The sequence below is a fragment of the Lycium ferocissimum genome, chromosome 2 (genome assembly GCF_029784015.1).
Source record: "Lycium ferocissimum isolate CSIRO_LF1 chromosome 2, AGI_CSIRO_Lferr_CH_V1, whole genome shotgun sequence".
NCBI lineage: Eukaryota > Viridiplantae > Streptophyta > Magnoliopsida > Solanales > Solanaceae > Lycium > Lycium ferocissimum.
In genome coordinates, this window is record NC_081343.1 from 56,899,986 (window position 1) to 56,970,901 (window position 70,916).

The 70,916-nt window shown below is 34.7% G+C and overlaps 8 protein-coding genes and 1 long non-coding RNA gene across 12 annotated transcripts in view; 8 read left to right on the top strand and 1 right to left on the bottom strand.

Moving 5' to 3' along the window:
• Positions 1-1,080, top strand: part of LOC132046260 (receptor-like serine/threonine-protein kinase SD1-8) — a 7,417-nt gene extending 6,337 nt beyond the window's left edge. The window contains exons 5-7 of the mRNA XM_059436838.1: positions 1-174; positions 253-403; positions 485-1,080. The exon at positions 1-174 is cut by the window's left edge and continues 64 nt beyond it. Of these exons, the coding sequence (XP_059292821.1) occupies positions 1-174; positions 253-403; positions 485-796 (637 nt within the window). The 3' untranslated portion in view covers positions 797-1,080. The remainder of the gene's footprint in view (positions 175-252; positions 404-484) is intronic.
• Positions 1,081-3,549: 2,469 nt separating this feature from the next.
• LOC132046263 (G-type lectin S-receptor-like serine/threonine-protein kinase At4g27290) lies at positions 3,550-10,021 on the top strand. The gene is made up of 7 exons (XM_059436846.1): positions 3,550-6,208; positions 6,796-6,936; positions 7,914-8,068; positions 8,164-8,374; positions 8,506-8,740; positions 8,818-8,968; positions 9,063-10,021. Exons 1-7 carry the CDS (start codon positions 4,966-4,968, stop codon positions 9,354-9,356), a joined length of 2,430 nt encoding a protein of 809 aa, XP_059292829.1. The 5' UTR covers positions 3,550-4,965; the 3' UTR covers positions 9,357-10,021.
• Positions 10,022-20,429: 10,408 nt separating this feature from the next.
• On the top strand, positions 20,430-23,123 carry LOC132046265 (G-type lectin S-receptor-like serine/threonine-protein kinase RKS1). Its single transcript, XM_059436852.1, has 7 exons — positions 20,430-20,844; positions 21,004-21,132; positions 21,299-21,456; positions 21,611-21,821; positions 21,968-22,205; positions 22,307-22,457; positions 22,709-23,123. Exons 1-7 carry the CDS (start codon positions 20,574-20,576, stop codon positions 23,015-23,017), a joined length of 1,467 nt encoding a protein of 488 aa, XP_059292835.1. The 5' UTR covers positions 20,430-20,573; the 3' UTR covers positions 23,018-23,123.
• Positions 23,124-23,824: 701 nt separating this feature from the next.
• On the top strand, positions 23,825-25,346 carry LOC132046266 (uncharacterized). Its single transcript, XR_009412679.1, has 2 exons — positions 23,825-24,764; positions 24,916-25,346. It is a non-coding gene; the product is annotated as an uncharacterized LOC132046266 (long non-coding RNA).
• An 869-nt stretch (positions 25,347-26,215) lies between these two features.
• Positions 26,216-30,006, bottom strand: LOC132046264 (G-type lectin S-receptor-like serine/threonine-protein kinase B120). Of its 4 annotated transcripts, XM_059436848.1 has the most exons (7): positions 28,617-29,106; positions 28,414-28,521; positions 27,774-27,982; positions 27,379-27,589; positions 27,057-27,294; positions 26,815-26,965; positions 26,216-26,735 (listed from the first exon to the last, which is right to left on the bottom strand). In XM_059436848.1, the coding sequence occupies exons 1-7, from the start codon at positions 29,089-29,091 to the stop codon at positions 26,445-26,447; spliced, it is 1,683 nt and encodes a 560-aa protein (XP_059292831.1). In that variant the 5' UTR covers positions 29,092-29,106; the 3' UTR covers positions 26,216-26,444. The 4 variants fall into 4 exon arrangements, with proteins under 4 accessions (XP_059292831.1, XP_059292832.1, XP_059292830.1 ...); XM_059436849.1 differs by lacking the exons at positions 28,414-28,521; positions 28,617-29,106 and adding an exon at positions 29,163-30,006 and having other exon boundaries at positions 27,529-27,589; XM_059436847.1 differs by lacking the exons at positions 28,414-28,521; positions 28,617-29,106 and adding an exon at positions 29,163-30,003.
• A 4,887-nt stretch (positions 30,007-34,893) lies between these two features.
• Positions 34,894-35,663, top strand: LOC132048236 (calcium-binding protein PBP1-like). Its single transcript, XM_059439141.1, has one exon. The coding sequence runs from the start codon at positions 35,151-35,153 to the stop codon at positions 35,499-35,501; it is 351 nt and encodes a 116-aa protein (XP_059295124.1). The 5' UTR covers positions 34,894-35,150; the 3' UTR covers positions 35,502-35,663.
• A 7,405-nt stretch (positions 35,664-43,068) lies between these two features.
• LOC132046267 (thioredoxin-like fold domain-containing protein MRL7, chloroplastic) lies at positions 43,069-46,282 on the top strand. The gene is made up of 5 exons (XM_059436853.1): positions 43,069-43,269; positions 44,381-45,193; positions 45,298-45,382; positions 45,456-45,567; positions 45,691-46,282. Exons 2-5 carry the CDS (start codon positions 44,448-44,450, stop codon positions 45,792-45,794), a joined length of 1,047 nt encoding a protein of 348 aa, XP_059292836.1. The 5' UTR covers positions 43,069-43,269; positions 44,381-44,447; the 3' UTR covers positions 45,795-46,282.
• A 3,942-nt stretch (positions 46,283-50,224) lies between these two features.
• LOC132046268 (U-box domain-containing protein 8) lies at positions 50,225-51,578 on the top strand. Its single transcript, XM_059436854.1, has one exon. The coding sequence runs from the start codon at positions 50,250-50,252 to the stop codon at positions 51,345-51,347; it is 1,098 nt and encodes a 365-aa protein (XP_059292837.1). The 5' UTR covers positions 50,225-50,249; the 3' UTR covers positions 51,348-51,578.
• Positions 51,579-62,240: 10,662 nt separating this feature from the next.
• Positions 62,241-65,064, top strand: LOC132046269 (NAD(P)H dehydrogenase (quinone) FQR1). The gene is made up of 4 exons (XM_059436855.1): positions 62,241-62,397; positions 63,743-63,836; positions 64,258-64,520; positions 64,605-65,064. Exons 1-4 carry the CDS (start codon positions 62,375-62,377, stop codon positions 64,834-64,836), a joined length of 612 nt encoding a protein of 203 aa, XP_059292838.1. The 5' UTR covers positions 62,241-62,374; the 3' UTR covers positions 64,837-65,064.
• The last annotated feature ends 5,852 nt before the right edge of the window (positions 65,065-70,916 follow it).

The following is a 70,916-nucleotide window of genomic DNA, read 5'->3' on the forward strand; positions in this document are numbered from 1 at the left end:
GGGGCTTCTATACCTTCACCAAGATTCAAGATTTAGGATCATCCATAGAGACCTTAAAGCAAGCAATATTCTCCTTGATAAAGATTTGACCCCGAAAATATCAGATTTTGGCATGGCAAGAATTTTTGGCGGGGATGAGACCGAAGGAAATACAAAGAGAGTCGTTGGAACCTAGTAAGCACACAACATAATTTCTTCACATCATTCATACAACCTTTATATTTGTTTCTAAATCCGTTTCTTTTGATGCAGCGGTTATATGTCTCCAGAATATGCAATGGATGGCCTCTTCTCTGTTAAATCTGATGTGTTCAGCTTTGGGGTTTTGGTGTTAGAAATAGTAACCGGGAAGAAGAACAGGGGATTCTATTATCAAAATAACCAACTCAACCTTCTTGGACATGTAAGTTAACCAATCATATGTTAGCTTCATTATTGGCATCACATTCGTCATTGCTGATAAAGAAAGTAATTGATTCTGCAGGCATGGAGACTATGGAAAGAAGGGAAGGGCTCAGAGCTACTGGATCCATCTGTTGCAGAATCGTTTTCTCCATCTGAAGTAATGAGGTGCATACAGGTTGGACTATTGTGTGTCCAGGAGCAAGCAGATGACAGACCAAAAATGGATACTGTGGTTTTGATGTTAGGCAGCGAAAGCACATCACTACCTCAGCCTAAAAACCCGGGATTTTGTCTCGGAAGAAGACCTGTTGATTCTGATTCATATTCAACTAATTATGAAGAAACTTGCACTGTCAATGAAGTTACAGTTACCATGATAGATGGCCGGTAGTTGATGGTATCGCCCTCAAAAAAGTGTATATTACTACAAGAGGTTCACAATTTTCTCTTGTATACTCTCTCTCTTTTTGTTTTTGGGTAAGTTTTGTGAAAGCTAAAGAGTATAATTAGGTTTTCTTTCTTATTACATTACATACAGTTGTGAGTTCCAAAAATATCTCTTTTTGCATCCAATGTAACAGTTCAATGATTCCTTTTCCGTACCCTTGAAACTCATTGTAAATTACGGTGCCATCATTGATGTGATTCAGGTTAACTAGTTGTGCATTCATCTTCTTTGTAAGTTTTATCTCCCTGCTATTACATCCCTCATGATGTGTATATATATGTCTTGTTATTTGAGAAGATGACAATGGCTCCTTGCTGATATATACTTCTTGACCAAAAAATGTCAGAGCCAATACTCTACTTGAGGTTCTTCCTTCCACACGGTTGTTATAAATATAGCAATATTTCCTTCAAGACTTACCGCATAATAACATTGTGATGATTTCTTCCAGCAAGTGCGAACCTCGAATATAAGAAAAAGACTTCAAGAAGTAACACAACCCAAAAGGCCAGTTGAGGACGGCATGATGATCTAATGAAGCAAATCTGATCTTTCTGATACTCATAGAGTTGTCTAATGCCAATTCCGATATTTGCAAACTATACCTCTTTCTTTATCATTCATGTATTGTATAATATTGGTTCCCCTATCTCAATAAATATAAGCAGACACCTTAGCACACGCTCAAAACATCATGGTCAGACTATAATATCCTCCAGCAGAAAATCTGAATTGGGTTCTTTAGTTTTACAAATTCTGGTTCCCATTAGCCGGGAGTATGGTACTTCGGTAACCCCCTACATTTGTGGGGGTGGATGACAGAAACAACCCAACGCGGATTTGTCTGGTCACCTAAGTATTACTCGCAAAACTCAGGACGTCCCCAAGGTGGTGACCTAGCAGTCAAAGAGTTGAAGTAACAAACTTAGGAATCAAGGTTCGAATTCCGATGGAGGTGAGCCTTGGTGCCCGAAGTTACCCGATACCTATACTAGTGGAAGATAGCAGACATCCAGTGGATTAGTTGAGGTGCGTGCAAATTAGCTCGGACACTGCCGTTTTAAAACAAAATGATAAAAATCAGGAGGGATCAGATAAAATTTGCAGCTGTCGCAATCAGGAAATCTTGTACCAAGAGATGAAAGAAAGAAACAAGGGAAAATTATGTTTGGAAACGCTCCAGTATATCTGATAATTTACTGACTCACGTGAAGCAAGGATGAAAGTTAAAGTCCCAAAATGAACAGGTACGTGAAGTCTCAGAAAGGTAATGAAGACCCATCAGATGTGAATTTCCTACAGCTTGTATCCACCTGAAACTATTCATTACTGCTACTTTAAAGTTTCATATTAGGTTAAACTTAATAACAAAAATGTCCGAGATGTTTTCATTTTATTGTTGAGATCTTATTTCTATATTTGCTTGGCCTGTTGGCATAGCTAGATTCTAGTGAAAAGGTCAGTTGGAGCTTATTATCGTATGCTCATTGTTGGCAGATGTCTATACTGTTTTTAATGGTTCTCTTGACTGGACTATGCGGGTTCATATGTAAGGAGAAGAAAAAGCAGAATCTAATTCAAGTATGAATACAGGGACTGTAATCTTTTCAACCTTCCCTACTAACCTTAACATTTGGACTTTCTTCTCTAATAGATCAAGCCTTTGCTTACGAGAATGCTAGAAATTTGCCAAGTTATTTTACTGATTTCGACTGATATTTTCAGTCCAACACGAAAAGGTTGGAAGAGAAATATCCTCAAGAACAGAGTGCCAGGACATGGTATTGCCTATTATTGATCTGCCAATCCTTTTTGCTGCTACTAATAAGTTCTCTACAGAAGACAAAATTCTGCAATGTGGTTTTGGACTTTGTTAATAAGGTATTTTCATGAAAGGTCCTTTAAATTACAATCAAAAGACTTCATAAAACAGTTGTAAAAACAAAAGAAGGTAACTCATTGTCATATGATGAATCTTGGGTTGTTGATTGAAAGGCAAGAGGGAATGCTGGTCTATGAATACTCCCACAAAGCCTTCAGACAATTTCAAATTCTCTTAGGACCGAGACTCGTAGTTTATAGATTTTGAGAGAGAAGTAATTTGCGGAAAGCGACGTTTCACTTAATGCAATTTTCTTAATTTGCAGATGAAGTAGAATGTAACTTTTCCTGATATGGGAAACATTTCTACGTTTTTTTGGAGATTGGATGCGGGCTTCTTAACATCATAAAGACTCGAGTTGAAACCGAGGATTTTAGGACAAGCAATATTATACTAAATAGTGAGACAAAACCGTAATTTAAGATTTGGCATGTCTAGTACTTTTGGGAACAAATAGAAAGAGCAGGAGACAATGAGAGTCATCGTGAGATAGTTACTTCTTTTCCCTTTCTCTTGTGCTTTTTCTTCAGTATCAACGTATAATCTAGTGTCTGTTGTCATGCAGAGGTTATATGTCCCCTTGATTTCAAATTTGGACATTTTCCGGTCCGAGTTTAGCCTTGGTGTCATAGTATTGGAGATAATAACTGGACAGACGAATGCAGTTTCATCACCGAACATTACACAACCTTACAGCACATGTAAGTAGACAATATGATGCCGTTAACTTCCTTTTTTCTGGTTTTACTTATTTTATTTAAATTGAATTTCTTTCGGTCAAAGAAACTTGAGAAGGAAGTCAGTTATGCTTTCAGCAGTGCGGAGAGGATAACACAAGTAATAAGGCTTCAACCTTGAAGATATATTCAACATCCACTTATCTGGATTTCTGTACAGATAATGAAATTATTACAATTATCTATAAAACCATTTCTGTGTCGCTGACTGGGGTCTCTCCTGTTCTGGGGAATCCATAGAAAGCAAAATAATACCATAAAGTGACAGTTTCAGCTATTGCTGTCCTATGGAGGCTAAGATGATTAGATCCTGACATAGTTTATACTAAATTTGAAATATAACAGATTTCTTAAACACAGTAGTTCAGTAAGGAAATATTTCGTTTTAGTTAAAACTTAAAAGGTCACCCTTCATTTGATCCTACATCATGCTAAGCAACAATTATTACCATTCTCAGATTGCCTGCTTAGGTAGTCTAATAATGTTTAGAATTCGACTAATGAAGCTTTTGTGAAGAAGTGTTATCCATTATAAAGGGCGTTATCATCCTAGAATGAGAAGGACGTTATCGTCCTAATAGGACATGCAAAAATCCATGCTTCATGTTGAAATTAGTTTTATTTACTTAAAATTTTTGTCGAGGTCAATATAACAAACATAGATTGAGAACTGGTTTAGTCGCAATTATTGCAACTTATTTCCTTCATTTATTACTTTTTTGACATTTTTTTAAGATTATGCATGATCTGCCTAAACAGATAAATAATTAGATTACGTTTGACCCAAAAAAAAATTAGATTACGTCCTTTTGCAAGGCAAACACTCATAATTACATAGGACAAAACCAGTGGTGTCAGTTACGTTTCTTGTTAACTTTTCCTAGAGGGGAAGGAATGACTTTGGCCTATTTGAAGTATGCAATAAAGACAAGGTTATCTCTCAAATAATTTTTCAAACCAAGACTTCACTAAAGATTTCAGAAATCTATGCTTTCTCAGAAGAGGTTCCTATTTGAAGATGTGTCTGGAGTAAATTGAACAAGCTAGCTATTGAACTCTTTTCTTTTAGTGGAAAATTTTATGTATGTTTAGAGGTAACAAATTTTGAAGCATGACGGATACTCCGGTGTTCTCTAACCAAGACTTCAGAAGCATACTCCGTGAATATAGAGCCGAGTAATAGACAGTCGTCTGAATATGGTATTTAAAATGGAGTGTGGATTTTCACATATTAATTAACTAGGTAGAGATTTTTCTTTTCCTAGAGGATCCGGAGAAGATTTTGGCATCTGAAGTGCATTAATGACAGAGTTATCTCTCAAACCAACGTTTTACTTAAGAGTTCAGGAGCCAGTGATGAAACTATGTTTTCTCATAAACTGAACCAGATGATATAACTCATCTTTTTTAGTGGAATAAAAGCCTTTGATTTAGCTTAGCTTGAATAAAAATCTTTGATTTCCTTAGCTCTCTCCTGTCTCGGCAAGAAAGCAATGGCTGCGATGCTTTATTGGCTATTCACTATTTGTCATCTGCTTATCTCCACAACCTCATATGCAAGTTGTGTTGCTTCTACTGATACTTTGTTCCCAAATCAATTCCTTTGGGACGGCCAGACTTTAGTTTCGTCCAACCAAAGATTTGAAATGGGATTTTTTAGTCCATTTTTTGGATACAGGTACCTGGGATTGTGGTACAAGAATTTGGGGCCAAATGTAGTATGGGTTGGCAATAGATTCAATCCACTTGGAATTGGTGCGAGGCTTGTAATCGATAAAACGGGATGCATTTTTCTCCAAGATTTTTTTAAAACCGTACGTATTTTTAAGCCAAACCAGAATGTTCCCAGGCCAGTTCTGCAGCTCCTGGATTCAGGTAATCTTGTGTTTGGAGATTCTAGCAATCTGACAGCTGGAGAGTACCTGTGGCAAAGCTTCGATTACCCAGTTGATACATTGTTACCAGGAATGAAGGTCGGTTGGGACCAGAAAACTGGTATTAACCGAACCATAATTTCAGGTGATTATTTGTTCAAGTTAGAGTCAGGTGACTCGGGTCAGTCACCCCAACTTGTTCTTGTGACAAAACAGCAAACAGTTTCAAGGTGGGGTCCTTGGGATGGACAAAAATTCAGTGGCAGTGATGCCCTCATGGACAACGACAACTTCAGACCAATATTTAACTCCACCACTGATGCGTGTTATTTCACATTCGAAGCCAAGGATGACTCGACATTGAAACTGTCACTGAATCCAGATGGTAAGATACAGTTCCTCAGATGGAATAATGCTACCATGGTCTGGGCTGTAGTGGGGATACTGAATAAGGACATATGTGACCAGTATAGGACTTGTGGGCCTAATGGGGTTTGTATTGTTGAAGATCCACCCTGCTTGTGTCCTGATGGTTTCATAGCAGCATCACCAGGTGACTGGGACAAGATGGATTTTACCAAAGGATGTAGGAGAATCATCCCACTTAACTATACTGACAAAGACGTGTTTGTGAAGAATCGTGGACTGAAGTTGCCTGATAATGCAACTTACTGGGGAATGTTGTCCCCCGAGGAGTGTGGAGAGAAGTGCTTGAATGAAAGATCATGTATGGCTTATACTAACATCAATATTAACGAAAACAGCAGCAAGTGTCTCGTTTGGTTGGCTGATTTACTTGATATGAGACGTCCACAGAAATCTGGGAACGACATTTTTATACGGATGGCGCACGGTAAACTAGGTAAAAATGATTGACAAGTTCTATGATTTCTTACTCTGTGACATGATAACTGAGTCGATGCCTTAACTATTTTTAGTATGGTGCAAAATGGTGTGTGCATGAAGGACGTTTGAAGGTGAAATAGTTAATTGTTGTGAAGTAATTATTGGTGCATAAACGTTAATTACTAGAATTCCTATATTAGTACTTGATTAAGTGGTTCATGCACATTTGTCATTTTTAAAAAAATGCTTTTTATCCATAACTTGCTTCTTATATGAGTCACTCATCCCTTAACTCTATCAGAGGTAAATGGTTTTATTTTCAATCTAACCTTTCAAGATGCATATGCATCACCATGATTTTTAAATATTAGATGTGTTTGGAGCAGTTTTAAATGTTGTCACATAGATGCCATACAATCTAGCAAAAGATAAAACCAACCTGCATGCAGCTAGTCGTTCTGATTACAAAATCTCTAAGTTGTATTCACAGAATAAGCAATAACCAGTAGGAATCCCTTTCAAGTTTATCACTTAAATGGCCAAAGCTGAAGCCTGATTTTATAAGCAAGAAATAACTAACACTTCTGACTTTCTTATGAACAGAAGCACCTGTTTCCCATGGGAGAGGGAAAACGAAAAGGAAATGGGAATGGATAGTATTGGTTTCTTTAATTTCAGTTGCGGCACTGCTTATCTTGTCTACATATAAGGTTCTATGTCAAGCAATGAGGACAGAGGTGCTAGGTAAAAAGACTCACCTTTTGCTGCTTTTATATTATTTTTTATAGTTCTACATTACAGGCCAAGCTTAGTTTCACTCAAACACTATCCTTGAGCAAAAACTCCTTTGGCTCTTCATGTTTAACTCTTAAGACAGCAAGTGTGAACAGAGACATTGTACAAAATGCATCTTGTTCTGCCAATACCTTTTAGTCTGCAATGAAAAAAAGTTATTTATACCCCCAAGATGTTAATTGGAGTAGTTCCTTTTGCATTAGCGAAAAGACAGAGGCGAATCCAGGATTTCAAAAGGATGGGTTCACCATTAGTTATGAATTTTTTTTTTAATTCTTTTGTCTTTGGTTCATTGCAGCTTAGCGCCTATGTGGTTTTTTGATTTACTTTGCCTTTTGGGACTTGGGTAATTAGAAATAAAGAATTTCTTTTTTAGAGGTAATATAAAATAGAAACACGAATTTTACTTTTGGGTACTTAGAATTATAGAAGAAAAATGATTTAGAATAATATAAAAAGGAAAGTTAAAAGGCTGCTTTAATAAATAGAAACACGGTTTTTACTTTTGGGTACTTAGAATTATAGAAGAAAAATGATTTAGAATAATATAAAAAGGAAAGTTAAAAGGCTGCTTTAATAAATAGAAACACGATTTTTACCCAAAGCATAGAAACGTACAGCAGCTCAGGTTCAATCCCGAGACCTTGAGGTAATAAACACAACCCCTAACCAGTGCTCCACGCGTCCTGGTTTGATCATGTGTTCCTTCAGGTAATATTAAATATATTTTCAGAATTATACACATAATATATCGAGTTTAGTCGAGTGACCATGTGTTCACGTGACCCAAAATTAATGCATAAATTCACCACTGCGAACAGATGACCCTGTAAGCTAGCTAGTGTGCTACTTCTATTAAGGTGTTGTTCACTTCCATTATTGTCTAATTAATTTATTTTCTCAAAAGAGTATCTTCATATGAACAGATGAACCAGAGATCAATCAGCCGGGAAATTCTCCAGGAGCTTTGCTGCAGGGCACGGATGTCATTGCATATGATTCCAGTGCTCTAGCTGCAGCCACTAACAATTTCTCGCTGGCTAATAAGATAGGGCATGGTGGCTTTGGCAATGTCTATAAGGTTATTATTTCTTTTCAGCAAGCATGAACATGCATATTTACAGTAACTCATATAACTGAATGAATACCCAAATGACGTACATACTTTATCTGTAGGGGCTACTAGAGACTGGAATAGAAATAGCAGTGAAGAAGCAGGATGTGACTTCACGTCAAGGAGTTAAAGAATTTGAAAATGAAGTCAACTTAATAGCAAAGCTTCAGCATCGTAACCTAACCAAGTTGTTGGGATACTGCATTCATGGAGTAGAAAAATTTCTTGTCTATGAGTTTATGGCAAATAATAGCCTAGACAAGGTCATATTTGGTATGACATCTTAAATAACAATTTTGTTTTACATTTGTCTGTATTATTTTGGTACTGGAAAAAAACACAAAGGAAAGAAATGTTTGGGACTATCCGAGTTAAATGGAGTATGTTTGGTGTATCATGTCCAGATCCTGCAAGAAGGGTTACAGTAACATGGCCAACACGCTTTAACATTATAAAAGGAATCGCAAAAGGATTAGTTTACTTGCATCACGACTCGAGGTTGACAATACTCCACCGGGACTTAAAAGCCAGCAATGTCTTGCTAGACAGAGAGATGATGCCCAAAATATCTGACTTTGGGTTGGCAAGGGTATTCAATGATGATGTTGAAGAAAAGACTCAGCATGTAGTTGGAACGCGGTAAGTAGTACCATTGATACTACATTTTTATGTATATTTTAGAAATTTTTACAGATAGTTTTATGTTGTGGCTGCAGTGGTTATATGTCTCCTGAATATATAGAAAATGGACATTATTCAACAAAATCAGATGTGTTTAGTTTTGGAATCTTGGTATTGGAGATTGTGAGTGGCCAAAGGAATTGGGGTTATCGGCACCCAATCTATGATGTTGGCCTAGTAGGCTATGTAAGTTTATCAATATTTAGTTGTGGTTACTACTTCACTTTCTTTGTTAACATTGTGCCAAAACATTGTACATGTATGATATTTTGATGGTCAGGCTTGGACAATTTGGAATGATGGGAAGGCCATAGAACTACTGGATCCAGTGATTGAAAAACCAGGTGATTTGAATGAAGTTTTAGCATGCATTCATGTTGGCCTCTTGTGTTGTGAACGGCGTGCCCAAGACAGACCTTCAATGATTCAGGTGGTTTCCTTACTCGAGGAGAATGAAATGTCAAGGTTGAATTTTGTGCCCCTCGATCCTTACTTCTTGAAGGAGTTGAGTCACAGTGGCAGGAGTCGCGACAGTGTGAATGGTTTCACTATTACTGAATCTACCGCAAGATAATGATAATGACCTAATCTCAAGAGACAAATATACAGAGAACAAACTCAGTCTTACTAGTATAATTTGAAACTATGAACACGGCATTACTACTGGCAAACAACCGAAGAGGCTTAAGCCGAGCTTCCTATTTTCGGATCTTGCTAGTGGGAATTCCAGGGCTATTACTGTTGCTAGGAAAAGGATCATTTATCATCCTTTATAAAAGTACTAATGACCTTTTCTAACTTGGAAATTATGTTATCTTGTTTAATTTTCTGTTGCTTCATGCAATACAAGACATTAGAGTTTTTCTATATATACTTATCTTTTGAAACTACACTAGAATGTGTATACATGCCAAAATATAGCCTGACACATGGCAAAGTAGTATTGGAATACTTGGCAGGAGAAGATGTAACGACATGAGTTGACTCATTTAATTGGGATGAAGAACTCCGGTGGTGACCGGAGCTAATCTATCATAAGCAGTGGCACCGGTCATTAATGAAAGAGTAACATTGCATGACCAGCTGTGTATGGAGCAGACGTTACAATTTACCATTAAACCATATTTATTAGCCTTTATTGCTATTAATCAGAATGTAATCATAGCCTAAGAAGAGGGTCATTTGTACTATAAAAAGAAGATGAAGAGTCCTGAAAAAGGATAATCGAATACAACAGTCTATACTTTCCTCTTCCAAGCTCTAGCTACAAAAATTTACCTTCTTTAGTTGTTCTTTTTGCTCCAAAATACTGTTGTAGCTTTAATATCGTCCCACTGGACAAAGCTCATCCTTATCAAAGGATTTTACTCTGAGGATAAATCAAGCCCAGGCATAATCATTCGATTATTATTTATTTCAGTCATTTTATTTGCTTAATATAACATCCATTCCAGTTAAATATTTTTTTATGAGATTACAAAACAAATCACGTATCCTTTAAACCTCTAAATAAATTTAATTGTTCCCTCTATTTTTAGGTTAAATTGTTTGGCGCCCATCGTGGGGCTAAGGATAATTTTGATATTGTATTGTTGCTCTAACCTTTAAACTTACAATACTTATTTTTTTGTCACCAGACAAGTCTTGAAAAATGACGAATACTGGAAATCAAGCCGATGGGATGTTGAACGCTGCAAACACTCAAGGAAGGACTCAAAACATAGAAGTCGATTTGACCAGGAACGGGCAGATGTAAGAGTCACCTCGTGGGTCCAAACACACTGGTGATGAATTCATTCCAAATGATGATCATGAAGAAGAGGTGGGTGAAAAAGAAGATCCGGTAATGGTTAAAATATTGGAGTTATTAGAAAAGCAACAGAAAGACATTGCGGATTTACAGGCAGGAAGAAATAATGTTGGAGGCAATCAACCCAATACGGATGCATTCAACCCAATACGGATGCATAGCGAGAAGAATACATTTGTGCAGCTCGTGGCAATGGGGGAGCACCCGAAGTAATACAGTATCTGGAAGCTCTTTCCAACCGGCTAGAGAAAAATGAGAAATCAAACAAATAAAGTAACACAGTAATACACACTGAAGGATAATGATCTACGCGGTACCAAAATAAAAATAATACTACTAAGAAAGAGAAGAAGAAGAGATGAAAAGGCTAGCCCCCCCATCACTCACATACTCAACGCGACGAAACTCAACTACCTACTAACCTTCAATCCTAATCCTCCACCTCCAAATCTTCCTATCTAAGGTCATGTCCTCCGTTAACTGAAGCTACGCGATGTCCTGTCTAATCACCTTCCTCCAGTTCTTCTTCGGCCTACCTTTACCTCTCCTAATGCGACCGCCAATCGCTCACACCTCCTAACTAGTGCATCCTCATGCCTCCTCTTCACATGCCTGAACTATCTCAGTCTCGCTTCTCTCATCTTGTCCCCCACGGACGCCACCCCGACCTGGTCCCATATATCTTCATTCCTAATCATATCCCTCATAGTATGACCACATAAATTCACTTTGGTCATTTAAAATTGACGATGATTCATGTGGGTTCTTCATCTCCCTCTCTATTTTCCCAAAATGACAGGAAATAAGAGAACCAAGTAAGAAATCCATTTAAAACTCAAAATTAAATTTCAGGATGGTATGTTTCTCCACTTAAGTCAAGCCTACTATAGTAACTGTTGGAAATAATAATTCAAAATTGTAGGAAATCAAAGTCGATTAGGATTTCATATTTTAATTCATGTCGAGTTAGGATTTATAGTAAAATTAATTTAGGAATAGGGTTTGAGCAGCAAATCTCTTCATATAATTGTCTCCTGGGGTTTCCCCTATGACATAAAGCACTAGTCCATATTTCAATTTCCTTATGGGCTGCAGCTTGCTCCAGTTGTACTTTTACTACTCCATCAACAATCACATGAGGAATATAAGAAAGAGTCATAGCATTTTCAACACAACGATTACCAGAAAACAGGTTAGTCCAAGGCCTAGCAGTGTTCTCCGCTTCATGCTTAGTAGTTCCAAGCTCTTGTATCTGCTCAGTTGGATTTTCCGGCGCTATTATCAGCGGCAACGGCGGAGTTACTGGTTGGGCACTCGTCAAATTCAAGGATCTCACCACACCAGAGGAGCTCCCCAATTCTGCTCGCCTACGCTTGAACCCTAATTTCCAGCAGCTCCGTCGGTTGAATAGGGGTTTTATTAGTTCTAGTTCGGGTCGCTGATTCAACTTTTGATTTTCCCGTTATTGATGTATGTACTGTGACAGGTTTCTTACGCGGTCCTCTTCCTTTGGCCATGGCCACCACCTCCAATCTATTTTTCACCCGCATGAAATATGGATGGGTTGAATTTTCTTATTTTTTGTTTAACCCATTTTCCACCCCACAAATTTGTCCTAAGTACCCATTTGTCAGTATTAGCTGTGGCCAGTGGTCAAGCTAGAATTTTCATTAAGGGGGTTCAAAAATATAAAAGCGTATACAAATGAAGAAGTCCATGGGGTTCAACATCTATTATATATTTTATATAAAGTATAATTTTAACCTTCTATATGCATGATAATTTTTTTACTGAAGGGGGTTGGGGTAAACCCCTTAGCCACCACCTGGTTCCGCCCCTGATTGAGCCCAATTTTTTTATTTTTTTTTAATAGCTAGTAAGATTTTATTTTAAAAAACTCCAATTTTATTAACTGATTAATACTCCCTCTATCTCAAAGAGAATTATTCGGTTTAATATACAAGTTATATATCGATCAACACGTCTAATTTTTAGTATGAATTCAGCTATTGATTGTACTTTTTAAGGGAAAAGGTTCAGATTTGACTCTGAACAATGCGACTTAGTCTACATTTTACCTTTAATAATATAATTGTTGAGTGTGTGAATAAAGTCCCACATTGGTAGCTGGAAAGATTGAGGAGCTAGATAAAAGGTCTATGATCTCTTAGTGGGGTGAGCTCTTTTGAAGAAAATTGTGTAGGCTTGCCCCAAAGCGGACAATATCACACAGTATTAAGAGCGGGACGAGGATGATGAAGGTAGATAATGGCAAGGTACTCAATTTACTTCCCTTTTCGATCTTAGAGGCACCACATACAAAAGGGAAACTAGTTGCGGAATTTAGTTGCCATAAATACTCAGATGATGTGGGTGACACACAGTGAATCTCGGAAATTGATAGGTGGATTGTGGTATAACGAGCTACATAGAACTCAGTTCAAGGGGAAGGCCCGTTGATCGTGGTGATCGGTCACATAAAACTTAGTTCGAGGGGGGAGATTGTTGGGTGTGCGAACAAAGTCTCACATTGGTAGCCGGAAATATTGGGAAACTACATATAAGGTGTAGCGTGTCGGATCTCTTAATATGTGATGCCTTCTGAGGAAAACTGTGTGGGTTTGACCCAACGCTATCTTTGAACTGATTTAATTAGCCCAACAAGAACTATATGAAAAGCTCTATAAATAACTACTGTATTACTATATTTATGGTTAATAAAATTTTAAAATGTTCGAAAAACTTCATTCAACAACATTTGATTGTTCAAGTAGGTATATAGATTTTTATTTGGGGTCTACTTCATTAATGTTCTTATGTGGTCCAATTGATTAAGTGATGTCGATGTTGGAAAGGAGAACTCAATGCTACACCTACCTAAGCGACCAGGTTTTCACTTAGAAAGATCAGTTTTTGATACAAATTAACTATATGAACTTAAAAACTAGCTCTTTCAATAAATATATATCTATATATTATTAAAAAGAGGATAGTTTGCCCTAGGATTGTGACAAGTGACAGCATAGAATTATGACAAGTGGTAGATTTAGAACAAATTAGTTAATGATTAGTTACTATTAGTTATTGTTTTTTGCATTTAAAAATAATTAAATATCTGTTTTTTAAAAGGAAACATGTACATCTATATATTGGATTTAATTTAATTAAAAGATAATGAATTTAGACTAGAACATAAATTATCTGAAATTGTTTTGAAAAGTAAACACATTTTTTTATGAACAAGATTTATTATCCTATTTTATCTTTACAATTACTTTTATTTTTTTATCTTTAAAAAAGAAAAAGAAAAAGAAAAACAGCAAAGCTCAGAAAATAAAAATGATAAAAAAAAAAAAAAAAAAAAAAAAAACTAAGTAAAAACTAGCCCAAGTGCTCGTCACTTGCCCATTTACCCAACTCACAAACACACACATGCACGGTTAAAACTTCTAAAAGTTTCAAATAATTAAACACGTTTTTTTTAAAATCTTTTTTATTGCAATTTTATTTTCAGAAAAATATAAACAATAAAAAAAAAAAGTTTTTTGGGCTCCTGCTTTGTAGCAAGTAAAACACAAGTGGCAAATTTATCAGTAATATATCCGCAATTTTTAAAGTTACTGTGATTAAGCAGTTATCTTTTGAATTGTGACTAAGATGATGGGTTACTGGATACTATATACACGCTTTGAGAGATTTGTCAACATAGTCGTAGAAGGTATGCAGTTACAATTCTTCTTTTCTCAACTTAATTTACACGATTTGTTTCAAAACCGAGCATCATATTCATAATAACCAAGGTTCTAAGCTCCTTTTACTTTTTTTTTTTTTAATTGAATTTGAATTACTAAATCCATATCTAATTGAGATTTTTGAACTTGAAACTGATTATAACTTCTTCATACGGTTTATTGCTTTAACACCCACATTTTTGGGCTCCTTCCGTGGATAAATTTTGAATTTTGAGTTAAACATAAAAAAAATTTTAAAAAAAAAAACTTAAATTAAGAATGAAATATAAGTCATATCTACAAAAAGGACGTAGTTTTTGGTTCATAAGAGGGAAATTATATAACCAGATTTTTTCGGAAATAATTGCCAAAGATTAGGAGTTAGGACAAAAAACTACCAGATCTTTTACATTACTTTTTAAAAATTAATGAGAAAAAAAGGACAGAAATCAGAAAAAAGACAACTAATCCTAACCCCCATGAACCCCACGTCCAACTCCCACTTACCCATTTCCCCCCTTAATCTGCGCCATGCACACCGTATATATTGATAAAAAGACATGACGCTTAGGCTTCTCCGAATTGTTAATTTGATAGTGCAGATGAGCGGTGAAGGTTATACCTCATAAATCATACTTATTTCCAATTTTCTCAATGTCTTAGAGTTGCTTGATTGCCTACAATGCTATTACTTCTTGGTATCATTTTTGAAAAAGTGATCGTGATATGTTGATTATTTTTTAATTTTTTAACATACATGAAATTATGTATGGCTTTCTAAATGATAGCCTATTCTCTAAGGATTTGTTGAATTGTCTATATTTAGATGCTATTTAGCATGTTTCTTCGTATAATGTGGACGATCATTAATTAATTTGTGTAGTTCTGATTATTTTTTTTAGCGTACAGAAAGTTAACTCTATTAATTAGTTGTTCTGATCATCTTTCTATATATGCATGGTTGTAGTCTTAGGATAAGAAAAACTCGGTATATATGATCATATAACCCTTTACTTTGAAAAGGTTATTCTTGAGCAAGTCTACAATGATATCTTATTAGTTCATGCAGAGGAATGAGTTTTTTTATGTACTTTCGGAGAAAATATTTTTCCTTCAGGGGCGGACCCACGTGATATCCAGTGGAGTCAATTGAACCCACTTCGTTGGGAAATTATATGTTGGATTAATTAAGAAATGAACCTAATAGCTTCATCGATGGGGTTGCCAAAAAAAAAAAAAAAATTGAAAACCATTCTAGAAGATGCACAATAAGCCTGTATTTCTTAATCTTTTAAGTGGTGCCATATTTACTGCATCTCTTTATGTTAAATAGACTATACAGAAAGGAAGGTCTAGAAACACTAAATGGGATTTTTGTTTTTGGCAGATTGGAGGGGCAACCTTTATCCTTATGCCATATACGACGATTTTGGGGAGCCAAAACACTATAAAGGTTACGCTTTATGTCTATTTTTGAAAAAAATTACGCCACGTAGCCCATATTGTGAGTTTGTTATCCAATTTAACCCATATTTGTGTATAAACATCTTTTATACACTATTACACACTTTATACAAAGTTGATACATTATGCATAATGCTTTCCCCTCAGGTATAATGTTATATATTGGGCTATGTGGCGTAATAATTTATGTTGGGTTGTATATTTTTGAAAAATCCCTATTTGATTTATAACAAAGCCAAAAATCTATGATTTATTTGATTTATCTATTAATAATTGATTTAATAATTAGATACTGAAATATAATCTTGTAGGGCAATCAAATATTAGAAAAGAGAATTTGAAAATTTAAACTTGAAGTAGAAGCATTTCTACACTAATTGTGCCTAGCAGTATTTAATATGGATATTTACTCTTTATTTCCTATAACGCCTCTATGAAAATGTTGTTATGAGAACTGTAGATATACCATATCATCTTTTGTGATTGCATTTTTGGACCTTTTAACATTTAATAATTTATACAATGTGCAGGTTGATGAGTTATCAATTAAAAGAGAGAAAGTAATTGTATCTAACAGCCAAATAGAGCCAGTGTGAATGGATTATTGCAGCTTGACCTCATTTGCACGATCAAGGAAATAAGCATGTGTTTAGAGGCTAAAATTTGAAACAATTTACCAACTATTTTTTAAGATCATTGGCAATCTCAAATTTATTAGGGGGAAGTTAGAAGGAAAATTTTATTTCATGTTGTATACGATTTTAATATCAATACTTTAAAATACTTATATTTAAAAAAAAAAATTAAAATCTTAGTTTATAAGTTACAAAAAGTTCAAGCAACTATGTAAAGTCTTGCTAAAAGATTGTTAAATTATAACATTGAGATGCTATCAATATTCTTAGGTCTATCTCAAATTTGGATTGATTTACGTTATTTATAGCAGCCGAAAATAATATTTCTTTGATAATTTTATATAACGAAGCAATTTTGAGAAATAAAATAAGAGTATTAAAATAAATTAGATTTAAGGAGTATAAAATATTTATTTATATTATATTAAAAGAGGATTGTTAGGCAAGGACATAAGCGGAAAACTATAAACAATCATATGATAAAGTACTTAAAAACGCAAACATAATAAATATGGAACAAGAAAGAGAAAAATGTATATAAGGAAAAATTTATAGTGTAGAAATATATATCTAAATAGAAGGATTAGACATATTTGAGATGAGAAAGTCTTTGAATTATGATTATAAATCGTACTCTATAGATAAGGTCACTTAAATGAAATCTTAATAGTATTGCATAAAAACAAATATAATTTAAATTCATATACAGATTAATATAATAATTAAAATACAATTCAATATGTGATATTGAAAACTAAATATAAGTAGTTCAAAATCATTTTTTGAGTTATAGGTAAAACACTAAATACAAAAACTAACTAAAAATATTATAGTAAACAAATGCATACATGAGGATAATAGTGACAGTACGAGGATATTTATGATCTTGGTTAATTTGTAAAATAAATTAAATAATACTGAATGTTCAAGATGTTTGGGATTTTTTTTTTTTTTTTTTTTTTGGTGGATCCACTTATTAAAAAAATATTTATAAAAATCTTTTTAACTTTTTCGTCTATAAATATAGTTCAATACATTGTGTGGGATACCAAGTAAAACATATATATATATATATATATATATATATATATATATATATATATATATATATATATATATATATATATATAATATTCACTAAATATCTCTAAAGATTTGACCGCGAAATCCAATTATTTATTATCCTATATTTACTTGAAGTCATTGTAAGAATTCATAAATTTCAAATTGTTTGATCCACGTAAGTTCAAGTAGAATATAGTAATCGCACTGGCAAAGATTATTAGTAATTTGGATCCATCCATAATCCTATACTTGCAAAAGATCTTGTGTACAACTTATAACACGTACGATTGAAGAAAGAAATTAAATAACATATTGGTAGTCGGAAGACTGATAGTGATGTGGCTCAAACAACACGAACCTTCACATGACCAACATCCTAATGCAAGGATTAAATAATTTAAATTAGTCAAAAGATTTGAACTTTCAATTTCATAAGCTTCACGACACATGACCACTGATTCAATTAATTTTTTCATCCCATACATTAATTGTACCATCACAATTTTGTAGGTTCAGAAAATAATGCTTGTAATAATGACGACCATATAAATATTGATATGAGTAACTATCACAGAAAATGATACAAATGGTATATATCTTATGTTTGGGATAGGTCTATAATGCTGCTTTAAATATACCACTAAGCAATTAGTCATTTAAATCTATCAAAAGTGAGCATTCTTTTTTCTCCCGTCAACTAATTAATAAACTCTAATTTTTAGATTTAACATAAACCGTGAAAATGAAAACATTCGATGGACTCACATTTGGAGATGCAATCTTACAGTTTCAGTTATTTTAGATCTATGTTGCTGCAGTTTTTGCTATTTTCAATCAATTATTGCTGGTATTTGGTGAGATTTTTGTTGTTGCGGTGTTTGAATTTGAAGGAACTTTTCTAGTATTTCTTTTTAAATCTTTTTTTTACTTATTTTCAGTAGGGTTTGTCTAGTGCAATTTGCATATTTTTGACAGACTTAAAGGACCAAAAATGCTTAAGATTATATTTATAAAGGGACTAGTTTAACTTGCCCAAACATAAGGAATTGTTTTTCATTTCGTCGTAAACATCATATCTTTGTCATTTTCTATATTTTGATATGAGAAGGAAGAAATATTTATTGTGTGTTTATGAAAAGTATAGATCAAATCATCACATCAAAGAAATTTTGACGTATTTTAACAATTTAGTTACTCTTCAGTCTAGTAGCATATGACAATAGTTATATTGTCTTGAGATTCCTTTATCTAGAAAGAAAATATGGTAGTAAATACATTATACATCCACCTAGGTTTTTTTCTAGTACTTCTAAATATTACTATCATTTTTTTATAAAATTAAATGCCATATAAATTAGTATTAAACAGATTTACTATTAATGTACAATAATATATTATATTCAATTCTTGAATATATTTCTTTAGTACCAATATCATCGGACTGCTGGATCCAAACATAAGGTATTGATGAGTTGAAGTGTTAAAACTATAGATGTAAACATCAGATCAAAAATATTGTCGCGTGTTTTAAATCCTCAAAAATTTTGGTTTTGACACACACCTGATGAACATGAGAGTGCTTGACAATATAAGTTGTCTCTGCTCAAGGAGATTTGTCCTCCAAATGATGTATGCCTTAATTATTCTAGCATAAGTTTTAGTTGTATAAAATACGTTCAATTAAAATACTTCCGAAAATTTAAAGGATAAAAAATGCATGAAATTAATTTTACACAAACAAAATCATGCAAACAAAACTAGAATAATGCAAAAACACGAGGATCAAAATCATTATTTTCCCTTGATTATACTTCAAACTTTCTACAACCGTGTAATATATCTACTTGGATTCACGAGTCTCCCAAGTTAGCAATTCATTATACACACAAAGTCCAACAAGTTATAAGTATGAAAGTGAACTCAAGAGAGTAATAATCTTGATCTAATAATTTGACTCAAGTATATGGGGTCCCTATCCATCTAACTGCGTGTGCCAAAATTTAGTGTCTTTAATTCCCCTTGGTCTACAGTTTAAACTGTGAACAAACTAAGCATTGAAGATTCACTGTTAGAAGCTATGTGCCAGAAGAAAAAGTTCTTGATAGTATTTGCTGCATTTCTTGTGCCATTTTGCTGTTCCATAGATACCATCTCCTTCAACCAATCTCTCAAAGATGGAGATTTGTTAATCTCTTATGGTAAATCCTTTGCTTTGGGTTTTTTTGGGAATTCCTCTGGAAAACGTTACGTCGGAATTTGGTACAACAATATTCCTGAACTAACTGTTGTTTGGGTTGCCAACAGAGACAACCCCATCAATGGCACATCTGGGATTCTCACCATCGATTCTACTGGGGATCTCGTTATACTCGACACAAAATCACAAGTTTCAGCCTGGAGAACAAATGTTTCTTCAGCTACGAAACGAGCAGACTCGTACACTGGTAAGCTGTTCGATTCAGGGAATTTCGTGTTGTTTCAAGACTCAAAAATGGATGTTGTTGAATGGCAAAGCTTTGATTATCCTACCAATACTCTGCTTCCTTCAATGAAATATGGGATAGACAAGAGAACGGGTTTGAACCGGTTTCTAACATCATGGAAATCGCTGAACGATCCAGGCACCGGAGAGTATCGTTACACGATGGAGCTCAATGGGACACCTCAACTTTTCATGTACAAGAGTTCTAGCAGGATATGGCGGGCTGGATCCTGGACTGGTCATGGTTGGAGTGGTGTACCAGAAATGAACCGAAGATCCATCATCAGCATCAGTTATGTGGACAATGATACCGAGGTTTCCTTGACATATGGCATACCTGACCCTTCAATAATCTCAAGAATGGTCCTGAATGAATCTGGGATGTGGAGCCGGGTAAACTGGCAAGAGAGTGAGCAAAAATGGGTGCAAATGTGGTCTTCTCCGAAGGACCCTTGTGACGATTATGTACATTGTGGAGCATTTAGCAATTGCAATCTGTTCAATTTGGGTGAATTTGAATGCAGTTGTCTTCCAGGGTACGAGCCGAAGCTAAGCCGACAATGGTACTTGAGAGACGGCTCCCATGGATGCTTGAGGAAGAAAGATGAGAAGGTGTGCAATAGTGGTGAAGGGTTTTTTCAAGTTGAGTCATGTCAAAATCCCAGACACGGGTACAGCTCAGATGAACAAGAGCATGAGATTGAAGGAATGTGAAGAGTTCTGTCTGAAGAACTGCTCCTGCACAGCCTATGCAAGTGCTAATATTACTGCAGGAGGAAGTGGATGCATCACTTGGTATGGTGAGTTGAGAGACATAAAACAATTTACAGATGGGGGCCAAGATTTCTATATTAGAGTATCTGCATCTGATTTAGGTAAGGACTTAAACTTATATATTGTGTAAGGATTTAGGTAATTCAGTATTATGTAGTAATGTAGAATAGAAATGTGCAAGTTGATAATTTTTGGGAAGTTGTAGTACAAAGTATATAACACGGGTGATCACTGAAAGTTCTCATTTTTGTTCTGTTCAGCTCAACTCTCCAAGAATTCAAATAGCCGTTATAGGAAAAGAGTGATAGAGATTCTAGTAGGGTCTGCTGCAGCAATAATTCTTGCACTCTCATCAGCATGTTGTTTGGTGATCAATAAAAGGAGAAATGGTAAGGATATTATTCTTTATCATGCTTTGGTCGAATATTTTCAGTATAATGGTGAAGCACCTATACAGAACTTAGATCTCTCTACTAACTTGCTACATCATGCTGCAAAGACTATGACATAACTGCAAATTTCATTTGATCCTAACCGGTGTTTGCTGATGTACAGATAAGAAGAGAAGTAAAAGTTTAGCATCCTGTGAGGGCATGGATGAAAGTGAATCAGCAGAAATCTCAATCTTTGATCTAAGCGCAATAATTGATGCCACTGAGAATTTCTCCGATGCTAACAAACTTGGTACAGGAGGATTTGGTAGCGTATACAAGGTAACAACTCCCAAACTCAATTGAATTCCTTGCGATCAACGATCTTTTATAGGAGGCTGCAATTAGGTTTAATAATTGTTGTACCAAGCAAAGTTTACCAAATTCCATAAAAAAAGTATTAGTTTACCAGATGATAATCTGGATTCAATTTCAGGGTCACCTGAAAGATGGAAAAGTAATAGCTGTCAAAAGACTTTCAGAAACTTCAGGGCAAGGAACAGAGGAGTTCAAGAATGAAGTCACACTAATTGCAAAACTTCAGCACAGAAATCTTGTGAGGCTTTTAGGTTGTTGCATTCAACAAGGAGAGAAGATGTTGGTTTATGAATACTTGCCAAACAAATCCTTGGACAGTTTTATTTTTGGTAAGAAACATTAGGATTTCTTTAATCAACCTCCAATTTTTACACGCTTTTATACGCTTACCGATGATTCATCAGTACTGCTTAAACCTATGTGTGTTCCTTATAGATTATACTGCTGATGCACGAACTTTCAAACTGTGGTCCAGATAAAACAAAACGGTCTTTGTTGGACTGGGGAAAACGGTTTGAAATCATCCTTGGGATTGCGCGAGGAATGTTATACCTTCACCAAGACTCTAGATTAAGAATTATTCATAGGGATCTAAAAGCAAGCAATGTTTTACTCGATGCCTCTATGCAACCAAAAATATCAGACTTTGGAATGGCCAGAATTTTTGGAGGTGACCAAATTGAAGCAAACACAAATCGAGTTGTTGGAACATAGTAAGTGTATCAAGTTTTGTGTTAAATATATATATGAATTCTGTTAGACACGTGCATGTGATCTTTAAATTATAAATCTTCATATTTCTTATCCATTGCAGTGGTTATATGTCACCTGAATATGCGATGGTAGGGCACTTTTCAGCAAAGTCTGATGTTTTCAGTTTTGGGGTTTTGTGTTTGGAGATTATCACTGGCAGAAAGAACAACAGTCATTACGATCAGGAGCAATCTCAACATTTAGTTGGATATGTAAGTACAAACATATAGGTGCTGTTAAAATCAAGAAATCACCTTTATTACCTTACAGTTGCCTTAGACATCAAACTGTGTCACAGATGGAAGTAGTGCAAATGATAATTTCAAAACAATTTCCTTTTTGGTTCATAAAGTGCCAAATAGAAAGAAGATTTAGTAATTTAGAATTTATATTTTTGGTGTTATAGTTTCTCTTACAGAGCAGGAAATGTTGATTTTGGTGCATTATGGTGTTTCTGTTTCAGGTTTGGGATTCTTGGAAGGATGAAAAAGCTTTAGATGTTGTTGATCCATTGTTAGTTGACTCATATGAAGCTTGTGAAGTTTTGAGATGCATCCACATTGGCCTTTTGTGTGTACAATCATTTGCAAACGACAGACCGACTATGTCAGAATTGGTCTTCATGCTGTGCAACGAAACAAATCTTCCTTTCCCTAAAGAACCAGGCTTTGTATTCAGATCAGAGAGTCATTGTTCAGTTAAAAGCTCTTCATCAGCAAGTATAGGAACATCTGTTAACGAAATGTCTATTAGCACAGTTCATGGTCGCTAGAGCTTATGCTAAGTATTCAATACGTAGTTTGATAGAAATACAGTATTCCTTTGTCTGTACTATGCTATTCTTTTTGAGTTTTATATTTACAATTAGTAGAGATTCATTGGTGGTTACACAACATTTAACATGCTAGTACATTCTTGATTGAGACTAGTGGGGTTGGGCTCTAATAGCACTGGACCCAAAACTTTGACCTCTGATTCCCCATGTTACAGACATAAAGTTAGGTGGGTGGAAAAGGATTGGTAGGAAAGAACCATAAGTGCAGAGGATTTCAACTTTATCTGTAAATTAAAGGCTGCCCTTTGTACTAATCTTCCTTCATATAGAGCAGTTAGGCTCTTTAATGGAAAAAATGCGCTTGTTTTATAAAGCCTGTTAATGCAACATGGTGTAGCATTACTCATTTATGGATGATACAAATAAAACCAGACATGGTTTAAGACCAAGGTTTTGCATGATAAAAACTAACGTAGGGTGAGCATTTTACTTTACAATGGAACAGCATTAGCCGCACAGGGTGTAAGCTGTACGAGTTTATTATTATTCTTTTTTTTAACAAATCAAAAAATAAAATATATGCAAACAGATTAGAAAAAAAACATCAAAATTTGTACAAATTCAAGGACAATATGTGCAATAATAGACTTCACAATCTAGATTATAATATATGTACATTATTATTCTATGGTACCTGAAATTTTAGAACTAAATACATCTTATAACCAAATACTTGAAAAGAATCCTTTATAATTAAAATATAAAATATATGCAATCAGTATAGAAAAAATACATCAAAATTTGTAAAAATTCAAGGACAAAATATGTGCAATAGTAGTTTGCACAATCTGGATTTTTATTTTACATAATACTATTCTGTGTTACCTGAAGTTTAAGAACAACCACATATTATATATCTTATAACCCAATACTTGAAAAAAATTAAGGAGATGACATACAACACAGCAATACTAGGTTTTAAGCTTTGCAGATGATTTCCTCTTGCTTGCTAGGGGTGATGTTGATTCTGTTAAGAAGTTGCATGATTGCTTCCTCCTTTTTTCTACTGCATCTGGGTTACCAAGTAATCTGTCAAAAAGTTCTGCTTATTTTGGAGTAGAAGTCAATTCCACAACTGAAATCTTGCAGATACTTGGCTATTCTTATGGAGAGCTTCTTTTTTAATAATTACGGATCTCTTTAGATACAAAGAAGTTAACCATGATACTATGGAAGGAGGTCAGCTCTGCAAAGTATGGTATGGAGAATAGCTGGATGACAAATGTGGTGACAATACCATATGGTTGTAGTGTATGGAGAACAATCAGAAATCTATGGCCTTTAGTCATAAACAGATCCAGTTACAAAGTTGGCAATGGCCTGAAAGTTTCCTTCTGGGATGACAAGTGGATTGGTCATGAACCTCTAAAGCAACTCTATCCAGATCTATACACATTATGCCTTCAACAACAAGCTACAGTTGCTGAATTATGGACAGGACAAGGTTGGAATTTACACCTCAGAAGACATTTAAATGACTGGGAAATGGAAAGAATAGCTTGCCTTCTACTCCACAGTTGATCAATTCAATAATTTAACAGGAGAAAGAGATACTATGGTTTGGAAGATAGACAACAAAGGTTTGTTCACTGTAAATTCTGCTTACAGAGACCTGAACACATCAAACAACCAGGAGGTAGGATGGCCATGGAAGATGATATGGAAAACTAAAATACCTTACAAGGTAAATTGTTTTTCCTGGCTATTGGCAAAGGAAGTAGTGTTGACTCATGAGAATTTAAACAAGAGGGGGTTCCAGTTGTGCTCTAGATGCTATTTATGTGGGGAACAAGCAGAGATAATCAACCGTCTTTTTTTACACTGCAAATGGGCAGATCAGTTATGGAAGATATTCATCAGTCTGAGGAAGATCAGGTGGGTGAAACCAGGGAGCATTAAAGGAGTTCTTAGCTGCTGGAACAGAGATGGCAATGCTGCAAGACAGGAAGAGAGATGGAAAATTGTCCCAGCATGTATTTGGTGGACAATATGGAAAGAAAGAAATCAGAGATGTTTTGAGGGCAAACAAAGCGACCTACAGAAGTTTAAAATGAATTGTTTAGCTCTATACTATTTTTGGTGTAAACAGGAAGTTTTAGGTCAAACTGAAGATATTTTTGATGTTTTAGATTACTTTTAAGGAAGAATATAGATAGGAGATCAAGCTGTAAGGTGTAACATTTTGAAAGGGGGACTACATTCTTTTTGATGTAGTATACCTGTGGATATATAGTTAACTGTTACCATTATCAAAAAAAAAGAAGAAGTTAAGCATGATACAGTGGCAACCCCTTATTGAGAAAATAGTAGCTAAAATATCCTCTTGGACTACTTAAGTTGACTTATGCTGAATTGATGTATGCAGTATGGAGTGAGAAAAACTACAGAGTCTTTGAAGGTGTAGCAAGAGACAATACAAGCCCTGCCAGGGAAGTTGTTTGCATATTCAATATCAGAGTCACTATTGATCTGAGATACCTGTTACAAAAGCTTACATTTAGTTTTGGTAGCTCTTTACTTTGACTGTTTGATGCCATATTCAGGAGCTAAGTTAATAGCTTTATGTAGGACATAGAGATATTTTGCATTGTGAATAGCCAGCTGAGTATAGCTGTGCTATGTGCTGTAATTTCTTTACTGGGTGATTAATGAAAATGTTTTAATTACCAAAAAATGATGTGGAAACATTCTGCTAGCGGTGTTCCTTCCCTGCCCGTAACATTTCTGAAAATAACTTCTAGAAATGTGGAGACACAATTTCACGCAACTACGCATTTAGAAATTATAGCGTTGTGTTAGAGCAGTTAATGCAAGCTCATTGACGTTGAAGCGTTTAATATTTGCCACAGTTCATGTTTTCTTTAGCGGAGTCTACTCTCAGCTGATCAATACTCTAAAAGCAACAAAGACTAAACCTGCTAGCTACAACAAACAAATTTTCAAATTTTTATTGATTTAGAGGATAGTAATTTGGTTGTGGAGTTTTGTTACTTAATGAGGTATTTAACTATTATTAGTCTGTTATGTTGTTTTCCGAAAAATTATGAATACAAAATTACAAACATGCAAGTATTCTTTTGAAGCATTTGCTTATAGATTTTTACTGTTTCATGATAAGATCACTAGATAGATATGTACTATCAAATACGTATAATTAAGAATAATATTATGATCATGAGATAAGAACACTGTTGTCTCAATCTTTCTGTGATGAGTAGTTGTCAAAGTAAGATCAACTAGCCTACTGAATTCTATTATAATTTAATGCATTCAATCATAGAATATCGACCTATACTTTAGGAAGTAGTGACAACTAGATATATTTGATCACCGGATAACAGAAATACATAAACTCATGAGACAATTAACGAACATCAGGTGCTGTAATTGTCACCTCGTTGATTGAAGATGCTGTTGTTTCTGTGGTACCCGAGTCTGAGTTAGGGGTAATCAATGATTGCTTCGGGGAGGGAATTGTTGCTTCATTACTTAGCATGAACAGAATCGACGACATGGTTGGTCTCTCCGCCGCACTGACTTGCAAACACAATAGTCCTACTTGAATAAAGCGTAGTGCTTCCTCAGTGGGACAAGAATCAACTATTGATGGATCTATCAGCTCAAAGGCCTTGCCATCAGTCCACAGCTCCCTGGCCTGAAAAAACAGTTCATTGAAATGAAAAAGTTTGATTCTAATCAAAGATATATTCGAATGTTCGCATTTTATAACTTACGTGTCGTATCAAATTTGGAGGGGAATCACTATTATAAGAGGCTCTGTTCTTTTTTCCACTAATGACCTCCAATAACATGACTCCAAAGCTAAAGACATCAGATTTTACTGAGAAGAGACCTGCTAGAGCATATTCAGGTGACATATAGGCACTGCATAGAGAAGGGGCTATAATGAGTACACAAAGTATTGGTAAATGGTAAGGATGTGATGGAAAAAGTCTTTTAGTATTTGCTTGCTTACTATGTTCCGACAACTCGAAGAGTCTTAGCTTCACTTTGGTTTCCACTAAATATTCTAGCAGTACCAAAATCAGATATCTTGGGGTTCATATCTTCATCTAAAAGAATGTTGCTGGCTTTCAGATCACGATGTATTATTCTTAATCTTGAGTCTTGATGAAGATAGAGTATCCCTCTAGCTATTCCAATAATGATTTCATGCCGCTTTTTCCAGTCAAGCAACGACTTCCTGCTCTCGTCTAAGTTGTTCATATCAAATTTACCAAGTAAGTAGTATTTAGGAGGAAAGGGTTAACACAAAATCAGATAATAAGTTATCATACCGAATATAAAATAGTCTAGACTTTTGTTTGGCATATATTCATAGATTAACATTTTCTCCTCGTCTTCTACGCAGCATCCAAGGAACCTAACAAGATTTCTGTGTTGAAGTTTAGCAATGAGAAGGGCCTCAGTTTTGAATTCACCAATACCTTGCTGTGATTGAGTTGATAGCCTTTTCACAGCTATATGCTTCCCATCTGGCAATTGACCCTAGAAGTTGCAAAGCAATAAATCACACCTTCGAAACACAAGTATGGCAAAGTTATTATTTTAAACCAGTATGCTATCTGGTCGTTTCAAGAGGGACTTATTTGCATTTTCTTTAGGCTTGAGCAGATTTTAGTGTTGCAGTTATTCAGGTTGTCAATATATTTTCTTATGTACTAAACAATACCTTAAAAACAGGCCCAAAACCACCTTCTCCTAGTTTATTGCCAGTGGAAAAATTGTCTGTCGCAGCTTTCAAGTCATATAATTCAAAGAACTTCAGCTCGATGTCACTTCTCGTTTCTTTTCCCTTTCCACTGGAAGTTCCAGGTTTTGACAAGTTAGTTGCTGACTCAGAAAGTAACATTTCCCTGAACTTTATCTTTCTCATAATCCCTGAAAAGGCAATATAAACAGGAAGTCTATAGATGAAGCTTAACATCGGTGATTTTAGCTTATTATCTTATCCATGGACCATGATTGTATTGACAGTGAGAAGATAGTTAGTTTCCTTTCCAGGGCCAATTAAAACAAATCATCATTTGATGACCTACTTTGGCCCTGTTAGTTAGAATTGAAACTTATGTCAGACAATCTGCCACTAGTAAGAATTAGAATGTCACGTGAAGACTGCCCGGGTTCCAGTAGTTTATTAATGAATCCAGAAGGACTAGGTTCATTAACAGGCATTGACAACCTTGAAAGCTAGATCATGAGGTGAGAATTTCTCTAGACCATATAAGGAGAAAACAGTCTATTCCCTCAACCAATGTAGGACATTTTAACATTCATAAAGCGCTGATATAGCTGTCGGAAATAAAAAGTACCTTTTTTCTTGAGCTTTCTTCTCCATAAAAAGTAACAGCATGTAGCACAGACAAAACTTGCTGAAGTGATGGATGCTACTAGCGCTACAAGTGGTGACTTTTTATTCCCTAAGCAATAAGATATATGGGAAGAGGAGAAAAGGAACATAGTCTCAGTTTCAAGGAAGCACATTAGAACAAGATGTATTTTAGAAGAACCTAATCTCTGTTGGAGCTTTCAAAAAGTTTAATGTTGAACTCTATTTGACGTGAATTATTAGATAATCTTTTCAGATCTAACAGATCGTCATTCCATAATAAGCACTCTCCACCACTGCTGTAAGCGTACGCATTGCATGAGCAATTAGATAAACATATATATTCACAGATCTGATCATTCCCCACTTGCATTGATTCAGATGACGCAGGAAGTTCTACATTTTGTATATGGACAAAACCTTCATTATTGCTTCCACATTGCAGTGGAGTTTTTCTCACACACCCACCAGAATAGTCATTATTATCCCAATCTAATTTAGACTTTGGTTCATAACCTTGTAAGCATTCACAGAAAGGACTGACATTTATGTCACAAATTCCAAAAGCACCACAAACATTTACTTCGTCACAATTATCATGAGGTCCATAAAACTCTATCTGCCAATTCTGATGGTCTTTAGACCAGAACCATCCGTTCATCAACCCGTCAAAGTCTAGGACAATTCGAGAAATAACAGATTCACCAAAGACATTGAAAGTAATATATTTACCATGCTCAGTTGGATTATAACTGAAGTTGTAAGTAGACCCTCCTTCCTTCAAACGCACAGACCGCCATCTTTCCCGGAGGTTATGTCGTATGACTAAGTCACCATCTTGATTCGGGTCTAATTGCAAAGAGTAGTTTCCTGTAGCCGTATCATTCAGATTCCTCCAAGAAGTAAGTTTCTGGACTGTGTTTTTAGTCTTATCATATCCAATCGTTGCACCCGGAAGCCACGTATCTGTAGGATAATCAAAGCTCTGCCACTGTTTTTCAATGCCGTTTGTCAAAACGAGATTTCCAGTATCAAAAAGTACTGCCCTATTGATATCTGCTGAAGCTGTGGATAAATTAATGTCCCAAACTCTTCGTTTAAGTGCATCAAAGAGTTGTAGATTTCCATTGGACAGCTCTAGATGAGAATTATTGAACGGAGGGCGAATGGGGTTGTCCCTATTTGCTATCCAGACCACGGCTTTGTCCTTTATGTTTGAATACCATATACCGATAAAGAGCTTATCAGAAGCACCAGGACTGAAGAAACCCAATTCAAACTTCCCTAGTTTGGATACTAAAGTATCTCCTGTAGAAAAGGAAAGGGATTGGCCAGGCAACAAGGTGTCTGAACGAGTATTATTGCAGCTAACTAAATGGAAACAAGAAAGCAAGAGAAGTAAATCAACCAACAATATCTTCATTCCCAAATACCTGTTTTGAGAGAGTATTGACAAGTCCATAAATTGATATCAGTGTGGTTATCTGATTATCTCAGAGACGAAGAAGGAAAAATGGCCAGTCTTTGAACATTCCGACCAGACCAATAAACATCCAAAGTTCCCCAACTAATCAAACACCCTAGTCAAAATATTTGAAAAGTCTACATAACGAAAATATCCAATTGATGAAAATGACATCAATTTCACTTTTGTGTTTTCAATTTTTGAAAATAAAGCTAGTTAATTTTCTCTACATATAAAATTGATTAAAATAACCTTATAAAAATAAAATATTTAAACCTAAAGTTTCCAAATAAAATTTATTTCGGGTACCTTTTCAACCCCTAAAATGACGATCCGAATGTTTACGTATCCTTGATGTATTGAGCCTACATTATAGTATATAAAAAAAAATATCAGGTTCTATATAAAATATTGACATTTCTGAGTCTTGACACACGACTAATCGTTGGTCAAAGTATGAAAACACTAAGTGTTGCAAAAAAAAAGTTGACCAAAATTTTATTTTTTTTAACTTGTTCTATAACGCAGTATTTTACTGCGTTATAGAAAAAAATTACTGGGTTCTATAACGCAGTAAAATAGTGCGTTAAAGGTACTTTTGTCACGCTTTTTTTTTTTTTTTGGTTCAACCCCACTTTTTTAGGGATATTTTGGTTCTGGACTCTTCTATTCCAAAGGAGTTCCTGTTTCTAAATTGATCTTATTCCTGAATTTTACATGTTGTACTGATTCTTGAATTGAAAGATCTCTACTTTAATGTTACACCCCGTAGTTTTGTACGTTGAGATTCATAAGTGTTGATTGTTTTAAGTATGGACACTGGAGTTACCTTCAAGAATATATGAGATTATATGCGCCAATCTTATGGTTATGAGGGTTTAAGTTCATAAAATAAGCTATGGAACGATTGAAGGGCAAGTGAATCAAGGAAATTAAATTTGTTGGAACTTTGAAGAAAAAATATGAGGGGCAATTTGGCCCAACTTGGAGGAAGAATATTTTTTAGTATATGAAGAGTGTTAAAGCAAAGCAAAAGCCTAAATTGAAGTTCATGAAGTCTAGTTTCCAACGTAATAAACCGCTCGTCGATAAGACGTTGGAGTAGAGAATTATGGACGTTACAAGTTAGGCGGGCATAGGGACCGCTTTGTGCGGACGCACGGTGTCGTTGTCACGCAATACTTACAAGACCACCGACTTCAACCCACTATATAAGGGTTAAAACCCCTATTTTTCTCCATAATAATTCCCTAAAAAGCTCTAGAAAATTCAGCAAGCATATGAGAGCTCATATATCACATAAAAGTGAGGATTTTGAGTAAATTTCAAGTTACGGAGTACTAATCGAGGTCCGGACAACGTGTAGTCGCGATTATAGTTTCGTTTTGTGTTGGAGTTGGCTTGGAAACAAAAAAAATATTGAAGATATTGCTGCTCTAGCAAGAATAAGGTATGAGTCTCTCCTTATTAATAGTAATTTCAGTTTATTTACGGAGATAAAGTTATTAAATAGTCGTATAACAAGTTGGTTAGTTGAGAAACTTGGAAAACATCGTGTGGGATATTTTATGGAGCCTATTGGTGTTGATAATGTTGTTGTGATGTTGGTATTGTTGTTGTTTTGTTGGTTATTGGATTGTGATTTCGGGCTAGACATATAAACAGGGGAGATGCTACGCGAATTTCGGTAGATTTTAAAAGGAATTAATTTGAAGACTTAAGATAAGCATATGACGATAAGCCTAACAGTGGTATGGAATCTCTTGAATGTAGATTTACGAGCTTGGGAGGATAAGCGTTAAATAGTTAAGGTTAAGGCGACCGAAAATATATGTTAAGGCTAGTCCTTTCTTTCAAAAGGCATGATTCCTATGTTTTGATTCCATATATGTTTCCATAACCTTCTTACTTCCAAAAGTTAGAAGTTCATGATTCTTAAAAGCTTTTTATGATACTAAAGATGAGATGTTTTCTATGATGAACATGATTTTAATTCTAGAAATTCTAAAGCTTATGATTTTTATGCTATTATGAGATTATTAATCTTATTTCATGATTTTCTCGATTTTATTCATTATTGTTGATCTCAAGGTGACATATAGCGATGATGATTGTTCCATAATATAAATCGGAGGTTACCGAACTTACGTCACTCCGATAGAGTCGTAACTTTTATTTGGGCTCTCATGCATGCTACTTATATTATATATATGTATATGATATATATATATATATATATATATATATATATATATATATATATATATATGTATATATGGGGTATGGGGAAAGGAGAGGCGTTATATACACATAACCACCTGATCAGCTGGATATCATCCCGGACGCGGGATGCCCGGACGCGAGATATATGGATAAATGGATCGGGTTGCACGTTCCGCAGCAATATAATATATATATGGATCGGGCTGCACATTCCGCAGCACTATTATGGTACATATATGTATGAGAAATGTTTTATAAAAAGGCTAAGCATGCATGATGTCCGCCTTACGAGACAATCGGATGTACAAAGTTATCTTTATCTCATGTTATGTTTCATATTTCGATTATCTTGTTATTGTGCCTTACATACTCGGACATTATTCTTACCGTCACGTCCCTTTCTTGACGCCGCGCTCATGCCCGCAGTAGGCGAGGGAGACGGATCGACCCATAGGTATTCTATCACGGATTCTCGTGAGCACTCACTTACTTCGGAGAGTCGCAGCCTATTTGGTATTGGTCCTTATGATCATTTGTATTCTATGTAGAGACTCGTAGACGTGTGTGTACAGTTAGATGTTTTATAGCTCCACCGGTTCATATTATTATATAATATATTGGTAGCCTTGTCGAGTGTGATGATGGCCTATAATTGTTGATGATTATATAGAGATGCACCGTTATGTTGTGGTGTATGTCCCTACAGGTTATGACAACCATGAGCTACCTTTGGGGTCCACCCAGAAATGATTATGAGACGTATGATTAGAGGTACTCGGTAGGTTAACTCCGAGTGCCCGTCATGACCCTCTGGTTGGGTGGTGACATTTAATGTATATTTCTTTAGAGATTTGAGTAAAAACGAACGGGAAAGAACAAAATGAATAGACTTACTCTTGAAACTCTTAGCACAAAACTACATACCTAAAAGATGATGGATGTTGTTGGGGAGATCGTGGGTTACCTAGCACACAATCACATACAATTATAAATAAAGAAAAAGAAGTAATACATGGATTTAACGAGATTTGGCCGAGCCTACGTCCTCAGGGCAAAAAGCAAAGAGAGTTTTCCACAATAGTACAAAGAATCCCAATTACAACCTCTTTATATAAATTCCAGTTAGTTCCCAGTCCTAGGCAATGGTGACCTACAAGGCAATGATTTTCGCAGAGCTACAAGGACAATAGGTTGGGGTACCATGGATTTCGCAAACCTACTAGAAAATATGATATTATTAGGATTCACATAATTCAAAATACAAACAACAAGTATTGTGCTACTACTAGCTAATTAAGTTACATGGTGGAAGAACACAACAATTAGCTTTATCAAACATTGAAAAATGTCACTTGACAAGAAAATATTAGATCTCAAATTCCATTCTCCTGATTATTCAATGTGATTAATCAATTTAATCAAACTAGTATGTCTTAATTTCAAGTTGGTATTTGGTAATATCAATTCTTTGTAACATTTAAAAGATGCATCATTCTATGACATTATTAGGATCTACATAATTCAAACCACAGATAACAAATATTGTGCTACTACTAGCTAATTAAGTTACATGGTGGAATATTACAATAATTAGCTTTATTAAACATTGAAGCATGTTAGTGACAAGAAAATATTAGATCTCAAATTCCATTCCCCTAATTATTTCAATGTGATCTATCAATTTAATCAACTAGTATGTCTTAATTTATATTAGTTAGTATAACAATTCTTGGTTAGTATTTGGTTATAACAATTCTTTGTAACATTCAAAAGATACAGCATACATCATGGTCAGAATATTTTCAGTTCACTATCAATTTACTGCAATCATCTTCCTTTCCACGGACATCAAACCAATTATGCTTTGCGAAATTACTACTTCTCTGTGATAAAATGGGAAGAAGAAAATAAAAAAAGGAGAGAGAGAAATCCAAAAATGAAAGACAGTGTGACTCTAGTTGGGTTGTTGAAATTTTACAATAGGAAAACTTTGCTGACCAGTTCCTCCAATGCCCCAATCTAGTTAAGTGTTTATGTGTGAACAGGGGATAATTGGAAATGACTTTCCAAATAAGGGACGCCGGGCAAAAAGGAGACTTGATCAAAGTGACGGTCCACCTTGGTTATCAAGTTAACTAAACTAAACTATAAAAATTTAAGGACCTATTTGGACTGGAGTTTTCTTTTCCTTTTTTTCAAAAATTATTTTGAAAACATTATTTAATTATCATTAGATTGATTCTTTATTAGTTTTGAAGATGAGTATTTCAAGTGAATTCTTTTTCTACTCATAAAATTTCAAACTTTTTCAAGTGAAATGAATGTCTAAACACAACTTTAACTTCAACTTTAATCACTATATATTTTTTTTAATATCACTCCGTTCATGTCCATATGCCTAATAAAATCCGATCATGCTTACTTTTGTTGTTGTATGTATGAGACGGAAACTATTTTTCATGAGTAAGTCATTTTCTGATGTTTGATTATCAAAAAGAAAAGATTCTCATCAAATATGAACGAAGTTATTTTTCTGACAACGAATTAACTTTTAATTTCATATCACTTACTTCAAATAATACTTGGGCCAAAAAACAAAATACTTACACAGTTTTTGTATTTAGTATTATTTGAGTTTCATATAAAACTCTTCAATTTGTTAAAATTCTTTTCTTCTTACAACACATTTTTCAGTAAACTACTTGTTTATAAAAAAAAATCATCAAAGATGACTTTCTTCCCACCAAACACACATCATTCGTTCACTTGAAAATCCATTGTATGCCATCTTGACGAATGAAAAGACTGACTTGGTCTGACATAGAATTTCCAACAAGCAAGGCAAGTTCTAAGAAAATAGTAGACAAATCCCTCATCTGACTGGTCTAGAAATGGGACATGGCCTTTCCAAGAAACTAAAAAAGTTCCAGAAAACTTCCTTGATAAGATATTGCCTTAATGCTATAAATATCCACACTTAATTTGCCTAATTAGCAAGCATCAGCTTCTAGCAATATTTGTGATTGAGTTAAATGGAAGCAGGAAAAAGAAAGACTATGGTTCATTTAGAATTTCAAGATTTGCTGCCAATTATGGCGAGAAAGCTAGGAGGAGATGGACTGATCAACGAGCTATGCAAAGGGTATCGGATGTTAATGGATGGTGACAAAGGAGTAATAACAATTGATAGCCTAAAGAAGAACTCTGTGCTGATGGGGCTGCAAGATTTCAGTGAGGAGGAGTTAAAGAACATGATTAGAGAAGGAGATATGGATGGTGATGGAGCTCTTGATCAGATTGAATTTTGTATTTTGATGTTTAGATTGAGTCCTGACTTGTCAGATGTGGCTCAAGAATTGTTACATAAATCTGAACAAAATTAGATCCACCATAAGTGATACTGCAGTTCTGTATCCTTTTTAACTGATCTTGCAATGCTCATTCACATGTAATGTTTCACTTTGTTTTGCATAATGTTATACTTGATCTGCAATCAGGGCAGATACACCATAGAAGTTGGCAAAACTCAGTTGTTTTGATTCAAACTTTGTACTTGTGATAAATAATCTATATCAAAACCCAAAGAGCAAAAAAGATTATGGTCTAAATTCTATAAACTTAAAATTCTAAATCTTTCTCTGATCTGTCACAACATGAACTCGAATATGTCTCTTATCTGATAGCCCATAAGGAATCAATTCGATTCCAAAGTTCAAGTAATGTGAATCTATTGTTGGGTTTTGATATTGGTGAATGGAAATGATGGGATAAAAGTGCTGAATGTAAAAAGGTCCTTTTGCTTTAAGAAAAAAGATTCGTCCACATAGGAAAAAGAGAGAGAGAGGTGTATATATTACATTACACCTTATCTCAATGCTAAAGGGCCGAGGGGGCAAGGACCCTCGCGCGTCGTCGTCGCTCGCTCGGCTCTGGCTTTGGATTTGGATTTGGATTTGGAAAAAGATTGATTGATTATCTTTTTGGACAAACTTTTCTTTAATTATTTAATTAATTATTTATTTATTTAATTAATTAATTATTTAATTAAATAGAAAATCCACCCTTACCCGCGACCGACCCGGTCCGTTTTTCTCTTCCCGGATTTTTTCAAATTTCCTCCAAATACACTCTCCGTTGGAGAGTGGTTCGCCGCTACCGTAATTTGGAGTACTACTATTCCGGTAAGATAATCGTTCTATCCCCGGAAGGGAATATTCCATCAACCTCGAGTACCATGAGGGGGAATAATTTCCTTAAGGACACACTTTGAACTAAGTGGGCTCGATTATATTCTCGAATTTTTTTTTTCCAACACTCGTTTCCGTTCATTTTCCAGCGGTTTTAAATATTTTATACCGTTTATCGGTTCATTTTACGAGATTCCGTTCAAACTCGTTTATACTTATACGTATTATTTTTTACAACAATCTTAAGGAAATTACAATAATATTATAATCGTATTCTCGTTTAAGGAGATTAAAACTTCTGTAGTTTTCTACTCCATATGAATATTAGTATTCTGACTCGAAGATATAAAAACTTCGTTGAATACCAAAGTTCATAATTATACCGCGATTTGAAGAAATAAAATCTTCATCGTAGAAGTTTGTGATTTAATTGCTATTCGTTTTTAGTAACTAAAACAGCTTTGTCGATTTGACAAAGCTGACAAAGAAATAATGGCAACCGAGACCGGAACTCCTCTCGCATCGGAACTCCTCTCGCAAACATTGAACCCGCCGGTTACTCCTACAACCCGTACCGTGCCACCGCCGAGAAACTCGCGAAGTTCACCGGTGCCAACTTTAAAGGATGGCAAAGAAAGAATGTTCTTTTGGCTTACCACCCTTGGTATGCAAAAGTTCACCAGCCGAGGACCCTCCCGTGCTCGTCGCCGACATGCTCGACAACCAAAAGTTCATGGTTACCGAGGCTTGGAAAAGCCGATTTTTTGTGCAAAGGCTATATTTTGAGTGCCTTAGAAGATAACTTGTACAACGTCTACAAGAAAGAGAGACCTCCAAAGAATTATGGAGTGCACTTGAAAAGAAGTACAAAACCGAAGATGCTTGTGAAGAAGTTTGTGGTTGCCAAATTCCTAGACTACAAAACGGTGGATGGAAAAACCGTTGGAACCCAAGTTCAAGAGCTTTAACTTATCTTCCATGACCTTATTGTCAAGGTATGGTAGTGAATAAAGCGCCCAAGTGGCGTCGCGTAGAAACCCTCATGGAAAGAAGTAAGCACGGAGGATCTTGTGATTCGTCTCAAGATCGAGGAAGATAACAAACCGCCGAGAAGAGGTACCGTAAGAGTTCACCGATGAAGGGCAAACGTCGTGAAGATGCTCGCTCCGAAAAAGAACAAGAAAAGAAAGAGGCCTTCTCGAGGAGAAGGATCATAACAAGAAAAAGTTCAAGGGCAAATCGTTATAATTGTGGTAAACAGCCATAAAGCTCCCGACCGTCGTGCCCCCAAGAAGGACAAAGAGAAAAACAAGGGTCGTGCAAACATGGTGGAAGATGTTGATGACCCGTGTGCAACGCCGTTCGAGTGTAACTCGGTTGGTAACCCAAAAGAGTGGTGGCTTGATTTTGGCGCCACTCGATACGTGTGTGCCGTTAAGGAAGCATTTGCAACCTACACTCCCGCCGGACCCGAAGAGGAGCTATACACGGGAAATACCGCAATGACCAAAGTTGAAGGATATGGAAAGGTTATGTTGAAGATGACATCCGGAAAAGTGTCGACTCTCAACAACGTCATGCACGTTCCATCAATTAGGAAGAACTTAGTTTCAAACCGCACTACTCGTGAAAAATGGGTTTAAGTGCGTGTCAAGTTAGTGATAAATTTGTACTTAGTAAGAATGATATGTTTGTAGGAAAGGCTACCTCACCGAGGGCCTTTTCAAACTTAATGTAATGGTTGTTGACGTATTAATGGAAAATCGCTTCTTCTTACTTATTGGAGTCAAATAATTTATGGCATGTTCGTTTAGGACATGTCAATTACAAAACCTTGCGAAAAATGATTAATCTTGAAATATTGCCTAAATTTGAGTGTAATATATCTAAATGTCAAATATGTGTTGAATCAAAGTTTGTTAAGCATTCGTATAAGTCCGTTCAAAAGAATTCAAATCCTTTAGACTTAATCCACACCGACATTTGTGATATGAAGTCAATACCATCTCGCGGTGGGAAAAAGTATTTCATAACTTTTATTGACGATTGCACTCGATATTGTTATGTTTATTTGCCGAATAGTAAGGATGAAGCAATAAGCATTTAAGCAATATAAGAATGAAGTCGAAAATCAATTGAATAAAAAGATTAAAATGATTAGAAGTGATAGGGTGGGGAATACGAATCTCCTTTTGCGTAAATATGTTTAGAATATGGAATCATCCATCAAACTATCGCCTTCTACACACCACAATCCAACGGAGTCGCATGGAAAGGAAAATCGGACATTGAAAGAAATGATTGAATGCTTTACTAATCGCTCCGGTTTATCGCGAGTAACTTATGGGGGAAGCTATCCTTACGCCTAACCGAATACTCCGAGTACCCCACAAAGAAAAACACACTCTATTCCTTATGAAAAACGGAAAAGAAAGAAAACCCAACTTGAAATATTTTAAAGTGTGGGGGTGTCTAGCTAAGGTACAAGTTCCTTTACCCAAAAGGGTGAAAATAGGATCAAAAACCGTGGACTGTGTTTTCATTGGATATGCAACAAACAGTAAAGCATGTAGATTTTTGGTTCATGATTCTCGACAATCCCGAAATTCATAATAATACGGTAATTGAATCCGATAATGTCGAATTCTTTGAAAACATCTATCCGTATAAAATTGAACGCGAGTCGTCGAATGAAAGATTTAAACGACCACGGGAAGAACCAATGGAGAATGCCCCTAGCAAAGAAGATCCAAGGCGTAGCAAACGTCAAAGGACATCTACTTCCTTCGGTCCGTATTTTGTGACGTTTTCGTTGAAAACGAGCCTCAAAATTTCAAGGCGGCTATGTCATCTCCCGATTCAAAGATTTTGGAAAGAGGCGCAAATCAATAGTGAGATTCAATCAATCTTAGATAACCACACATGGGAAGTGGTTGATCTTCCTCCGGAAACAAGCCTTTAGGTTCTAAATGGATTTTTAAAAGGAAAATGAAAGTTCGACGCACTATTGATAAATATAAGGCAAGGCTTGTGGTCAAAGGTTATAGACAAAAAGAAGGTCTTGATTATTTTGACACATACTCGCTCGTAACAAGAATAACATCCATTCGGGTGTTAGTGGCTCGGGTACCGTGTATGGTCTTAAAATTCACCAAATGGACGTTAAAAAAGCCTTTCTTAAATGGTGATTTGGAGGAAGAAATTTACATGGAACAACCCGAGGGTTTTGTGGTTCCGGTAAAGAAAAGAAAGTGTGCAAACTTGTAAAGTCGCTTTATGGACTTAAACAAGCACCCAAACAATGGCATGCTAAATTTGACCAAACCATGTTGGCAAATGGCTTTAAAATCAATGAGTGTGATAAATGTGTTTACATTAAAAACACTTCGTGCCACGAAGTCATTGTTTGTTTGTATGTTGATGACATGCCGATAACGAGCAAAAATATGGCGTATATAAATGCTACAAAGCGTACGTCGGCTAGCAAATTTGACATGAAAGACTTAGAGTTGCCGATGTAATCCTAGGAATCTAATTCATAGAACTCCACAAGGTATAGCATTATCACAAGCCTCACTACATAGAGAAAATACTTGACAAGTTCAAGTACTTGGATTTCAAGATTGCCTAAAACTCCAATTGACGTGAGTTACGCACTTCAAAAGAACGAAGGTGAAAGTAAATCACAAGGGGACTATGCGAGAGTGTGGGAAGTCTTATGTATATCATGAATTGTACACGACCGTATATAGCACGTGCTATTAGCAACCGAGTCGATTTACAAGTAATCCCAATCACACACATCGATGGCAATGAAACGAGTCTTGGGGTATCTAAAACATACTCAAGACTATGCTTTGCATTATAATAAATATCCCGAAGTGATTGAGGATATAGCGATGCAAATCGATCACCGGATCGTTCAAGTTAAATCCACAAGTCGGATATGTTTTCACAATTGGGAGTGGAGCAAAGCGTTGTCTTGGAAATCATCTAAATCGACTTGCATCGCCCGTTCCACTATGGAATCTGAATTCATAGCTTTAGACAAGGCCGGCAAGGTTGCGAATGGCTCCGGAATTTCTTAGAAGATATTCCATTCGGCCCAAACCTTGGCTCCTATATGTATACATTGTGATACCAAGCAAAGAATAGGTAAGGTGGAGCGTAATGTATAACGAAAAATCTCGTCACATACGACGGAGACACAATACTGTTAGACAACTCCTCTCTAGTGGCGTTATCACGATTGACTATGTAAAGTCAAGAGATAACGTAGCGGATCCGCTTACAAAAGGCTTATCTAGAGAGGAGTTAGTAGATCATCAACGGGAACGGGTTAAGGCCGAGGACAAGTCATCACGGCGGTAACTCTACCTAGCCAGATCGGGAGATCCCAAGAGCTAGGTTCAAGGAGATCAAACAAAGTCATGATCGACGGTTCAACATTGTCAAATAACTCAACCCATTCTCGACGAAGACAATGTTCGTAAATAAGGATAAAACTTTATGGCTTGTTAATGAGTTAATAAAGCACTAAGGTTTTTTAATGATTATCTAAATCGCGTTGTATGACCGTATAACGTGGCTATAGGACCACATGTTTAGAAATCACCCATGCGAGTGTTAAGTGTAAGCCGCTTTAAAGCGGGAATGACAACGAAGGCCCATTCTCTATGCATTCACGAAACCAAAGCGTGTTCATGGTCAAAAACGAACACAACCGTGAGAACCATAAACGGTTGAGGGTTGATTGTATGACTTATGTTGTCTAGGTATACAACAAAGTTCGACGGTTCAAAGATATCAAATCTACCGATTGATCGAGTATATCCGATATAAGTTCACTACGGAAAGTTCAAAGTGGAAACCTACTTATCCGTACGCAATAATCTTCGCTTGTATATCACACTTGTCCGCGCATTCTTTTATATTATGGCCATTCCCCATTCACATGCGGGGGATTGTTGGGTTTTGATATTGGTGAACGGGAAATGATGGGATGAAAAGTGAAGGGAATGTAATGGTCCTTTTTTTTGCTTTGGTTAAAACATTCGTCCCACATAGGAAAAAGAGAGGGAAAGAGAGGTGTATATATTACATTACACCTTATCTAGTCTAAAAGGGTTGCGGGCAGACCCCGCGCCGTCGTCGTCGCTCGCTCGCTTCGCTTTCGGCTTGGATTTGGATTTGGATTTGGCTTTGGATTTAGAAAAAGATCGATTGATTGATTATCTTTTTGGACAAACTTTTCTTTAATTATTTAATTATTTATTTAATTAATCATTTAATTAAATAGAAAATCCACCCTACCCGCGACCGCGACCGACCCTTGGTCCGTTTTCTCTTCCCGATTTTTTTTTCAAATTTCCCTCCAAAAAAATCTCGGTGACCGATCTCGAATGGTTGCAATCATTCAGAATCAGTACCTCCAACTGCTATAAATTCCTTCATTTTTTCAGAATTCAGTACGAATTTTCTGCGCTTACAAATCTTTCTCTCCAAAACTCTCTCTTGTTTATTCTGCGTGATACACTATTGTTGAGTGGTTCGCCACTACATTTAATTTGGAGTACTACTATTCCGGTAAGATAATCGTTCTATCCTCGGGAAGGAATATTCCATCAACCTCGAGTACCGTGAGGGGAATAATTTCTTAAGGACACACTTTGAACTAAGTGGGCTCGATTATATTCGAATTTTTTTTTTCCAACACCGTTTCGTTCATTTTCCGCTCGTACTTTCGTTGTTTATCGGGTTCATTTTACGATTTCGTTCAAACTCGTTTATACTTATACGTATTATTTTTGACAACATCTATATACACCAAGGCAGTCAAGTGGCATTTTTTTATAAGTTAGTTGTTGAATGATAAAGCCACACATTGTAAGCTCTTTTCACTTTTTCTTTATTTCATGCGCCACACACGAGTAGAGACTACTTTGTATTCTACTTGACCCTCCAGGGTGGTTATATATAGAAAATGAAGTTAAGTGGGTAATACTAATACTCCATGGTTTATGTTTATAAGTCGTAACTAGAGCTAAGTTTAGGGATTTTTATTATAAATTATTCCTAATTTTATTTCTATGGGATAATTTAGCCAGATTTTCATGTAAGAATGACAATAGGTAGTCACTTCTGATGGTATCATTTAAAATATATCCAGTTTTTGAAAACTATTTAAAATTTAGCCAAGCTGACAAACCTGTGTTGTTGCTCCTCCTCTACTTCTGATGCGAAGTTTTGGTGAATTATAAATAGCAAAATTAGACATTAATACTAAAACATAATAGTCCAATCCGGTGCTTCTTACAAAGATATGTCGTTTACCACTTTACCTTGTTATTATAAAGCGCTTCTAAGTAAGGGCAGAACTAGCTTGGCAATTATGAGCTCGATAGAATTAAGTAGTTTTAATGCAATTATTATATTTGTGTTTTAAAAAAAAAAACTTAATATGTATTACAATTTATCAAGAATCTAATAACTTTCTTATTTTCGAATTTAGAATTCATAAACACAAAATTCTAACTTCTATCTCTGCTTCTAAACATGTTTGGAATGTTTTCTCTGGAATTGTTGAATTTTACTGTGTAAAAAGTTAATGCAAGTGGAGTAGTAACGCCAAAGCTAACTTCAGACCCACATCTTTTAACTTCAATATCGTGAAGTCTGAATTTGATTTTGAAGCGGCTAAACTTTAAAAAACTTTATAAACTTGGGCTATTCTTTAAAGTAGGGTGTTAAAATGGCTATTTGTGCACTTTCCCCAATTTTCATAGCAATGACCATGAATAAAATTGAATCATCTTGAAGAGTTTAAAGACTTTCCATGCCATTATATCTTTTCAAGTTCTAAAAAGCTTCCATTTTTTCTTCTTAATTTCTTAAAGGATTAGAGCAAGTAGCGACTGGACAATAGAAACGTCATACTAAGCCCTTTTTTTTTTTTTTTCATCAGGTTAGTTCTTCGTCTTTCTAGACTTTTTTTTAGCAGTATTTTGGTAGGTAACAAAGTGGTTGGTAAATATTATTACAAAATTGATTCTCTGCTTGAGCTTTAGCGACTGCTACAGTACTACTTGCCATTGTTGTAATCATGTTATTATTACATAAACAAAGAATGAGCTGATGACCTATGCACGCAATATGTTCGATTATTTGCTCATTAGACTTTCAACCTCTAGTGTTTAAAAGAAGTAGCTTTTAACTTTAACCAAAGGCCTTGGAGCAACGGTAAGTTGTCTGGTCACACGTTCGAGTTGTGGAAGCAGTCACTAATGCTTGCATCAGGCCAGACTATATCTACATTACACTTCTTGGGGTGCGGCCCTTCCCTGGATCCTACTAATGCGGAATGCTTTCTTGGGGTGCGGCCCTTCCCTGGAGCCTGCTAATGCGGAATGTTTTGTGTAGCGGGGCTGCCCTTTTTTTTTTTTTTGGCCCTTTTAACGGTAACCAAAGGCATATCTAGGATTTTAAGTTTGTGCATGTGGAGTACCACCGTACACACTACTTCTTTGTCTCAATGACTGTTGCCTTAGTTTAAATTCATTTTTGTTAAATCTTATTCAGATGTGTGTGTGTGTGTGTTTGTGTAATACGTATACGTACGTGTACATTTATGTGTGTATGTATACGTTTATCACTGATTTAGGGTAACAGATGTTCTTATAGGTTGGGTTCGCTCCTGCTCCCCGTGAGTATTCCCTTTCCCTTGTATGTACAGCAGTTTGATGATCATGCTTTTAGCTTCTTCTGTTAAGAAAGAGAAATGAAACTTAAAAAGAGTTGGTACTGTGCTCAAATTCAATATTATGGCTTCTAAACCTTGTTTTACTAACTTCTCCAGGAATGTAGCTATAGCACATGAGTTGCCATGTAATATTAACTTTGGATGAAATGCTACTCTACTTTCTTCTTCTTCCATTATCTTTATTAGTATGTGTATAAGACTATGATGTGGATGTTCAAGTGGTCTGCCATTAAGTGTATGTTTTCGATTTTGTGTTTTGTACACTTAAAGAGTTTGATAAATTTGTGGTCTTAATTTTGATTCTTGTCATCAACAGGTTTCTTATATTAGGAGTTTCTCTCAGAGATTTTAATCCTCCCAGCAGAGCATTTAAGCAAGGGAAAATGGTCATCCATTCTGCATTAAATCTTAACCTTTCTGCAATTTCATCACTCTCTGCTCTCAAAGCAGGGCAACAATTTAGTTCTTGCTCTTTCGCTAACTTCCTATTGCCGCCTCCTTTGAAACGTCTGACTTGCTTTGCCACTTCAAGAAAGGCTGAGGAGGAACATGTGCCTGATCCAAAGCATAACTCTGGTTCAGGGCCTAGGAAAGCTACTGGTTCCCAGGAAAGTAAAGTTACTGTTAATGAAGACAAAGGTTCCGCCAAGATCTTCCCCACAACAATACCCAAAAAGCCAAGGCGTGGTCGCAGGAGTGAAGCAGCTGCAGTTGAGGATTTTGTTCGTGATTCGCTAGAAAAGACATTTGCTTCTCTCCGGGAGCAGAACTCTGAAATAATGAAAGATACTGAGAATATCCTCAAAGATAGGGTTGATGATGACACTGATTCTGATCAAAGTAGTGATGATGAAGATGATAGCAGCAAGGATATGAAAGAAAATAAAATGATCGTTGAGGAAGAGGATCCAGATTGGCCTCTAGATGCAGATGTTGGATGGGGAATTAGAGCATCAGAGTATTTTGACAAGCATCCAATAAAAAATGTAGTAGGAGAAGACGGAGTTGAGATTGATTGGGAGGGGGAGATTGATGATTGTTGGGTGAAAGAAATCAATTGTCTTGAGTGGGAGAGCTTCGCTTTTCATCCCAGTCCCCTCATTGTTCTTGTTTTCGAGAGATACAATCGGCAAGTGAATCTTGTTTTTTGAACTAATTGATGTTCTTAGATTATATCTTGTAAACCATATGCAGTTCTTTTATGTTCTCTGAAACATTTTTGTAAACGCACAGGGCTAGTGACAACTGGAAAGCACTTAAGGAGCTAGAGAAAGCAGCCCAGGTGTACTGGAGTGCCAAAGAACGCTTGCCTCCTCGGGTTTGTGAAACATAATCACTTCTCTGTACATTGTCCACTAGTCAACAATCTTAACTTAGCTTTCCTCGTGTAGACTGTGAAGATTGACATAAACATTGAGAGGGATCTAGCCTATGCTCTTAAAGTTAAAGAGTCTCCACAAATATTGTTCTTACGAGGAAATAGGATACTCTACAGGGAAAAAGGTACTTACATATTTCCTTGCTAGTTTGATATATTAATTGTAACCTTTTCAGCTAAAATTTCACCATATATCATTGTTCCGTGGGACAATGGTTTACTTTGCAACTTTGGATAAATCTGTGCAGACATTCGAACGGCTGATGACTTGGTTCAAATGATAGCATATTTTTACTACAATGCAAAAAAACCTTCATGCATTAACGATGCAGCTTTATCTCAGCGGTCTTAGTCAACTGAGGTACTGATGCTGACTTGTTTAGACTTTCATTAGAAACTCATAGATCAATGTTATCAAAAGGTTTAAACTTCTATGTGCAGCTCAGATTAAGTTGGCAGAAATATTCAAAGGGGAAATGGATCATGGATCCCTGTGTAACTGGGGCCAATTGGTCGTTTTGTTCACTGGAAACTGAGTATACAATTCAGAGAGAACCTTGGAAGAATGTCTGGTTGAAACGTCGTGATGGTACTTTCTGATTTATGCCTTCAGCTGCTGATGTAACTTGCAAATGGAAGGTTAAAGAAAAAGGTTATATTCTACAAAGAGCTTAAAGTAGCTTATGCTTCTTACTATATAGAAGAGGATAATTGGAAAGAGAACTCCCAGTTGCCATGATCTTACTCTTAGTTTTATTTGCTTGTTTACATGGCATACTAGCCTGATATGTCTATAAAATACTTTATAATTACTTAGAAAAGTTCATGCATCTTCTGCTACTTACATCTACTCTTTATTGACCCTGCTAGCTACAACTAAATTGGAGTTATCTTTTTTCGTAGGAGATGTTTGTCACGTTAGGTATGGAACCTTTCCATTAATACTAACCCACAGAGATATGATTGGATAATGTATTGGTTCCTTGCTTTATTCCATCCTAAGATAGGAAAGTGCAGATCAGATAAACAAGACAATATGTTCCTTGGATGGGCTAACTATAACTGCTTTTATCTGTTAGGTTATAGTAAGATACTAAAGTGCTTTCTTTTCAAAACTTTGGGATATCACATTATCAGGAATATGCCATGATTAAAGAAATGTTAAATCACTCAACGTCAAACCTAACTAGGAGCATTTGCAGATAAAACTACAGTTTAACTAAACCTGAACTCTGAATAGACTCACTCAACAAACGAACTTTCACCTAAAATAACCTCTTAAAACTTTTTTATTACTTTCTTAAGTGTGAGGTAGCCAGAATCGTAGTGTAAAATATTGGATGTCAGCACCCCACAAGTCACAAGTGAATATAATTTTATAAAGGACTTGAGTTCCAAAAGTGTAATGCGTTTCTTGCACCCAAGGTGTAGCCTACTGATTAATTTAGTGAAAATTATGAGAGATCGAGGTTCAAATAAAAAATGTTAGGTGATTTCTTTTTATCTAACTAATTCTTGGTGGGCAAAGTATGTCAATAATTTGATGGAAATAGCAGATACTCTATAAAATAATAAACGAGCTAGGTCGGACACCAATGTTATTAAGAATAAGTTTCACGCGCTTGCCAAATAATATATTATATGCTGGACAAAGAAAACCATTCAATTGAACAATAATTTTATAACATTTATCAATTTGGGATGATTGGAATATACAGCAAAACGATCCAGACATTTGGCAACTATGAGAGGATGTCACGACTCACGAAGGCTTTAATTTCGTCATAACAGAAAAATTACAATTTATAAGGGTCCCATTTTCCAAACTATGTCACTTTCAAATTTCTTCCAACATCCATTCATTTATTCATTCTTGTCCTTTTCTTTAAGTACTAAACCCATTTTATGCGCCAAAATGCCTTATTTATTCAGTGGTATTCCTATTCCACTTAGACACTTTTTGCAATTATCGGAGTAAAACCAACACCAAATCTCCTACGTGGATTAAGTGGCCAATTAAATTGCTAGCTCATTTAAATTGTGCCAATATTTGCCAACTCATTTTAATTGTAAATTCACTAATTTGTAAATTCGTGGAGTTTTGACCATTAAGAATTGGGGCAAGTGGCGCACCGCTTTGGTGTTGGTTTTGCTCGATAATTTTGTGGAATAAGAATGACCCAAGTGTTTAAATAAACCCTTTAGATCGGTGTTGAAAGAATTGGATGACACTCGATGGGTTTGGCGATGGGTTTTCTTTTATGATGCCTTAGCCATCGTAAAAGGCGTTTGTTACCCTTTTATATATTTGGAAAATATAGGCCTGCAAGTCGCATCAATTTTGTTAAGTGAGAATAAAATTAGTATCTATTTAGAAAATCAATTGAACATTATTGATTCCATGTGTTAGTCTATTAAGAGCCTTTTTTTAGATAAGCAAGAAGTATAATTGTAAATGAATTATGGATGTCCCCATAAGCGCACAAACGAACGTTACTTCCAATTCTCATTTTCCTAATTTGATATCATACTACGTCTAGATACTTAACTTCAACTATAATTTGCAATTATTTTACCCATCAATGAAAGAAAGCCTTCCAAAATTTTGGGTAAAAATTATCTTTCCCTTTAACTTTGTGAGTTCTCTGATACATATCTTTTTGTCTCAACCTTCTGTCTATTCCCTTTTTATTACTTTAAAAAGGTATTATTTACACGAGCGTTATAGTTTTGAGTTATTGGAGTCAATTTAAATGTCAATATTTGTTGACAATTTGTCAATTTCATCAAACAAATAGTTTACTGATTAATAGTACCTTCATCCCATTTTAAGTGTGTTACTTTGATTACGCACAAAGTTCAAGGAATAAAAAAAGACTTTTGAATCTTGCGGGCCTTAATTAAAGATGTGTGCAATGTACTAAAATGTCATTTGAATCTTGTGAATTTAAACTTGCTAGGATGTTTGAATTGTCAACTTATTAGATATAGAAGAAGCTTTCTTTTTGACACGGACCAAAAAAAAAAACAAGACACTTAAATTGAAACGGAAGGAGTAGCTTTTTTTTCCAATTAAGTAACAGAGTATTGACATCCTAAAGTATATTATCATAAACTCCTCTTTGTTACATTAAAACATCGTCCAAAGAATTTATGTTAAATTAAAGCAGATAAATCAAGTTAATTAATTTGGAACGTATTGAAAGTATTTTTCTCACTGCATGATCACGAAATTCACGTGGTCAAGAAACATCAACTTTATTGACGTGCTTTTGTTGTATTGGACTTTAATAATACCTTTTTTTATTTGCATACTTTATGTGAGTTGACCTATAACAGTTCCACCACTAGGGTAAATCAGTAAATACATATAGTTTTCATAACGGTTACACTTTCTCGTGACGACAGAGCGATATGCATTAATCAGGGGACCGTTAAGGACCCTTACTAAATTTTACTGCCAAACGTACCCTTACATCAAACTGGGGTTTTCGTAATTGTCAATTAACGGAAAAGATTTAGGAAATTGACTTAAGCATAAGATTCAATTTCCCTTTTCTAGGGAAAAATGTGACCGACAAATCCTTTTGAACCATTTTAGCTGAGAGTCCCAAATGGCAAAATCAAACTTGCGACTCTCCAGCAAATTATATGATTTCCTAATTAGTATTCTCATTTTCATATTGCTTTGATATGCTTGTCCTTATCTGAATTTTTGTCTTGTTTTTTTTTTTAGCCGAGGGTCTTTCGAAAACAGCTTCCTACCTTCCAAGGTGGAGTAAGGTCTACGTACACTTTATCCTCCTCAGACTCCACATTGTGAAATTCCACTGGTATGTTGTTGTTGTTGTCGTCGTCGTCCTAATTAGTATTCTCACCTTCCCATTCTTTCTCAAGTGTTTGACTGAAATAATTACTTAATTTTTTCCAAGAAAATCTTATGAATTGGATGATGTAAAAATTGAAGAATCTTCAAAAATTATCTTATCTAAAAAGGAAGAAAGAGCTTTTCATTAAATAGATGTTCAAATTAAGTAAAGGAATTGGCTTAGAGAGCGGCGTGAGCAACACTAACATTGCAACTTCAACAATAAGTTACTCCCCTGGTCATAATGAGTGTCCACTTAATTAATTCAAAATAAGTGTATACTTATATAATTAAGAAGGAACTAATTGTTTTCTTCTGAATTTTCTATTTATATAAGTGAATTTTTATGTAATTAAGAAACTATATTGATTAGGTAATACTTATTTAATTAAGGCTAGTTCAGTTAAAATACCTATTCTTCTTCTACGAAGCAAGATTTTTCGGGGATGAAATGAAAGATTAAATGAAAGACTTATTTTGAAGCGAAGGAAGTAGAATTTAATATGCTTTTTATTTCAGTTGTTGTTATACATGTATTTTTTTATTCATTCAATTATTTAAATACTCAGTGAATCAATATAGTACTAATTCCAATATAAGTTTAAAAAAGTTTTCTAATTTTATACCAATAATGCAAAATTTGAAAGAAACGGAGGTGTTATCAAACCACAAATAACAAATGAAAGAGAAGTCATTGTCAAGGAGAATACTGTCATTTCACCTAGTGATGCATGTCACAAGAGTTCCTCCACCTCATATTTGCACCACCTCACAAGTGTACACACACTTTCCCTTGACCTAATAAACCTCATAAACCCCTCTCTTAGCTCCCCACACACATATATTATATAGAAAGAGAAAGACAGAAATCTAGGGAGAGAAAACCACAAATCCCCCAACAGTCCCACAAAAAGAAAACAACAAACAAAAATAGAAACAATGGCAGCCACTTCAACCCAAGAATTCCTGGACGACTTTCGTTGCCCAATTTCACTGGAAATCATGTCCGACCCGGTTATCCTCTCTTCGGGTCACACCTTTGACCGTGCTTCAATCCAACGTTGGGTTGACTCCGGTCACCGTACTTGCCCCATTACTAAACTACCCATACCCGACCCGGTTACACTCATCCCTAATCACGCCCTTCGTAGTCTCATTTCCAATTATACCCTCGTCTCTTTCCCTAAACCACTATCTTATCCTGACCCACAATCCCTCATTCAAACCCTAATTAATTCTTCTTCCCCAATGGATTCTAAGCTCAACTCGCTTGACCAACTCAGTAAGCTCTCAAAACGTGACTCAGCGATTCGAAGGAAATTAACCGAATCAGGTGCTATTTCAGCTGTGCTTAATTGTGCTCAATTACAGGAAAAAGCGCTTCATTTGTTGCTGAATTTGAGTTTAGATGATGATAATAAAGTCGGGTTAGTTGCTGAAGGAGTTGTGGGGAAAGTAGTTGCAGCGTTAAGGACAGGTGGCGGCGATTCAAGGGCGGTCGCCGCCACGGTTCTAACGAGTTTAGCTGTTGTAGAAGTGAATAAAGCAACAATTGGGGCATACCCAGATGCAATTCTTGGATTGATTTCACTTCTTTGGTGTGGAAATGTTAGAGAGAGAAAAGAAGCAGCTACTGCTTTGTATACGTTGTGTTCTTTTCATGATAATCGGGTTCGGGTTGTTGAGAATCAGGCTGTGGAGATATTGATAAGGAATGCGAATTCGGGGTTAGAAAGAGCTGTTGAGGTATTGGGATTGTTAGCGAAATGTAAAGAGGGTCGTCAGGAGATGATTAAATTTGGTGGGTTATTGGATGTTTTAGTGAAGTTGTTGAAAAATGGGTCATCAAGAGCTGTGCAATATGCTTTGTTGACTATAAGTTTGTTGTGTAATTATAGTGAAAGGATGAGGGTGTTGGTTGTAAGAGAAGGGGTGTTTGAGATTTGTGTTGGATTATTGGAAGATGATAATGAGAAAGTTAGAAGGAATGCTAATAGTTTGATTAATGTTTTGCAAGGAAAAAAATTGAGTCTTTGATTTGGTTAATTAAAGAAAAAAAAAAGGATGTCAATTTGGAAAGTGTTGATTTTTGATGGATTTATGGAAAGCATTGGAGGGTGAAGAAGGTGAGTTGGGTTTCCTTATTTTGTTGAATAGTTTTTCTTTGTACAAAATGATTAGAATTTTAGGGCCAAAAAAAATGTGTATCTCTCTCTCTCTTTTGTTTTTATATTTTGAAAATAAAGATGAAAAAGAAAATCAATGGTTCTCATATTGTTGTTTTTCTCCTTATATTAAAGTTTTACTTCTTTTAATGTAAAAAAACTAAAAATCCATTCTTCAGGTTAAATGCTTGTATAAATTTTATCCCCAGTTTTTCCTTATAGTGAGTAGTCAATATTAGGAATGATGAATGAGAGTCTATGTAGCTGCTTACAACAGTTTACAAATACAGTAGTGTCCTAGATAGGAGTATAATTAAGCATGATATTGAGAAAGGGGTGATGAATATAGAAAGATTCGCTCTTGCTATTTTTATATGCTGTTATGTGCACTTGCTAAAAGATTTCATTCACTGTACTTTTTGTGCATGGAGGGGGGAAGCACATAAATTGATTTGATCTTGATTTTTGGATTTCCACATTACATGTTAAGACTGTCCCACCTCCACTGCTACTGCATCAAATTTTCATCTGACTGGATTGTACTCTGCTAATGGCTAAATTGTTGCTGTTACTTAGAAGTAAACAAGCCAAAACACTTCTCCAATTATTATTTTTCCTCCTAGCCTCCAAATTTTTTAGAGGAATCTTGATGTTTTGTCGGTATAGGTTGTCTTTGTTAACTGTTAAGGAATCATTTTGTATTTCTTTCCCCCACCTTGGTAGATAGAGTTACTCGTACCTATGCTGATGGGACGTCTATCCCATGAAATTAGTTAATTAGTTGAGATACCCGCAAACTTGTCTGGATATTAGGAAGGACAATTTCGCTAAAATGTGCCTTAAGGAGCAACTCTTGTGTGCAAAAATTGTAAATTGTCGAATACAGGTAGTTATGTTCAAGCAACTAATTCTCACAAGTTTTGTGTGCCGTTGGTATGCAGACGTAATAAAATTTTCCTAAGATAGCCTTTGCAGTGAAATGATGGTATCCTCTTTATGAAGTGTGGCACAAAAGAATTGAATATGGCTGATGAGTGTGAGATTTCCAGAATACGGATTTCTCATAGTATATTCTCTCGGGAGAGCTAAATATCACCATATAATAAATGCACATGTTATACTACTACTATTTTTTTTAATTATTCTTTGTGGGGGAGGGGAGGAGGTTAGTAGTGGAAATATGATTTATGTGATACACATAGAATAATGTGTTGAATGGGACCAAATAGTTTTATGCATTTGAATTACATTCATTATGGATTGGATGAACCTGTACAAATCTATCTTTTAAATTAAATTTGTTAGGTAAGAATCTTATTTCAGGTTATGAATATAACAAAATAAAGTTGGAAAATCTTAGGTGACCATCCCCACACGCTTAGCATTTAGATTCCTCTACCTGTTGAATTAAATACAGAAGAATTTCAACCCGGATTATAAGGAAGAACTCTCTCTTTTGGTTGACAATCTTTCACCAGCTTCTACTCAACCAAACAAGCCACAATGTCATTGGGGAAAAACATTTATTCGCCCTCTATTTGCATTCAATTAAATTAACAAATTTAGGTATATAAAATTAATGTAGCTAGGGATATATTTTATATATTAAATTTTATCATTTAATTCTGGCCAACCATTTACTTTAATTTTTTATTCCAAGAAAAAGTACCTGGTTGGTGGAGCTAAGTATTTTGACAAAGCTACCTGCATTTGACTATTATTATATATTACTATTACTATTATTTGTTGATGACAAAGACGGTTCTTTTCTTTTACCTTTTTTTTATTTTTTCTAATTGAATTGTGAAGCTTTTGTTCAATTTTTCTATGTGGACAATTTCATTTCCCAAGGAAAGTTTCAATTCAACGAGAGTTGCACATAGATTCCTTTCTAGTCCTTCTCAAGAAGATGCCAAACCTATTACTAGTATGTTTTTTTAATCATATTTGTTTTTCTTTTCTCTCTTTAGTCGTCATCTCCTTTTCCTCTTAAGAAGAAAATTCAGAAGCTGGTAGTTAGTAGGTGCCATCCCTTGCTCTAAGGAAGGAACGCTATCTCATGGGCCTGGGATTTATTATTGTGGGCTTGACAAGTTTGCAGGCCTTTGAACTAGTCCAGTATGGAAATCTAACATATGGATCAGCAGTCAACTCAGAAATTTTCACCAATTGTCTCTTTTTGGTGTAGTTATTAGTAAATGATTATCCACTTATTTCTCTTGCTAACTTATGAACTTTTTGGACTGCGGTTAAAAAATTCTTTTTGCCAAATTGAGAATTTAATGAGAAGATGCTAAACAACGGTTTAAAATTTTTGTAAGTTATTACTAATGTTAGATAATAGGCTAATGTTTTGTCTGTAAAGTTGAGAAATATATGAGCAAGCATTAGATGATATATAGTCTAGCGTTTGTAGAAGGGTAATTTCACAAGAGCTATATTCGCACAACTTTTAAAAATAGGAAAAAAATTTAAATGATTGACCTAAAAACTGGACATTATATAGACTTTTTTTTGTGCGGAGTGCCCTTCTTTAATTTTACCCCTCAAATTGGTGGTCTTTAATTTTTGTCCCTTTCGCCTAATACCATGAGGTTTGAGGTTCGAATCCTAGCTCAGTTGAAAAAAAAAAAAAAAGACAATTTCACAAGGTAGAGTTTTTTAGGAAAGTTAGGCCTTAAGGCAGAGTTTTGCCTTCAGGTATAAGGCAGAGTTTTGGCATGCGAGTTTGCCTCAAAACTCTACCTGATCAGGCAGAGTTTGAGAAGGTAGCAAAATTCTACCCGAGGCATAGTTTTGCAGGCAAATATATGTCTTGCGAATCCAAACTCTAACTTGCGATTTTTTTTTTAAAAAAAAATTTGATTAAGAGGAGGTTCGAATCCGAAACCAACGGGTTCTAACGAAGGGCAAAAATTAAAATCACCAATTTAATAAGCAAAAATTAAAGACCACCCCAAAATAAGGACATTCTTGCGAATTGCCCTTATATAGATATATCAGCCGGATCAACCTAATTGCGTGTTTCATTTGGACGATACATTGTGGGTTGTTTTTTATTTACATTTGATGTTTACACTCATTCAACGAGCCCATCGCATGTTTTTCTAATATTATTATCCCTACATAATAACTAATTAATATACATGTTCATCTTAATTAATCACTTTATAATAATAACTAATTTGGTATAAAAATTTCGAGTGTGCGTATGTTTTAATCTATTTATTATCTCTAATTAACAAAAGTAACTAGTACATTCTATGTTATGGGAAACAGAAATCATTCTCAAGGTTACAAGTGTGATAGTCATCATTGAATTTGATCTTGGGAGAAATGACCACTAAAATAATGAACATCTAAGAAAATATGAAGCTAGCACAAGTGACCTTTTATAAGTGATGACTCATACTCGGTGGACCCTACTTCCGGCCAAAAAATTGACTAAGAGCCCGTTTGGATTGGCTTATAAGTTTTATGTTCGTTTTCGCTTTTTTTTTTGAGTGTTCACAAATTTAAATTAAAAGTTATTTTGTCTTAAAATAAGTTCTCAAAAAATTAATTGGACCGTTTTTAAAGCTTAGAAATTATCTTAAAGTGTTTTATAACAAATTATAAGTCTCAAAAAAATAAGTTGGACTATCCCAACTTTTTTTTTTTTTTTTATGTTCTAAAAACAACTTATAATTTTTTTTTTTTAGCGTCATCCAAACAGGCTCTAAGAGGATGAGCTTAATCACATGAAAAAATAGTCCGGATATACTTAAAAAAATGTGTGTGCATATGGAATAACAAGCTCTAGTGGTAGATTCAAAAGAAGAATGAAAGCTGACATGATGTAGCACTCGTAAAAGCCAACATTCAACTGAAAAGTGGGACGATGCCATGATTGTCTTCAAGTTCAGATGTTCTACATCATGGAGTATTTAATTTGTATTAAGCAATTACACAGACATTCTTGTGCTATACTATATATTACTACTTCAGAGACAAGCAATGCTATTACGGACCAAATGATTTGAAGCTCATGCCTCCAAGACATCCTTGAACCACAATACACATGCTTTCAAATGGTCGACCCAATCACGGATTAATTTGCAGATTTAATAGAATTCAGTGTTTCAGAGTAAAAGTCTATGGGGCCCGAAAACAACTATAGAAAGAGTTAGCTGTATATTTCAGAATCGATTTTCTAGAACTCACAACCTCTAAATTCAGAATATTCTATTACTTTCAAGGGTTATCCGATGAACACATACAACTAACTAAATTGGACTAAAATGCCAATTCAGGATGATCAAGATGATTCTTTTAAAATATCATGTTTATGAGGTGGATGTAAGGTTTTAAGTACGCGCGCGCACACACGCTATATATACATGATGTATGTCAACCATGTATGCTACTTCTTAATTAATGATACTTCGATGATGATTTATGACGACCCTGAGTTAAAACTTAGAAATTGATCCTTTAATTGCTTTCTAAGTTTAAGTCAGGGTCATAGTAAGAAGAAACATACATGATTGACATACAAGATCTTTAATATTTCGGACTAAACGTAATAGTTGTATTCTAGCTATTAATTGCTAATCGTAATTGTGACTAAAGCAGCTAGTTGAAACAGTTTGCAATTCAGCAGTAAGTAAAAATGAAAAACGAACCTAATGAAGATTTAGGCCTAAGGGCCGACCAAAAGAAAGAGACGTGTCCACAATAGAAGATTTAATCCTGAGTATAATGATTGATTAGCAATAATGCATGTTTATTAAGTGCATATTTATATTCTATTGTGATATCATGAAAAAGCAGAACAAAAAGATCATGAAAATTGACAGAAAGAGGATGAACTTATAAATTAAGAAAAGATGAGCACGCTTCAAAGAGAAACCATCTTTGATCATATAATTTATTTTGCTCAGCTCTGAGAAAATGATCGATCGACTTCTTTTCTAATATTTGACTTGGATATTTGTTAAGACCGGTTATCTAAAAAGTAAACTACTGGAAATGTGTTATTAATCCCACACTATCATGTTCTACTGTTCAAAACAACCGAACCGTACTAGAAGTGGATTTGAAAACTACACAGCAATTTCTGATCCATCTAAGCTACCTGGCTAAGCCATGCACTCTTAAATAAATTCTCTCCTTTTAATGTAATTTGGCCCGGCTTGGGGGCGGCAGGATGATAATGAGTATATCAATCAATAAAAATAGAAAAGGAACAAAAGGTTAGATAAGTTAAATATCTATGAAAATTAAAATATACACATAACAACATAGAGGAATACATGGCAGTAATTCGCTACAGTATAATGACTCATGTTGTGACAAACACAAAAGACATGCTAATTCCTTTTTTACTATATATTTCTTCCCATGAAGATTTAGAATTTACAAATAACAAATTCATTATCTTAATTAATTAACATCCTATTGCTCATGGAGTTCCAAATTAGTATAGGAAAATAATGGATCGGAGGAAGTATCGTGACGTGTGGAATCACATATTTCATTAATCCAGTGTGACTTTATTTATTTTTAACTTTGCAACATGCTTTATATATATCTGTATGCATGTCTGGTTATTTTTCTTAAGTCAAGCAGGATGAAATTAATATTCCGTCGATGGCTCGAATACGTGATGTATCTCGACTAACACCATGTTTGAAGTCCAACTTGTCTCTTTTAAAATCTTAAATTGTTGGAGATATATTTAAGTACTGTACATATTTATATTAGGTTTGCTGTACTATCTCCTATTGCATATTGACAGATGCATTAGCAGCCAGTGGCCCAGTGCCATTTACATAATTATCTGACCTTAAATTTGTTACTTCAATATTAGGTCATTCTATTGATCCATCAATTATTTGGGTTCTTTTACAACATCCATCCAAAATGTAAAACTTAAGGCTAAGGCTTTATATAGCAATGAAAATAGACTAGTGATAAAACGCATAGTATGAAATTCTTGACCGTTTAGTCTGATCACATTCATGTTTGAAATTCTTGACCGTTTAGTCACCATAAATTGAAACTTTCTAGTTGTAGTAATTGAACATTGAAATGACCCCATTGATACGTGGTGCAGCTAAACTCAACAAAATGGATTTGCAAAGATGTACGTGGAAATCAACTTGTGATTTAGAAGTCATCGTCAAATTTGGCAAGTTTCAGCCTTTTTCCACTTGAGATCAGTATATAGCAGCAGACATGCATGTAATTTTAACTATTTTAACATGTCCTCCAAAAGAACAACAGGGTTGTCAATGTCAATGACTTTTTTCAATAGTTCTCCTTCATTGCAAGATTGTGATCATTTCTAGTTCTTCGATCCTTTCTTGCTTAATTAATATGTACACTTTACAGATTTTATTGAAGGTGATATAAATTAAATCTAATTAAAAACAAACTTCATGGAGAAACAAAAGAAATAACACTACTATAATCATGAAAGTTAGTATTACTTAGCCGAAGAAAAACGGAGCCATAGAATCTCTAGCTAATCGGTAAATAGTATAATAGCTATTGCCATACGCTTGACATAATTGTCTCTCATTCTTTCTCTGATATTATGTAATTAAAGTGTGTAACCATTTTATTTTTCAAAACTTTAAGTTATTTCAAAAAAAATAATGACGTAATTATATTTTCAACATACTTGAATATTACATCTAAGTTATACGACTATAAACTAATATTTGACTACTAATTAGCATGGATTGTGGCTACATCAATCTATGTCATTTGACATATAATGGTCGTCATAGTGATGCAAGACGCTATGTGAAATTGTTCTGAATAAAACTAGAATTTGTAACGTGAGGAATTTGACAGATATGGTCATCGTTGTCAACAGTAGATCTAGCAGCCATTTTAAGATATTAAACTTGTATGCATGTTACGTTTTTCTTCTTTATGGAAATTCAGTTACTTCTTCTCTCGATTTATTGTTTATGAAAGGATTAAGATATATTGCGAGATATGAGTAATAATTTCGTCACTCTTACGCAGATTTTTTTTTTTTTTTTTTTTTTTTTACTTTGAGAATTTGTTTTTGGACTTTGGTGCGGGATTTATTGTGTGTCTTAATTTAAAATTTAACGATTTCTTGTTTACTAAGTCCAAATCAAAATCGTACTAACTCGAAATAGTCTTGTTACAAGTTACGTATTCTGAAATGTCGAAGATATTTGACTGGTCCCACAGCTATAAGCCTATAATTAATGAAAATATACTGCTTCTAATTAAGTTCTATCAACTTGGGGGGTCCAGTTTTAAAACTTCCTCGTAAAAAATTTAGGTTGAAGTAGAGAGAATATAATTGATCAGGTTAATTAAACAATGTCTTCGAACTAACACATGAACAGTTGAAAATAAAAGGAAAAAAATTAAACTTTCCAAGGCCGCCTCCAATGTATCCAGTCTGACATATGAAGCCTTTGAACATTTTTAATTACTAAAATATTGTATTCAAAACTCTAAAGCTGTTTAATTACTAGAATATTTGTTTAGGTCAATTCTGGACCTTTCAGAAGTTTTATACGGTGCGGGGTGCACATATGAGGACTCTCATATCCCACCTTCATATTCTAGAACAAGTCAAGTCTCGACATTGGTGTTAGTGGAGATAAGTCTTGACTACAAATAAGGTTATTCAGAATTGTAATTCTAATTTACTGTAAATTAGGAATATAATCAAGATAGATAATCAAACCTTCAATATGGGGTATATATATAATTCCATGATTTTAGTATGAATTTTATTCTGATTTTAGCTAATATCCGTAATCAAACATGAAATAAATTTATTTTCATATTTTATATTCTGATAACGCCTTAATCCTTATAACCAAATGGCCCTTACTGGACATGTTTAGTTTGTTTTAATTCCCATCATTTTTTTTTTCTCTCTCTCTTTGTTTTTTCGCTAAGCATCTAAAACTTATTAATCTGACCAATTTGGATCAAATTAGGACAGCAAAATTCTCTCTACAAAAATGTTCTTAGTCGTACAGCTCGAATTTGACACATTTAATTAAGGATAAAAATTAAGATTCAGGTATAGAAATTTTTTTGATAGGAAGCACTTCCCCCGAATGGGCTCTACGCAATACGAATTCGAAAAAGTCGAGCTTCAATATAGGTAAAGGATACCGAATGGGACAAAAAACAAAAAAATTAAGATTCAAATCATCTTATTCACCCCTTTCGTTCGCGATCACTTTATTCCTTTCCCTTTCTTCCTTTTTTGGTTCATAAAAGAATTTTAAAAAGGCTATATCCACTTAAGAATATTAATCCAGATTGATTTTTTAGTATGTGCTGGCATCCATAAAGCTACATTTTTTAAATAATTAAGACCACGGCATTCTCTTAAATCTCTTCAATTTTATGTAACTTTTTTTTTTTTTTTTTTTTTTTTTTGAGAATCATCTTTGATTCATGCGTTAGTACTGTGCTATCTTTTGGACAAATGGTAGGCATTTTGGTCTCCTTTTTTTCTTTTTCTTTTTCTTTTGCGTATCTTGGTTAATTCCCAATCTTCAATTGTTGATCTTCAGTCATAAAAGGTTAACTATGTCTTATTAATTGTATAATTATAAAGCATGGGACCAAACTAACTTAAAAACCTCTTTGCTGGGTTCCAGTAACAGTAAGCATACTTAACCCACATACTTGCAGTCGATTTAGAATTTTTTTTTTCCTTCAAATTTTACATACTTATTCCGTCCAGAAAAGAATTATATTATACTATTCGAGGAATTAAATATTTTCCTTTAAACACGATAATTTTCAATTATTCTTTTAACGTTTATCCACAAATATTGTTACTAATAGTATTCTCATGTAATTTGTAAATATATATACATATTGTATTTCGGAAAAACTAAAAGTCAATCTTTTTTATTGACGTCAACGATTAAGTGTGCTGCTCATTGTATTCCGAACTATAACAATCTGTATGTTCTTTAATTGTGACGACTGACAAGTAAAGTCATACGACCTAAAAACTGAAATGAGCACTAAACATCAAAATGAAAAATGAGTAAAAGGCCCTCATAGAGCCCGTTTGGATTAACTAGAAAAAAGTGACTTTTAAGCATAAGTGCTTAAAGTATTTTTTAAGTCTTTGAAAGTTATTTTATAAATAAGCAGTTACGTGTTTGGATAAAAGTGCTGAATCTGAAAATAAATTATTTATGTGTTTGGTACGCAAGTACAGTTAAGCACTTTTTTCTGTCAAAATGACTAAAATACTCTTAAACACTATAAAAAAGCTTATTATTACTCGTATAAGATTTTTAATTCTAAATTGATTCAAATTAAAATTAATTTATATTTTAATTTAGTTCCAATATAAGTTGATAAACATGAATGGTGCATGCGCCCCAGTCAAAAATATGAAGTTGAATGTGGAATCCGAAAGTGGTGTTTTGTTGCTTTACAGAAGTCCTATGCTAAATCCTATCAAATTATTGAGATCATTGAACGACGTTACTTTTGCTTGGTGTAAACTTATCATTAGAAAATTAGTTAGATGGTAACTGTCAATCTGTATACAACTACAATCACTGGAAAGGGGAGCTGCTCGTTTTCCAGATGTACTTAGATCTGACTATTTTGATGGGTGAAGCCAGTGAAATCGCAGAGATGGAGGAGAAGAAAGAAGAAAGAAGAAAAGATGATAGTTTAGGGTTATTAGCAGTGAGGGTAATATTGAAATTAGAAAAAAATATAAAAGATAAAAGAGTAATTTTATTGGTTAAATCAAAATGGCTTTTAAGCTAAAAAGAAAAAGGTTGGGTTCCCCAACTTCTTGCTTTTGGCTTACTTTAAGCATTTTTCTATTTTGTCAAACACCCAAATAAATTAAAAATGGCTTATAAGCTGGTTTGACCAACTTATAAGCCAATCCAGACCGCCTCATAAGCAAGAAATATATGCTAGCATCTAAATATTTATTAGATCTAATTTTTAACCGAACGATATAAGAAGATTTTCATCAAATCGCCCAAGTCAACTACATATAAGGTAACTATCCACAAATTAGGAAAGTTTGCAACTTATAGTAGATAATAAGTAGTAAGTAATTGGTTTCAAATTATCTATACTATGCAATTTTTATATTTACTTTATTGACAAGTAATCCAAACATTTTTAGTAATTAAGCAGTATTGTTTCTTTTTTCTTTTTTACATAGTATCCTTTCTTGTAAAGAACGTAAATAAAAGAGCAAAAGTGCACCAACACCAGCTGTGCAGAAAGCTGTATATTCTGTTACCTATTTATACTTTCCTTTTTATTTTTTATTTTTTGATTTTTTATCCGGCGTCTGGTGTTCGGTATCCGTATTGGGACCCGACTCAATCCGAATTCGCATCCGGAAGTCCCACATTGAGTGGCAAAACATTCCCTAGCTAACGTGACTCCGCACCCAGAATGATCCTAACGCGAGACCTCCGATTAAAAATAAATAAGTACTTATTATTCCTCCACAATCCTTGTTGGTAAAATTTTCCTTTGCACTCGTCTCTCTTTTCCCCTTTAATAATGAAGACAAAGAAATTAAATTAGTATAACATTAAAAACAAAGAAATAAAAAGAAGTATAATTATTACGATAATGATGATGAGCGTGACATCAACAACTTATGTGATGAAGGATGAATTAACAAAATGTTGAAAAGAGGTATCAAATGACGTAATTACCCCCTAATTAAGCGGACATAAATCAAAAATAAACATGGTCAACTCTTAATTAGGCTATTTGGGTTCCCCCCACTATATAAGTAGCAATGGCCTCCCCACTATCTTTCATTCCACCATTCTCTTTTCTTTGTATTCCAACAACTCATTCATTCACCTAACACTTTCTCACAACATCCCTTCAATGGCAACCAAAGTCTACATTGTGTAAGTATTCTTTCTCTACATGTTTTATATGTTCTTGATTTTGTGCATGTTATTCTGATCTTCATATTGAGTTTTGACTTCTCTTTTTTTGAATTTCAATGTGACATGAATTGTGGGTGTGATTTGGTTTTGGTTAATTTAATTTGGGATAATATGTTTTTTTTTTTTTTTAATTCTTGTTTTGCTTCAATTATTTTTATCATGTATGTGTGCTGGTAAACACTCTGTCTTTATGTTCTACTCTTATTAAATTTATTTATAGGAATATTCTTTTCTTTATGGTAATGATCTAAGGGTCGATAAGATTTGCTTTACTGGATATAAATATCAGGATTTTGTTTTTTATCAACTCAATTGAATGCATTTGTTGAAGAGATTGTGTGTGAAGACTGAAGACTATTATTTATTTCCACTGTTTGTTTTCTTGATCTAATGTAATATGAGTTTTGTAGTTTACTGGAAGAGTCTTGTGAAAATGATATAGCCAATTAATTGTTGCAGGAGTTGGTTAACTACTCTTTGTAGTCTTTTTATAAAATGACATTCTTGAAATTGAAAATACTATCCTCCTATCCACTTTTTACAAGTGTTCGTTGTCTTGATCTGAGATAGGAAAATGTTTGCTTACTAAAAGGTTCTTATGAAAATGATTCACCAACTAATTTACAGTAGTTGGTTAGGCGCTGTTTTACTAGTCTTTTTAAGATGACATTCTTGAAATTGAAAAATATTACTCTCTCCGTCCCAAAAAGATTGTCTTCCGTTCCTTTTTTGTCTGTCCCAAAAAGATTGGCACCTTTCTATATTTAAAAACAATTTAACTTTATGAGATGATTTACAGTCACACAAATATATAAGGCTTGTTTTGGACGACACATTTCTAAACTCTTCCTTTATGGAGTTGGTGATATTATCTTTGGTGAATGATTTTGCTGATTAGTTTCAACTACTATCATATAAATTTATGGTCTGAACTCCATTGCCTTTTCAATATTGCCATTAGTAATAAGGTTCTCCTACAAATTCCCCAAATTAAACATGTCAAGAACTCCCTCATAGGATGATATGTGATCATTGAGTGCTAATATCTGGTTTATGCCATTTTTTGTGCCTGATGTCCTCATCCTGAGTGTATTAGGTGTTATTTAACTGGATTGCTTGCAACTATTCCAATATGATCTGTGTTTCTTATTCAATTTAAAGTCAACATTCTTGTGTCTCGTATGTGAAGTCTTATAAACCCCAAAAAAATTGTCTCTTAAAGTAGGGATGGTTTGTATAATTCATTTGATTTTCAATTTTGGGGATTTTATAGCTAATGGTGAAAATATATAAATTTATGCAGTTACTACTCCATGTATGGACATGTCGAGAAGCTAGCACAAGAGATAAAGAAAGGAGCCGCATCAGTTGAAGGCGTAGAAGCCAAACTATGGCAGGTCTGTTTACATTTCATTTTAAAGATGTTATTTATGTGAGTGTGAGTGAGAGAATCTTTTATCCCTGGGAGTTGAAGTAAGTGTGTGATTTTGACTCTGCAAACCTAATGTCTCCTAAAGTCATTACATTAATCATTGACAGTTGAAATCTCTAGAGTCCTAGTCCTTACGCTAAAATCCCGCTGACAAATCATTGTCTTGACATATGATGCAGTGATTCCTACTACATGTTTGAAATTACAAAGGGTCTATGCAGTTAGACTTAGAAAACCATTTAATGATAATCCACGTAGTTGAACTTTTCCTTGACTTCCTGAATGTTATGATTGATTCCATGTTCTGAACAGTGCCCCTTTAGAGGGCTTTGGAGCTGAAAGGCGAAAAACTAATGAGTGTGTATTGCTTATGTGTTCGTTTTTAGGTACCAGAAACTCTTTCAGAAGAGATTCTTGGAAAGATGGGTGGACCAGCGAAAGGCGATGCACCAATTATCACACCCAATGACCTTACTGAAGCTGACGGTTTTGTGTTTGGGTTTCCAACAAGATTTGGGATGATGGCTGCTCAGTTCAAGGCATTTCTTGATGCCACTGGTGGTCTCTGGAGAACTCAGTCGCTTGCAGGCAAGCCAGCTGGCCTTTTCTTCAGCACTGGCTCTCAAGGAGGTGGCCAAGAGACTACCGCGTTAGTCCCTTCTCTTCAAAGACTTCCACATTTAGAGCTAGAATTGTGTTTTGAAAATTTATCCTAAACTCGGTAATTCAACAGGTTGACAGCAATTACACAGCTTGTTCACCACGGAATGATCTTTGTTCCAATCGGTTACACATTTGGAGCTGGCATGTTCGAGATGGAGAAGATTAAAGGTGGAAGTCCCTATGGTGCTGGAACTTTTGCTGGAGATGGCTCTAGACAGCCAACAGAGCTTGAACTGGAGCAAGCCTTCCACCAGGGAAAATACATTGCCACCATCACAAAGAAGCTCAAAGGCTCTGCCTAATTGTTTCACTACAAGTCTACAATTGTAGTATTGCATTCTACTGTTCATTTTTTCTCAATGGTCTGCTACACCTTGTTTTAAATTTAAGTTGCATTTCTACTGAACTAAACAATAAGTGATTTCCTATTGTATCAGAATATTTATAGGGTAATTTGTCGGTGTCTGTCACAGTTTACAGAGGTTGGTTTACATGTTTTATGAATCATACTTAATATTTTCCCCCTTTCATAGCCAATGTTTACAGGCAAACAACACCCCGACCCCCAAAAACCGGGCAAAAATGGCAGGAACTTAGTGAAAAATAGGAACAAAAAGAAAAATGGCGGAACGGATTAAAAATTTCTTGGAGGTAATGCTATTTTATGTGTTGGATGTCCAAAGGTCATTTGAACTCTTAAGAAGAGTTTAGTGGTCCAATCCCTATAAGGTGGCCCAAACTTCAGAATCGTGTTATGAAAAATATGTTGCTACCTTGTTTGCTTAAGAAGCAACAGTTAGCATTATATATTGAATAAAAACAACACAACCATTTTCCAAAGATAAACAGAGCAATAAATCAGCTTAAAATTGAGTGCCAGTCCAGAGAATATATCCAAGGTAAAAGTGGTCCTTGTGATCTCTGCTAAAAGTAGTAAAATCCCAAGTCAGATGCTTGCAATTTCTATCTCCTCATTCACTTTTTTATCCTCTATCTTGTTCATTTCCTTTTGTCTCTGTTGGATATATTGTTTTCAGCATGACTTGTAGTGCATATATATGAATTCCACAAAACAATCACCTCAATAATTGGACTTGGCAACTTGCAGGCTTTTAATGTTAAGCTATTCTTCTTGTAAGTTATTCTATCTATTGCATGCTTGAAATGAATAAAAAGTATGTTTGGTGTCCCCTTTTCTAGAAGATTAAGATGGGTTGGGTCACACACTTTAATGGGAAGTTTATGTCACATCAGATAAGAAGTTAGTAATTCTAGTGCGACTGACACCTGTCAACAATGAGATAATTCACACACTTTAAAGCGGCAAATGTACGTAATGAAAACTTCATTTTCGTTTCTACGATAATTTTTATGGAAGCCTTTCATTTGTTTCTTTTTAGTGAAATGAGTTTTAGCTTATATATTTGGTAGCACAAAGTTATTATCAACTGGAGCAAGTCTGAAACTGCTAAATCAGCTTAGGTTCTAGGCAAAGATTCACCAGTAGCAATATTTATCCCAGTCACCATTTAACATTCATTCAAAGTATTTTAGCATTGGGTAGGCCTCATATAATAACTGTCCTAGTTCTACCATATTTTTTGTTTCATTTCTTCTGGAACAATCAACACACTTTTTTGATTATTTAGCTACTCCCAGAAATTCAATGCGTAATGTCAGCAGTATTCTCCTTTTGCTATACGTCAACCAGCTTTTTTAGAGTTTAAAAGGGCCAATGTAACTATTAGTTGACTGACTTTCTAGGCTTCTGCAAATGAACAAAGGCTAGGCTTTGTTGAGCATCAGAAGAAGTAACTAATGGTATTTGATTTGGGCTTAATTGCTGGCCTGCTAATGAGCTACAAATACTTTTTGCTTCCAATAAAATTGAAAGAGCCTAGCCCCAAGGAGGTGCAAAGTTATTGGTCTTATTCGAGAAAAGGTCATAAATAGTCACCTTATGAAAGAGGCCTGCAAATATTTCCTTAACTATACATTTCTTTTACCCTTTAACTATTCAAAAACTTATCAAATTTAGTCTCCATCTATTTTTTTATACAAACAGCGTACAAATTCATAAACCTTCGTGAGATTAATCGTTAAACCATTCGTCAGACCTATATTTCTCTCTCCCTGCTTCTTTTTCCTCAAGTTCCTCTTGTTTTTTTTAAAAAAAAAGGGAAAAAAAAAGCACTCTGGCACTGGTGTCGCTCTCGAGTCTCTAAAATTTGAAAAGACAAACTCAGGCACAAAATTTCTGTAACCATTCTTCTTAAACACTACAAAAAAATTGGTAAGAACCGACGGAAAAAACCGATGGAAAAAACTGACGGATAGACGGACGGATTTCGTCGGCTTTTTAAATAATTTTTTTAAATCTTTTTTTTTTTTTTAAGAAAACCCGACGGATCAAGGCGTCGGTTATTTTTTGCATAAAAATGCGCGAAAAAATATAATGATTTTTTATATTATTTTCTAAAATAAACCAATGGAGTCCGTCGGTCTTTTATTTATTTTCTTTATAAAAAACCGACGGAGACGGACTCTGTCCATTTTTAGAGCGAAAAAACAATATAAATTAAATCAATGTAATTATATGAACAAAAAATATCTTGGTCTAGTGATAAAGCCCTTTAATGCCAAGGAACATACCCGGGTTCGATTCCAAGTTCCTACATTTCATTCTTTAATTTTCAAAAAAAAAAAACCAACGTGAGATCTTCAGTTTTTTTAATTTTAATTTTTTTTTAAAACAAAACTGACGGATTGGCTCAGTTTTTAGTCGGTTTTAACCGACGCAGTCCGTCGGTTACAAAACGCGAGAGAGAACTTGAGGAAAAAATTTGAGGTTAAAGAATGAACTTGATGAAAAAGAAGCAGGGAGAGAGAAATATATGTTTGAGGAATGCTTTAACGATTAATCTCACGAAAATTTATGAGTTTGTACGTTGTTTGTATAAAAAAATAGACGGAGACCAAATTTGATAAGTTTTTGGATAGTTAAAGGACTAAAACCGATAAGTGTATAGTTAAGGGACCATTTTAGACCTACTCCCATAGATAAGGGACTATTTATGGCCTTTTCTCGGTCTTATTCATTGCAATGAAGAGTGAAATCATAACACGACTGGACTAGACTCAATTGAAAAAGGATAGACAAAAATATAATAATCGAAAAAAGAAGTAAACTTGTGAATTAAGTTAAACTCAATTAAGTGAATCTAGTCCTCTTCAAGATTCAACCATATAATTCCCAAAATCTATGAATCATTATAAAGCTCCATTTTCAAGTTAATATATATACAGGAAATAAATTTGCAAGTTAATATTTTCCTCTCATCAGAGGCAGATCTAGGATTTGAATGTAGCGGGTGCCACAATTTTCTTCAATGTACATCTTGTTAGGAACGTATATTTGGGTTGGATCCATCTCTTTTTAGTTTATTCGGGTCAACTTAATAGGCTTTTTTTAATTTGCAAATATGAAATTACATCTCAAAAATCAAGAAACGAATATAATTAGCATCTTAAACAAGGAATCACACCATTAACAACAAAAGTAAAATCAACATTTTCACTAAGGGACTTGTATCTCATGTATATTAAAAAATGAATTTGCACAAGTAAAATAACATCTTCAATAAGGGAATTACACCAATCAAAATAAGAAAAATAATAGAAAAATTCTTCAATAGGTAAATACACCCCATAAGTAAATGTAGAATTAGTCAATTAGATAAACTACAAGTTCTCAAAAATAAATAAAAAAATTTATGTTTTTTCTAAGCAGTGTTTACGAAATTTCCATCACAATTTAACTAGTAAAGTAATTTAAATTAAATTTAACAATTATATAATAGCATAAATTTTTATAATACACTCTCTCCGTCCATTTTTATTTTTCCATTATACTAAAAATATATGTCCACTTTTAATTGTAAGTTACATAGTTTGAAAAATCAAGACATAATTTACCGTTTTATACCTATTTTACCCTTATTATTAAGTACTCGAATTCATTTCTCTTTTTTTTTTGTTGCTTATTAAGAGTGTCCCAAGTCAAATATAGACAAGTAAACATGGACGAAGGGAGTAATAAACAAAAGAAATTATATAAAAAAATTGAATTTTGATCTCAATCCAAAATTTCCATTGAGACCCAAGTTTTTTCGATTTAAATACTCACAGATTTGAGATTAAGAGAATTGTTTAATTTAAGAGATTTTGAAGTTTCTATTTGTGTGTTCTCGCTAGAGATCACATATAAAATAATTGAAAAAGAAAAGGCAATATAAATAATAAAAAGATAAATAGAAAATTGGGAGAGCCGAAAAGGGAATTACTGGAACAAAGCAAGTAAAAAAGCAGAAAGAAAAACGGGAGTCGAAAAATGTTCAAGATAGATTCAAACTTGTGTCTACTAGCTGTGACACTTTTGTCTAATTTAAGACTGGACGTGGCAGGATCAAATATTTAACCTAATTTAAGAAAATTACAATATAAGTATATAAAAAAAAAATATTAATCTATGGGGTGCCATGCACCCCCACCCCTGCCTCTCATTAGTGGCGGAGCCCGAAATTTGAACGAGAGGATTAAACGACTAAACTATGTCCGAAAGAAATTTTTGAACTACCTTTGCCATTATAATATAAACTTCCCTTATGTCAAGGAATTCAAAAGTTTATATGTGTACAACAACAAAAATATTTTTGCCCTATTTGTACACTAAGATTTTTACTCGTCAGCTAGGTTTTAACATGTTGGAACAGTTCAAAGCCATATATGTAGGGCAGAATTGTTCGGATTGATGACTATTCCAAATCTCAGTGCGAAAGTACTTGAAAGATTCAAAGTTGAAGAAAGCAAATGGACTTTTTAGTAGGAAGAACTTATGCTTGAAGTCGAAGAGAGTCTAAGAACTTGCAATGATTGGCCAAAACAAGAAAAAATGCTACAATCTTGCCTACTAAAGTGAGACTACTCAAAGATCTATATACACTTTATTAACATCAAATGATGCTTTGTTTTCTTTTTTCCCCTGTATAGTATTCTTTCTTTTCTGTTTTTCAAATTATTCTTCTAAGTTATAGGAGTAATATCTTTGAGATAATAGGGGATCTCAGTTGTGGTATAATCCACGAGCCCAGTCATGTTCTTATGTTCTATTCACAAGCCCATCTTACCTCCACCAAAAAGAGTTGAGCTAAGTTAGTTTTAAAATATTTTAACATGGTGTGACATTGTCCGAAGTAAATTCACATGATGTGATATGTAACTTCTTTTTCTTTTCAGCTACCAATGTAGGACATTATTAGCAATCCAACTATCTCCTTCGAACTCAATCCGTTCCACATGCCCATTACTAATATTCATGGTCAAATCTGGGCATTCATTGTATGCCACCCACATCATCTGAGTGTCTATAACCTATGTTGCTCAGACTCTTCACTTTCGGTGCCGCACCCGTGTCGACACGACATGGGTGTGGTTGTGGGTGTGGGATCCATACCCGATTTGGTCAACCAATTAATTTTGGGTACTTTGATCAAAATCAAGGGAGAAATTCCAGGTATTCAATAATTTATGTAATTAAAACAAAAGCTATGGTGAAATTGAAGAAAATGGAATAACTTGTATATAGAAATTTCTATCACTCCTTTTCTCGTCATCTCCTTCCAAGATTCCCCTCTTGATCAATATTTTCTCCTCAGGTTTCCACACAATATCTCATAATTTAGGTTTTATAACTCTATTTTTAGAATTTTGAATTACTTTTTGCTGAATCCCCACACTCATATCCGTACCTAGATCCGTACCCACGAATCTTAAAATTTAGATCATGACGAATCTGTACCCGTATCATTCACCCGCACCCGAGTCCAAACTTCTTTTGTGTATGTGTCTCCAAGCTACGGGTCTATGTGCCACCCACATCATTCGAATATTTAGGGTCGCCAAAATTCACAAGCTTTTTTTCATGCATGACAGGTAAAGGCAGTAAACCGGCACGTCGATCGAAAAAGGTAATAAGTTGGGGCCCACACTTGTATTGCCGAACCATTAGTCTATATGATACCAGGTGTTGAGCTAAATTACCCTAAAAATACGCTTAATATGGTGTGACATCATTCGGTTTGGTCCAAGCCCATATAATTTTCCCCAAAATGCCTCCCACCATTAAGAATATCTCTTCTATAACTTCTTGTTCTTTATTTTCAGCTACCACCGTGGGATAATTCGAACTCTGATTTTTAATGTTTTTAAAATAAAATTGATATAGTTAGAAACTAGATTAAAAATGTGACAACTTTTAGAATTAAAAGTATTTAAAATATTAAAACGTTATGTTCAATCACGGTGGAAGTGATAAATAAACCCA

Coding starts and splice junctions, on each gene's coding strand:
- LOC132046263 (XM_059436846.1), top strand. CDS start 4,966: ATGGCTGCGATGCTTTATTGGCTATTCACTATTTGTCATCTGCTTATC. Junction 6,209..6,795: donor GATGGCGCACGGTAAACTAG/GTAAAAATGATT, acceptor TCTTATGAACAG/AAGCACCTGTTTCCCATGGG. Junction 8,969..9,062: donor ATGTTGGCCTAGTAGGCTAT/GTAAGTTTATCA, acceptor TTTGATGGTCAG/GCTTGGACAATTTGGAATGA.
- LOC132046265 (XM_059436852.1), top strand. CDS start 20,574: ATGAGAAGGTGTGCAATAGTGGTGAAGGGTTTTTTCAAGTTGAGTCAT. Junction 21,133..21,298: donor GATCAATAAAAGGAGAAATG/GTAAGGATATTA, acceptor GCTGATGTACAG/ATAAGAAGAGAAGTAAAAGT. Junction 22,206..22,306: donor AATCGAGTTGTTGGAACATA/GTAAGTGTATCA, acceptor TATCCATTGCAG/TGGTTATATGTCACCTGAAT.
- LOC132046264 (XM_059436847.1), bottom strand. CDS start 29,892: ATGGACTTGTCAATACTCTCTCAAAACAGGTATTTGGGAATGAAGATA. Junction 27,590..27,773: donor GTTTTGGGCCTGTTTTTAAG/GTATTGTTTAGT, acceptor TGCAACTTCTAG/GGTCAATTGCCAGATGGGAA. Junction 26,966..27,056: donor CTTCGAGTTGTCGGAACATA/GTAAGCAAGCAA, acceptor TTCTCTATGCAG/TGCCTATATGTCACCTGAAT.
- LOC132048236 (XM_059439141.1), top strand. CDS start 35,151: ATGGAAGCAGGAAAAAGAAAGACTATGGTTCATTTAGAATTTCAAGAT.
- LOC132046267 (XM_059436853.1), top strand. CDS start 44,448: ATGGTCATCCATTCTGCATTAAATCTTAACCTTTCTGCAATTTCATCA. Junction 45,194..45,297: donor GTTTTCGAGAGATACAATCG/GCAAGTGAATCT, acceptor GTAAACGCACAG/GGCTAGTGACAACTGGAAAG. Junction 45,568..45,690: donor GATACTCTACAGGGAAAAAG/GTACTTACATAT, acceptor AAATCTGTGCAG/ACATTCGAACGGCTGATGAC.
- LOC132046268 (XM_059436854.1), top strand. CDS start 50,250: ATGGCAGCCACTTCAACCCAAGAATTCCTGGACGACTTTCGTTGCCCA.
- LOC132046269 (XM_059436855.1), top strand. CDS start 62,375: ATGGCAACCAAAGTCTACATTGT. Junction 63,837..64,257: donor TAGAAGCCAAACTATGGCAG/GTCTGTTTACAT, acceptor GTTCGTTTTTAG/GTACCAGAAACTCTTTCAGA. Junction 64,521..64,604: donor GGTGGCCAAGAGACTACCGC/GTTAGTCCCTTC, acceptor GTAATTCAACAG/GTTGACAGCAATTACACAGC.